Source organism: Sprattus sprattus, assembly GCF_963457725.1.
Source record: "Sprattus sprattus genome assembly, chromosome: 1".
Classification (NCBI taxonomy): Eukaryota; Metazoa; Chordata; class Actinopteri; order Clupeiformes; family Clupeidae; genus Sprattus; species Sprattus sprattus.
The window spans coordinates 54374344-54445059 of NC_137920.1; the positions used below are offsets into that span (position 1 = coordinate 54374344).

Consider the following 70716-nt stretch of genomic DNA (forward strand, 5'->3'; position numbering starts at 1 on the left):
AGGTGACACTTTTTTCCACCTAGACCCCTATGCATATTGATGAAAGAGGTGTAAACTGCCCTGTGAGTGCCCCTCCCCAGTATGGCTCACCTGTCAATGGCCCAGTGGCGAAGCCACCGGGGTGGCAAGGGGTGGCAGCCGCCACCCTAATTTTTTTGCTTGCCACCCCACTTGCCACCCAGGTTGTCAGAAGTGTTTCTTATAATATACTACTCATTTATTGAATGGTATTATATTTTTGCTACTTAAGCTGTTGATCTCTTTGGCAACTTGTTCTAAAATCTTTAAGTTCCCCCTCCCCTGTAAAATGGTTGAGTCCATGAGTTCGCCATGCTCCGTGCAACTTGCCCGCTACATTCAAGTGAAGGAAAGAACCAGTTTGAAAGCATTTGAGAAGCTAAAAACAAACTTGAGACAAGCCTTCTGTAGGCTTGCAGTGATAACAGAATCTACAGTACAGCTGAATCGTGAATCAAGAAAATGTGATGGGTGGTCATATGTGGTAGACAGTTCCGTTGTAATTTCAATCGTTTATTTATTGCTAGCTTGCAAAAATCGGTAGCATACAGTAGCTAGCTCGCTAACCAACGTCTTACTAACGTCTTTAGTAGGCTACAGTAAAGTGGACTGACAGAAAATGTTATTGCAGTTTTTATTTTCATTACGTATCATTAAGAAATCAGATTTTAGATACCACTAACCGTTTTGTCACGTATAAATTATGTTGTATGTGATAACCCAATACATACAGAACAAGCCATTAGGAATGAAATTGGCCATTTAGAAACACATTTGTCATTATGAAGGGAAATATGTCATGAACGTTTTGCTGCTGAATATGTTAATATATGTATTATGTACAGTGTTTTAAGTCTTATTAAAAAAGACAAATATTTGTTCTGGCTTTTTGAAACAATATCTAGACTCTTGGCAAGACATTACTGTTGTCTGTTTTCACTATCTGGAATTGTATAAATAAATACATATAGACACCAGGCATGTGTGTGTGATATTAGAGTAGAAAAAACCCGCACTCTTAAGCTTTTCTCATAGCTATTCTATTTTAGACCATCTATTCAAAGACGCGTTTTGGCCTAAGACATCGTCAGTGTGACAAAACGCGTCTGTGAATAAACCGGTCTAAATGAAATAGCAATGAGAAAAGCTTGCGAGTGCGGTTTTTTTCTACTGTAAGTAAACAATCTTTTACTCGCACCCAAAAACGCCTTTATTTTGGATGTAGAACGCGCCTATCCCTACAAAAAAATGTGTTTGTGATATGCCACCCTTGAATTTCAACTTGCCACCCTGCTGCCACCCCATGTAAAATGTTGTAGAATCGCCACTGCAATGGCCCACTTGTCAATGGCCCTGGACTGTCATTGTGGCTATCTCTCCCCCACAACCATCAGCTTTGAAAGTACATACAAGAAATTGCAAACAAGCTTGGTGCATATAAGAAGGTGAATTTAATAAGGTGCATAAAAGTAAAGGCATAGTAGGTACATAAAATAAGGTGCATAAAAGTAGGTACATAAAGGTAGGCACATAAAAGAACACATGCACATTCCATGATATGGTTTGGTACCTGTCTCTTACCATCACATCTGTCGCAAAAGGGATGGAGAAGATGGTGTTTCTCCTCCAGTAGTCTGAAATGTGATCCAGCTTGATCATGCACATGTAGAAAACCAGTCCAATGTATCTGTAGAATTCAGCAACTCCAACATCCACCCATTTGTACTTTACACCTCTGGCAATGCTCCTAGCAGCTTGCCTGTTGGTGTTCTGGCAGAGGGTTTCCACAGCATCCTCTCAAAAGAACAACTTGAAGAGGTCTAGATGAGTGTGGTTGTCTGCTGCATTCAGCTGCACACCAGGCTCCCTTGCAGGAAAAAAACTCAGTGCTGATGGAGTTGCATCATTGTCACCCTCTGACTTCCATGACGACAGATCTGGGTTAGGCTGACAGCGTGCTCTCTTCCTTGACGTTGTAGGTGCAATGTTCTCCAAGTTTCTGTAATAAAGTAAAATAAAATTAACTGTTGCTCTTTCATTTTATGTTCGGCCATTGTAACACATATCACTTTAGCTCTCTAACGACACCAGTTTCGATCACAAACACCTCCTAGTTTCGATTCACTAGCCTGGTGACACCAGCCTACGTATTTCCGCCTGAATTGATTTCAAGCTCATACTCAGTCTGGCCCAACCCCATTGACAATCGTCTCCAGAACTCAAAATTTTGCAGGACCAATCAGCGAACAGTTCAGAGCTGTGACGCAAAACTCGCCTTGGAGGAAAAGACACGAAAAGCTATCGGAAAAGTTGTCTCAACTCTCGAGAACATCAGAAAATTAAAAGGAGAACAAGAGTATTTTCTTGTAAGTTTTATGATTGGAAAGGACGTCGTAGCTCTTCTCCCAACTGGCTTTGGGAAGAGTTTAATCTACCGAATGCTTACTAAACGTTGCTGATTGGTTAAGGGAACTCCAATGATTTTAAACCTCAAGATAAGCACCCGCCCATCTCGGAAACCAAAATGCATTGGGTTGGCCCAGACTGAAAGACGGAATGAAATGGAGTCACAGGCTGGTAATGGCCAGGCTATCGATTCACACCTACCATACGCGTCATAATAACACTAACGACCACCCACAGTAGTAAGACACGTTTTTAGCGATTGCAATTTACATCATCCGCTGCAATATAGTCACCATGTAGTTCTATGTTTTACTAATATCAGAACAGACAACAATCGTTTATATGTGTAGCCTGTTATCATTTACCCAACTCTGTTAATTAAATACGTCCTATTTCACAAGGGGACTATGCTAGTCACAACTAATGGGATATCCTTCCGCGTGCGGCAGGATGAGTCCAGTCAGAATTTCAGAGTATATCCGTGCAACGGGTGTGGTACGTCTCCCCCAGGTATAAAACACCATCAGTACCACATCACCACCTCTTAGAACTAAAATGCAGTTAGCTATAAACAAAGTAGAAAAATGGGCATGTGAATGGGGCTTTCATTTATCTATTGAGAAAACTCAGTTTATTTGTTTTTCAAAGAAACGAGTGAAGCCTAGGATGGAACTTAAGCTGTACAACCAGTCATTGGAACAAGTTAGCATTATAAGGTACCTAGGAGTGTGGCTGGATACAAAGCTAACATTTAAGGAACATATACAGAAAATAATTGAAAAATGCAAGAAGGGAATAAATGTATTGAAATGCTTGGCAGGATATAATTGGGGAGCTTCAGGGGTGTCCCTTAAAAGAATTTATATTGCACTGATAAGATCAGTTTTAGATTATGGGTGTATAGTGTACCGTTCAGCATCTAAAACACTGCTAAATGAGCTCAATAGAGTGCAGGCAAAAGGTCTGAGGATATGCTGTGGGGCAGTTAGAACTTCTCCCATACCAGCTTTACAAATAGAGTCAGGAGAAATGCCATTAAGTCTAAGATGCATCAAGTTGAGTATGGCTTACTGGGTTAATTTAAAAGGGCATGATATGGCACACCCTACCAAGAATATTCTGAATGATTGTTGGGAGTATGGAAGATTCCAGAAGTGTAGCTTTGGTTGGGATGGTAACAAAATAGCAAATGACTTGGAAATTAGTGAAATTGGCTGTAGCAAGACTGTGCCCCTGGGAACAATTCCACCTTGGTTGTTTTGCTCCCCTATGGTAGACATGGAAACTAAAGTAATAGCTAAATCTGGAGTGTACCAGAATGTAGAGCAATATCTGGAAAGGAGATACAATGACGTGACACAGATTTATACAGATGCATCTAAAGATTCAGAAGGTAAAACAGGTATAGGAGTATACATCCCTTATCATGGAATTTGTATAAAAAATAGAACATCAGATCACTTGTCCATATTTGCAGCTGAAATGAGGGCAATTATAATTGCGTTACAGTGGATAGAAGAAATCAGGCCCCCTAAGGCAGTTGTTTGTTCTGACTCTCTATCATCTCTCACATCCATTCAAAGTGGAGAATCATCATGCAGACAGGACTTATTAAATGAAATTAACAACATCATTTTTAAAACCAATGAACAGGGAATATCAATTCTGTTTGTGTGGGTCCCTGCCCATAAAGGAATAGATGGAAACGAGAAAGCCGATAAGCTGGCAAAAGAGGCAACTAAAGAAGAGGTTATTCAGTTAAATGTTCCACTCAGTAAGTCAGAAATCAAGGTACTCATTCAACAAAAAATCAAAATCATATGGCAAACAGAATGGGATAAGGAGATAAAGGGTAGACACCTGTACAAAATTAAAAAAGTTATTTCAAATAGTAAATCTAGCTACTCGAACAGACAGGAGGAGGTTTGGTTTACAAGGATGAGAATAGGCCATACTGGTTTAAATAGCAACTTGCAGACAATACATAAACATCCATCCGGAAAATGTGATATTTGTGCGGTCACAGAAGATGTTGAACATGTTCTTTTATGGTGTTCAAAATTCTCCAGACAAAGAGAAAAAGTAAAGAGGGAAGTGGAGAAAGTGAAAAAGGTTTTTTCATTAGACACCTTGTTAGGTCAGCCTAGGTCAGAAAACATAACCAGTGCTTTGATTATTTTCATTAAAGAAAACAAATTAGCAGATAGGATTTAAGTTTGTTGTTTTCTGTTGTTTTTCCTTTATTATTATTACTATATATATATATTTTTATAATTTTTTTTTATCTACATTCTCGACAATTGACAGCCAACATTCATTACAGAAGCAAATTAGCAAATAGGATTTAAGGTTGTTGTTTTCTGTTGTTTTCCCTTTATTATTATTTTGACATCCAATTGATCGCACCTCAAGTCCAGTAGATGGCGGTAGTGCACATTGTTTGCAAACTGCCAATAAACATTACAGAAGAAGAAGAAGAAGATCACCACCTCTTTTTTTCCCTCGGCTAGGTGAGGTAAGTAGTCAACGTAGAGTATTAATTGTTGAGCTACTCAACTGGGCGAAGCTTGCTCCTCCCAAGAGTACTCTGAGTTTTCGGACTAACTACAGTTCCGTGTGACGAAGGTGAAACAATTTAACATACTGTTTCACTGCGCAGAGCTTGTCTTGTTAGTGCTTCATTACTTCCACCTAGCTACGTAGCTTGTGCTAGTGCTAATTCATTACTTACCACCCAGCTACGTAGCTTCACTGGTCGCTCTAGGTTGTGTGTGTCCCGCCTCAACCGCGACTCTGTGTTCACGTTAACATTCCGTTAGGCAAGCTCCGCGTCAATATTCCATTAGCTCGTGTTGCTGCTGTATAACTTCTCAGCTGCGAGTGGAGTCTAAAATTCTGAACATACTGTGCTGGGTTTTACGCTACTGCAGGTTAGCTAACCCACAGCAGGCTGGACAATTAAGGTGGTTGCACCTGTTGTCTAGATTATTTACTGAGCTTCTGTCAGCTGTGACCCACGCGCTGCTTGAAGCATTCAGTAACACTGGTTATCCTGTTAAGGCCCAGTAAAATGCATTGTGTATCTGCCTTATTGTGCATATTATAATATAATATTCTTATTATAATTAATATTGTAAATACTAGGTTAGTATTGGGCTAGTTTTAGGCTTAATGTGCAACTATGCCTTATTTTTGTGATCAATGTTCTGTGGGATTGGCCTCAGCTGATGCCCATTCCACCTGTATGTGGTGCCTTGGCCTTGAGCATGCTGCGCAGGCCGTGGAGTCCCCTTATGAGTGCATGTACTGTGCTACTCTGGGACCGCGCCTCTGTGACGCTCGCTTGGCCATGATGCGCGAGGTTGCCATTAAAGGTCGAGCGAGCTCAAGTGCCCCCAAGCGCACTTTAACTCCCCCTCCACAGGAAGCGAGCACCCTGGCTAAGAAGCCAAAAAGGGATGACAATCAAACTTTGGATCAGCTGGAGGCCCAGGTTGCTTCACTGACCCAACAAGTAGAATCTCTTCCAGGTGATAACGTCAGCCATGGAAGTGATGCGATTTCCATTTATGCTGATGATGATTTTGATGAGAGGTCAGTCTCTGAGTCAAATAACTGTGGTTCAGCTGGAGCCTCTGAGAAAGGGAGTGAGGGCTCCACTCCAACTGATATGGAAGAACTCTTATCTAGAGTTTTACAAGCTCTGGATATACATACGGAGGAGGCAGGTACATCAGGCAGGATTAACGTGCCTCAATGTCCTCAGTTCTGTGCGGCTTTGAGTCAGACCTGGACTAAAGTGAATGAACGCTTTCGCCTTTCAGGTCGATGTAGATCCTGGACTTACATGTCATCCCCAGAGTCACTGGGGCTCGACCAGTTTCCACCCTTGGACCCTATAGTTGCAGCTATGGTCCTCCCAGACAAGGAAATCATTGGGAAAGTACCTAGGTGTCCCCCAGGCCCCTATCGTGCCGGTGACGAGCGCCTAAGGAACACTTACATGCCACTGACCATACTGGCTCGGCTTCTGAATGCATCCACTCTGCTTCAGACTTATCTAGACCTCTTGATATCTCGCCTGTCAACAGACTACGACCAGTCTTTAGTGGATGACATGAAGCAAGTGTCGTCACTGCTCACTCATCTGCACACAGAGATGGCTCGTGCTACAGGTAAGAGCTTAGCGGGGGTGATTTCATCCCGCAGACAGCTCTGGCTCTCCCAAACTAAAATGCCCTCGCCAGCTCAGAAACCCTTCCTGGACCTTCCTGTGACTGGTGGCCACATTTTTGGCCCGGGAGTTAATGCTATTTTGGAGCAAACCACAAAATTGCGCAAAGATCGGGAGACCCTACAGACATTCATGGGCCCTCCAGCGATGCGGGTCTCTACCCAAAGTCAATGGCAACCAAGGTTCCAGCCTCCCCCTACTGCAGCAGGACGTATGGGGTTTACACAGAAGCAGCCTCGCCCTTTTCTGCCACGCCAGCAGGCTCAGCAAGCCCCTAGACAGCAGTGGCGCCAGCAGCAGGGCCACGCTGTCCAGCAGAGACAAGGGAACTGGCGTAAGGGTTCCAAGAAGCCTTGGGCCCCGGGAGCCACTCAGTCTTCCTGACTTGAGGGGCGCTGGCACGGGACGCTACTCCCTCGCGCAGCGAGAAAAGTGGGAGGAGCTTTTGGAGTCCCCCTGGGTACTGCAAACTGTACTGCAGGGTTACAGGCTCCAGTTCCGTTGCCAGCCACCAGCCTTCAGGGGTGTTCGAGTGACCAGGGCATCGGACCCTCGGAAGCGGAGAGCCCTTCAATTAGAAATTGCGTCCTTGCTGGCGAAACAGGCAATACGGCCACTCGATCTATCCGAACAGCCCAGTGGATTTTATGCCACTTATTTTCTGGTTCCAAAGAAAGAAGGCGGTTTTTGGCCTATTCTGGACCTTCGGAACCTCAACCACACCTTAAAGGACCTCCCATTCAAGATGATGTCACCTGCGAGAGTCCTACAGTCAATGAGCCCAGGTCTTTTCTCTTCTCTGGCTCTCTTCGAAGGCGGTCGCATTTTCTCTCCCTCTCCCTCCCCTTACCCTTCCCTGCTTAGCTCTTATCGTCTTGTCTTGTCTGCCTATACTTAAGAGACTCTCTCCGCACCGCTCTTCAAACTTCAACCATGGATTTGATCAGTTGGTCTCTAAACGCAATTGACACCATTTTCTCGACGAGAAGTTCGGGTTCGGGGGAACCTGTCTGCCCTGACGGGACGTTCGCTGCTGGATACATGATGGACGCGTGGGAGGAGTGGCGGGTCGTGTGCCTAGCAGCCCTTTCCGTGGAGGACATAGAAGACATCTACATATTCGGATCCATGATAACAGGTTTTTTGCTGACTGGACTAGGCGCTGCCCTGGTTTATCGAAAAATTAATGAATTGTTGACAGCTATCAAAAGCCCCATAAGGCTGCCCGACATGATTGATGCGGTGGGCAGAGCTGTTGGCTCTCAGACTGTGGCCCTAAACCACAAGCTGGATAACAACACGGAGAAGCTAACGGATCTGCAAAAGAATATGTTCCGTTTCGGAGATCTGATGCAAAAATGGGAGAATATGGCCAAAGAGTAGACGTGGCAAATTAAAGATGGCTACTTGGAAGACCATACAAATCCCTATCTTATCTGCTTTCGGCGCCCTCAAGCCAGAACGGGCCTTGGCCAAGGCCGTTGCTGGAACAACCAATCTCTCCTGAAGAATGATGTATTGAGACTCTCTTGCCTCCCCTTGCCCCATCCCACAGACACCTGGAATGTTGTCTCTGCCTGGAACTGGATCAAGGATGTCACTATGGCAACCACTATCTTGCGGACTGAGAATCTGACTGATTTGGGGCCCAGTAGGGCAGTAACACAGGACTACACACACACACAGACATACCATCACCAATTTGCACTTCACCCTCCTGACCCCCCATCCAACGCCTTTGTCTGCTTCTGTTTGTCATGTCCTGGTACATGTCACAAGACTCCTTGCTATCCTTAGCGCCAACGCAAGTGGCAGCTTACTCATGTAGCTCTGGTGTTTTTGTATTCATGTATGTAGTGTTTGTTGTATGGGCTTATGTGCTGAGGTGTGTTTTTTACTGTCTCCACACTGTACTCCTCTAGGAGCATAGTCTGGGTATTGTCTTTTTTTCTCTCCTCCCCTCCCCAATGTTATGCTGTAATTTCCCCCCCCCAACCATGAATTTCCCCTGGGATTAATAAAGTATCCATCTATCTATCTATCTATCTATCTACCTCAAAGATGCTTATTTTCATATAGCAGTCCACCCGGAACACAGGAAGTTCCTACGTTTTGCTTTCGAGGGGAAGGCTTACGAGAACCTGGTCCTCCCCTTTGTCCGGGGGGCTAACGATAGGCCATTCACAAAGTGGAAATTATATAGCCAATGGTGTGGAGAGAAGGGGCTCTGCCCAGAGTCATGTGGCGTAAACTCAGTCCTTCTCTTCCTACGCGGACTTTTTGATGCTGGACGGGCTGCATCTACTCTGAAGGTATATGCAGCGGCGATCTCTGCCTGTCATGATGAGGGTCCGGATGGCCCAATAGGTCGACACCGTCTAGTAGTGATGCGCGAGAGGGCGTTATTTTAACACCCGCCCCAACCCGACCCAAGAAATTTCCCAAACCGCCCCGCCCGACCCGTGGGGAATTCTGAAGCGGGCCGCCCGACCCGCCCAATTTGACCCGCAAACAAATAAAAATAATAATAACAACAAATAAAATAAAAAGCCTGGGGCTGAGGGTTATGCCTAATTTAACACGTAACTAAATGAGAAGGATTTGCACAAAATTCGCATTATTGTGAAACTTCAACGGCAGGTCTACACCAAACAACAACAACAACGACAGCTTTACGCAATTATTTATTGATGAACTGTTAACAAATGCGTGGAAGACATAGCCTATGTCTATCTATGATGTCCCCACAAACAGACACATAGCGCAGGCAATGCACACGCACTAACTGGCAAAACTATCAAAGGCAATGTAGCCCAGATAGGCTATATGACAATCTGATTTACTAGACTCTTAGCGCAGTTTTGTCTAAAACAAAAGTGGAACAGCCACTTCATAACAAGTAGCATACTCAATAGTTCACCTGACTATGCCCATAGTTTTATGCCCATCATATTTGTACAGCGCCTCACATTGAAGACACATGACGTAGTCTGCAATGGTGTCATCGGACAGCACGACTTGTCCAAATGTTTCCCACACCTTGCTCTTTTGGTCGGCTTTCCGTACAACCTCTGCATCGCCTTTTTTAATCTTCTCTCTTATTAAGTCAGCCATTATTGGAGTCCTCCTAGAAGTTTTGGCGGTGCAAACAAAAACTACGGATGGCGTGTTGGGATAAACTAACCGGAGCTGTATCTTAAACTGTAGCCTACCATTCTAAAAGGTTACATAATTTTACAAAATATAAAGTATAGAATAAAATGTGAGGTGGACACCCAGGTTATGTAGCCTAGCTCAGACGACTAGCAGGAGTGGGAGCTTTGAGTGCAATAACTTTGTGACAGTGGGATGTATGCAATTGATAAGTTCTGGCTAACGCAAAATTGCGATTTCACCTATGTATTCCAAAAGTTCCGGGTTGCGGGTTTTGACTATTTTGACCCGCCCCACCCGAACCCGCGATACTTAGAGAAAACTGCTACCCAACCCACCCGGCCCGCGGGTGCCCGCGGGTAATTGGGTAACCCGCGCATCACTACCGTCTAGTGACCAGGTTTCTCAAAGGTGTTCACAGACTCCGACCCCCAAGGATGCGAGTATTCCCTTCTTGGGATTTGTATATAGTTCTGGAGGCACTAACCAGGGCTCCCTTTGAGCCCTTGGATTCTATTGACTTGAAGCACTTGTCTCTGAAAACAGTTTTCTTGGTCGCGATCACCTCCACAAAGAGAGTCAGTGAAATACAGGCCCTTTCTGTGAGTGAGGAGTGCTACCGCGTAGGCCCGGATAAGGCGAGCGTCTTGCTCCGACCTAATCCTTCCTTTTTGCCCAAAGTTCTTCCCCAGGGCTACGTTAACAGGGAAATGACACTGACCTCTGTTCCCCCGTCACAAGTGTCTGAAGGGGGAGGTAATTCCCTACAGACTTTGTGTCCAGTTCGAGCCTTGCTGCACTATGTTGACAGGACAAGCAACATTCGCCAAACTGATCAGTTATTTGTTTGTTTTGGGGATCGTGTGAAGGGTAAACGGCTATCAAAGCAACGCCTTTCACAATGGATAGTTGAGACAATACAGCTTGCTTACAACTTGGCTGGGAGACCCCTGTTATCCTCAGTGAGAGCACACTCTACTAGGGGTGTTGCTGCATCATGGGCTTTGCTGAAAGGTGTCCCTTTGACAGATATATGTGCTGCTGCCAATTGGGCATCCGCAGGAACTTTTGCCAGGTTCTATCAGGTGAATGTCGCTGCACCTCAGGGATTGGGTTCAGCTATACTGCAATCCTCTGTGCTTTCTCAGCAATGAGTTCTGTTTTTGCTGTATTTGACTTGGTTCAATAAAGTTGTGTGAATCAAGCAAATTGTCTATGGTATTTCTTCTAAGGGAACCAACTTACTCTGGTATTATCATCCCATTAGTTGTGACTAGCATAGTCCCCTTGTGAAATAGAACGAAGGTTACGTCTGTAACCACGGTTCTATGAACTAAGGGACTATGCTAGTCCAGCTGTTGCTCCCCTTATAGCCTCAGGAAGTCTTGAGGTGGTGATGTGGTACTGATGGTGTTTTATACCTGGGGGAGACGTACCACACCCGTGATATACTCTGAAATTCTGACTCGACTCATCCTGCCGCACGCGGAAGGATATCCCATTAGTTGTGACTAGCATAGTCCCTTAGTTCATAGAACCGTGGTTACAGACGTAACCTTCGTTTTCTACTATACAATAGTCTTAGCGACATGAAGTGATTTAATCGCTCTGCAAATAGTAGCATACTAAACATTCCATTCAACTCAGAGCATACCGACGTGCATTTTACTCGCTATAACAGTTAGACACGTTTGCATTTTTACATCAATGGCTGCAATATAGTCACCAAGTATGTTCTACTTATATCAGCAGAGACAACCAACTCGAAACGTAAACAACAATCGTTGATATAGCCTCACATCATTAACACCACTCTGAGAATTATATTCTACCATACAATAGTCTTAGAAGCATAAAGTAATTTATTCACTATGCAAACAGTAGCATACTAAAATATTTCGTTCAACTCAGAGGAGCATTTTACTCCCTATAAGTTAATCAACAGCATTCATTACAAGAGCTAGGTGAACAAATAAACAAATAAAACTTACTCAACAAGGATATCCTCAACGGGGTCAAGACGAAGCTCAAAGTGCATGTGTTCATCTTCCATATCGTCATCGCTCTCATCCGAGGATGTGGTTTCCTCCTCGCTGACTAGGTCCTCTTGAATTTGGCGCAAGGCTTCGGCAGCAGAGAAGGAGTTCGCCATCATGTATCTCTTCAGTCCAAATGTAAACATCCGTACATGCTGCCTTGTTTATACGGAAAAATGGGGCGTTTTCTCACGTTTTACTGCAACGTCATTACCCAATAGCGATCGGAGAATTACCATGATCTTATCATATGAATAGCCCTAATTTGCTAATGGGTGGGCGATCACCGGTTGCTTATACACTCTGAGAGAGAAATATGCCAGGCTTTACCTGTATTCTCCTTACAAAGTGCTCATTCATTTGTTTGTTTCGAACTGGATATATTTGAAAACTAGAAGATTCAAGCTTTCTCAGGGTGTTAGTTTTATGTTTGGAGGACAAAAACTTGCGGAGATTTTACATTCTATTAATAGAAATAGCCTACCACCAAACGCCCCAGGGGTGCACATCGTGTTGGAAGGGTTAAGGAGGGTGGAATGATGTGAACAGCACTCAGAGTTGGTTTATTCTAGCCTGGATACCAGCCCAAACCCCGCCCACAAAAATTTTGGTCAGGGAGATTTGGTCTGGCTTTGAACGAGTTGGGAGAGAGTTTCATCGGTCGGATAAAGCCGTACCAATCAAATTGTCAGGGCGGGCTTTTTTACGATGATGGACAGATGATCAAGCGGTAGATTCGAAATCCTCCCAAGATGGCGGCGTATCGAGAGCTTGTAAGTGGGACATATTTTATGTAAATGACGCTATCTACACGACTTTTTTATGTCTACATTGACTCGGTAAGTTGTATATGTGCAACACGAATGTTGCAGAGGATTGTATGTCTTAACTGAAGCGCTCTAGACCATTATTGTTAGGTCATTGCTAACGCTTACACCAAAAATCCATTGTAACACATAGTAGCTAGCTAGCCTTGCTGCTAATTTGTAACGTGAGCAGGCATATCTCAACAGATATTGACAGCGCATTCATTTTGAAAGAGGAACAGAGAAACGCGATCAAGGCATTTGTCGATCGAAAATATGTTTTTGCCGTCCATCCTACGGGATCAGGTTAAAGTTTTATTGTATCAGATGGTCATACTATGTTGCTCTGATTGGTTCTAGGTATCCAATTCAGCGAAGAGGCATTTTTTCCCCCTGGTTCGTTGAAACACGCCCCATAATCACAGCCCAATAGTTCAGTATCAGACTCATATTCTGACTAGAATTATGAGTATGACATCGTCAGGCTAGGTTTATTCAGCATCACAATGAGGATTTTGACTAAGCGCTAGTAGGCTTCCTGTTTTTGGGAAGGAAGAAAATTATCCAACGAATATGTCATTTAGGGGAGAGTGGGGTAAGATGTGCCAGTGGGGAAGTTGTGCCACCCCTTATTTCTAGGGAACCATAGAAAAAATTGGTCAAGTGACCACATATTTTTGAAGAGTCAGCCATTTAACTCATCCTGCAAAGAAGAGAGTCTCTTTGCATGAGAGATAAGCACATTTAAGTTCAAAAAACTGTTTTTTGCCTTCCAAAGTCAAATTTCTATGATCACGGTTTTTTGATTGTTGTGTCTAAACGGGTTTAGACAAGTTTAAAAACATTTCACACATGTTTTAGTGCTTTGGTAAGCTACACTATGAGTCTATATAGCTAGTATGAATTTAGCTCAAAACAGCTGGATGATGCATTTTTTCCAAAAAGGTGGGATTGGGGTGATTTGTGCCAAAGGGCCTGGGGTAAATTGTGCCAGTGATCTGTATAGAGAATTCCATTCAATTTGGTCTTCATTTGAATTTCATTTTTTTCTGAACATGTGTTCATGTAAATTACCTTTAAATAGAATTGGCTCAACTCAGCTTTGTTCTGATGTGTTCAGGAAGCTCTAGGCCTTGTTTAAGAAAATGTACCTTTGATGTGCTCATGTGGCGCAATAGGCTTGTAGAAAATCAGCTTTTGTTGTTGAAAAATAACTTTAAATACACCTTAAATGAGTAATTTTGCATTGAATTTGTCTAGCTTTTATATAGCACAGTTTCTGAAATGCAAATATACTGTTTTACTTCAATAATCAATGGCACAATTCACCCCAATGTATTCTCTTTAATGGCACAACTTACCCCGCACCAGGGGCAAGTTGTGCCATGAGACTTCTTTTTTTCAGTAAGCTATATTTCTTTAATACTATTTTTCAGATCCAAATTGATTGTTCCCAAAGATGCACAACATCCTGAAATATATGTACATATTTTAGTTTGAAGCATTACTGTCATGGCCTCGCTTATAAGTCACTTTAAGTAAAAACTGGCACATCTTACCCCACTCTCCCCTATGTCTCGAGGATTTCAATTAAAGTGAGAGGCAATGCAAATAAAAACAAACACACGGTGGTGCATTCACCAGCATGGAATTAGACCATTAACGCGTACAAAGAGTGTGAAAAGTCCCACTAAATTTTTGAAAACAATATACGTAGGTTATCACAAAAGACTTGTTCAGCAATAGGATTTTTGAGTGTTTTGGCGTTGAACTTTGACTGACCTCAATTCTGCCGCCCACTTTCGGGACTGTTTAAGAACCATCTCTCTCACTGTTTTGCTTGAGACGCCTGTCTTTCACAGATAGCATACCAGTTACCCAGCTTCCCCAATTCAGAACGTACAGTAACATTTATCTCGTGGATACTTAATCTTTCGGTCCGTTTTTGTACGGATTTTTTAAATGTGAAATTCATAGACGTAGGCTATATGCGACACGGCGATTTTTTTAAAACATGAATGGGCATACTCTGGTCGTGGGTTTATTGCAAGGTAAGACATTCGGGCATTGATCTCTAAACAAAGAACATCGTATCTAAAGTAAAATACGTATAAAATGTATAATGTGTAAAATGTATATTAATAACAATATTACTCAAAACCATTTCCAATGTGCTTTGTGTCCTCGATTTTGATTAAAATAGCCTACATTTAAATAACGTGAAATCATGTTTGGCTGATTTTGTGCGTTTCTTGTTGGAAACCGCCATTATCGTTTACTTTTACCGAACTTGTCATTTTAGACAGTTCTCTGTTTAAATGCTAGGAGAATGTAGGCTACAGTTATTCCGTATCATAAATGTAAACATGTGTAGTTTATTTCTTGAGCAGGTTTTAATTGGCCAATATTTCCTTGTTTTAAGTTGCATCAGTGACCTTTGGGTTCAACCTGGATACAAACAGCCCCAGAATATTTCTACAGAACTCTACTACGTACTTTGGATACCAAGTGTGTCATTTTGGACCAGTGCGCAGTGACAGGTAGATTTGTTAATAGTCCATATGAATTACTATTAGCGATTCTTAGTAAAACAGCTGCTCCTGTTTTGAGTGTTATAACTTCTGTGTATAGCCAAGTCTTAATATCCTCAGATAACACAATAGTAGTGGAACCATACAAGGTACAAGCAAGTGCTCCCTCAAGCAGTTTATAGTTCGGAATTTGCAGTACATTTTCGCTGTATCTTGTTTTGAATAATCGCTTACAATTGGCTTGCTAATCAGAATTAGTTGTGTGAGGCAGAAAGCATTTCTAACTCCACGATTCCAGATTTATGTACTTCACATGTTGAGTAGTTTTAAAAGAATAGCCCCACATTCTTGCTTGTGAGAGTTCAATCAGTGTTGACTCTCACTTTCTCTTTCTCTTTCTGTCTCCATTCTCTCTCTCTCTCTCTCTCTCTCTCTCTCTCTCTCTCTCTCTCTCTCTCTCTCTCTCTCTCCATGTGTCTGTCTGGTCTGATTAAGTGTTTTAGTTACATCCCCACTGCGTGAAAATGACATTGGTGGAGTTTACAAGTGTCCCTACAAGGGTCAGTGTGAATTACTTCATATGGAAGGTAAGGCTTTATTAGTAAGAAGGATATACATGAAATACTTTTGGTCTCAAGTGGAAACTCCCCCCCTTGTTGATTTAGAGAATTGACAAAAGGGGATGTTTTGTGTCAACATCAGTCAGCTAATTTTCATCTAAATATTGAATTGGAGGAATCACTGTCCTTTCTAGATTCCACTGGATGACAGCTTTAAAATAAATTTAAAAAAGTTAAAATATATAAATATGAGCTAATGTTTACTGAAGTTTTTGTACTGTCAGTCAATGATTTCTCACGGTTGGTTTCTGCATTAGTGATTTGCAGTTTCATAACCATTTTCTCTTGCTTCCCATATACAATTCCTTATCAGTCAGATCTTCCCACTTCTCTGTTCATAGAGCAGTTTCACAGAATTTGAGTCAATAGTGGAAAGTTTTGTCATGCCCTCTCTCTTTTTAGTGAATCCAGGGATTTCGTTGGGACTGTCTCTCGCCTGCACAGCCAACAGGGCTATGGTGAGTGCTTTAATTTTAACGACTGTTGAGTTCACAGTGTGGTCCCTTCGTTAATTAACTGTCAATTGTACACTAGTAAACTGTTGATCCAGATTATGTTTTGGTCTTCGTCTGAGACTGGGTATGCCATCTATCTTTCCATATCAATAATAAGGGACCGAATGTCCTTCCTTTTGGAAATAAAATAACAATGGCCAGAATACTATTACCACAGAACTGTTGTGACAATGGGACAGCTTTCAAAATGGATTTCATATTTTTTCAAAGTGGAGGTAGTTGGCTAGCTGGCCAGGAAAGAGAAGCCACTAAACCCACTGAAGTCCCTGCTTACTTTCTCTTCCCCCTAAGCCTCGAGAATCAGGAGCGCGCATGTGAATACAGCGCAAACATCCTGTGCTCTTCTCACTGGTAGACCTCTCCCTGACCCCAACTATTAATCAGTACGCTATCCTTTAGTATCACATGGCATTATGAGTCTTAGCAAGAGTCCCTGGATTCCTGGATTAAGCAAAGGGGACACTGAGTCTGTGTAAAACTGTCCTGAGCTGTTTAACACATGGTTTAACACATGGTTTTCGTCCCCTACTAACTTGGAAGGTTTTTGTGACAGTCTTTCAGGCTATTGAGATGCTATCAATCGTATCAATGATTTTTACTCCTCTGACTTGACTGCAGGTTTGTGGACCACGCCTTACACAACAATGCAATCTAAGGCTAAACCACCTCAATGGATTATGTGTGGAAATTGGTCCGACATTCACAGAAAAAAAAAAGATCAAGCCAGCTTTTCAAGGTAGAATTCATGTGCTGTTCTTGGCTATGGTGTTTTGCTTCAAGCTGTATATTCTAATCTTACAGTATGTTTGCTGTAAAAAAGAATATAGGTTTGTGTCTGTTATTTGTCTCTTTTTAGAATGCCGCAATATGTCCTTGGATGCAGTGATCCTTTTTGACAGCTCCAATAGCATCGAACCAGCAGATTTTGCAACTATGATCGCGTTCGTCAAGAACCTTACTTGCATGTTTAATGTGTCTGGAACACAAGTAAGTGTTATTGTATGTGTTGTGATGTGGTTGCGATTTGTAGATCTAGTTTGTGTGTGTATCAGTGTGTGGTATGTGTGTTTGTGTTTTGGTGTGTTGTGATAAAGGATATGCATGTATTTGTGCTCATGACACGTGTCCGAATCTGAGTTTGCTGTATATCCAAGGGCTCCGGCAGCGGCACATACCAGGCCTTGTTTCTGTCCAGGCGGCGACACTCATTGGTTCTTTTTAAGACTGGTCCTTCAAAATAACAGCGGAGTCGATGTGCTGTGTAGAGCTTTTACTCTCTGAAGATGGACCACCCCACTCTGACAATATATGTATTCTCTCACAGGTGGCAGTTGCTCAGTATGCTACAGATTACCACGCTGTTTTCAACTTTGAGAACTTCGCTGCAGCAAAAAAACCTCTTGATCTAATGAATGGAGTGACTCACGAAAAGGGCGACACTCACACAGCAGCAGCCATCCGTTACGTGCTGTAAGGAAAAGCTTCTACTGTCTTTTTCATTTATCTGCATATTTTTTCTTTGTGACTGTAACAGAGCACCTGTAGAGAGAACCAGATGTCTTACCACACAAGATTTAAAATGTCTGAGTTACTCATTGTCTCTCTCTCTCTCTCTCTCTCTCTCTCTCTCTCTCTGATTATCAATGTTCCACCCTACATTTTATTTTAGTGAAGAGATGTTTACAGAGGAAAAGGGAATGCAGAGAGACTCAAAGAAGTTGCTCTTGGTAATAACTGATGGAATATCCAATGACAAAACGGAGAGACTTGATGCAGTTCTCCCACAGGCCAAAGATATGAATGTGACCATGTATGCCATTGGGGTTAGTACAATGTCTAGGTTATAAGTGCCTGACATAAAATAAAGTACAATTTCATGAGTGTGCATTTCAAAGAAGATGCTTGATTTATACTCCTCATCTACCCCGCATCAGGTTGGCGAGAAATTTTCCTACGATGAGCTGCTGAAGATTGCACTGAACAACACAAAGAACGTCATGAATAGCAGCTTTGATGATCTGGACTCTATTCAGGGAGAACTGAGATCCAAACTCTTTGCAATAGAAGGTACATAAAGAAAACAATGATGTCAAAAGCAAGATACACCAATGTTGTTGGGTAATCTTTGTCTGTCTGTTTATCTAAATCCGTCTGTTTATTATTATATATCTGTCTTACCGTCAGGAACGGGTGTTTCATCAAACTACAGCTCGTTTGAGAAAGAGTTGTCACAGGGCGGTTTCAGTGTTGCCTTGTCTGAAGTAAGATCTTCTAACACCACACGCACCACAGATGTCATAAATGAGACTTTTGTGCAGCGCTGATATTCTTCCATTGCACCCATCCCTTCCCCTCTCTCTTCCTTAAGGATGTGAGTGCATTTGGGGCTGTGGGGGCATACACCTGGTCAGGAGGGCTTGCCAGGTATGGCCTTGGGTTCAATGCAACGTTCATAAACGCATCTGCAGAGGAGAGGGACCTGAGAGATTCCTACCTGGGTGAGAACACAACAACAAAGCCCTGCTCTGGGAGGTGTATGTATCTGTAGGCCATTTTACATTCTCCCAAAGTCCCGTTCTGGGAGCTGTATGTAACTGTAGGCCATGTTACTCATGTCTCTAATGCATCCATTGATGGCTTTCTTCTTAAAGATGACAACTTAGACCATGTTAATGAAATTCTCTTGTGACAGTGTCAACTGATGATGTACAGTTGAGCATGAGAACATGACAGGAAGAGGTTATGACAGGAAACTGTCAACGGTGAGAGTTTGAGGGTAGTGTGCTTCCCATCATATTGGGCTATCATTGTGGGTGATGACTTTTCACTGCGATGTGAAAGCAGTGCTATTTACATGTCTGTTTTGCACTTCTTCTCACCATTCTTTACGTCGATTCCTTTCTCTCTATCTGTCAGTTTATCACATTCTTTCTCACGTTCAAGTAGTCTGAAATTTTGAACAAAATATATTGTGATAAAAATACAATTATAAGATAATAACTGTATTCGCTGTCTATATTAACTAAAGCAACCTAAGAAACTTGGGCCAGTCCTGGCTTTTTAAAACAATTAAGTATCGTTTAAAGCACCAAAAAGCTAAAAAATGATGTCTTTAAAGGCACCCAGTGCAACTTTAGAGGCTTGAGACTCGAAAAATAAACATTCAATTTCTAGTCTTTTTTACACGTGGTAAGTTTTAATAACTCCATACCATTACATATCGACATTCAAGGAGCAAAGATGAGACGTTGTTGTGTGGTGAGAACTGATAGAAAATCGTAAACAACAACAATCGCCGGTGGGGAGAGGCCATTTTTTCAAATCTTCCGACCGCACACGAACAAGACCGATGAGTCCCGAGCGCTTCCGGAGATTCTATCACGTGATCCTGTCACTGGTTAAAGCATGCGCTCGCAAATAGTGACGTCACACGTTTGGAAAACTCAGAGAATTGCAGACGGGAATCCGTTACTGACTGGAATCCTGCTTTATTTATTGGTGGCACCAATAAATAAAGATTTGGGGAAAAAAATGGCCTCTCCCCACCGGTGATTGTTTACGATTTTCTATCAGTTCTCACCAGAAACTAGAAATTGAATGTTTATTTTTCAAATCTCAAGTGCCTTTAAGGTCAAATGAGGTGGAACTTCAGAAAAGCATGCAGCCTCGGCGAAAAAAGGGAGGAAAACAAATAATGTTGTTACTTTCAATTTTGTTAATTTGCGTTACTTCATCCGCAATTCAAAACCAACGGTATTTGTATTACTCTAAAGAACACAATAGAAGGCAAGTTCGCCATAACAACAAGGCCCAAAACTCTTCACATGCTGTTCTCTCTAATAAACACAACACCTGCTTACTGTGGCCCCAAAATGCAGCAACAACAAGTGCTGAAGTGCGACCGGTAATGGAAGTGAGAGGCGCATGCACAGTTGGTATTTATAAACAATTACCATTACCCGTATGCTGACGCCATGTTGTTGAAAAAGATGTATCAAAAGGAGAGATGGTTTCTATTGCCACAAACTTTTTATAACATGAGTGTATATCTCCTCTCCCCACCTCTGTGTGTGTGCAGGTTATTCAGTGACTATACTGAATGGAAATGGAAGAACAGTTTACTTTGCAGGTGCACCACGTTACAGACACACTGGTCTTGTCCTGGGCTTCCAACAGTCTCATGTTAACGACACCTGGGCCATTACTCACAGGATACATGGCTTTCAGGTATGAGTGTTGCCAGGGCAACAGTAAAGCTTTGATATTATTGTCATAGTCATTCACTCAAGCTTTCTGTTCAGATTCATGTAACCTAAGGCTCAGGATCTGTTTTGTCCAATCATTTATTATTAAGTCTGTAATTTGTGTTTGATTATTTGTTTGCCCCCTCCCATTCAGTTTGGCTCCTACTTTGGTTCAGCACTCTGCACATTGACAGGGAAGACTTATGGCAGTAGTGGGCTGCTGGTTATCGGGGCTCCGTTTCACCATGGCAAAGATTTCGGGGGAGAGGTGCGCATTTGCCAGATGGAATATGAGGTCAGATATTGTCGAACATGACACATGCACACACACATACACACTCACACACATACACACACAAACACACACACACATCACAACCACAGACACATGAGACGTTTTTGGAGATCACACGTATCCAGAGCAACTTTCCAGAATTCACAGAGTTGCATTCAACTGTATTTTCATCCTAACCTCCACAGACTCCCAACTGCTCCCAGTACATGCATGGGGCTTCCGGAAACGTCCACGGCCAGTTTGGAGCGTCTCTGTCCTCCTGTCCAGATCTGAATGGCGACGGGGCACCAGAGTTAGCAGTGGGAGCTCCATTGGAAAACAGTGGGGAGGGAAGCCTTTATATCTTCCTGAGCCACAGCAGGGGCATCGGATACAAATACAGCCAGGTGAGCAGACAACCTAGCCTGCTTTTGACAGTGTTGTGTGTAGGCTATGTGAGCAGCAGGTGTACCCAGCACTAAAAATCTGCCTCTGACCATTTTTGTTTTCTCAGTATTTTTCTCAGTCAAGACCCCATTCTTTGGTGTCGATTAATTAATTAAATAACACTAATTCACACTAAATCAAACACCCTTTATAACATTTCAGTTTAGCCCTACACAATCCCTATAGCCTTTGTAATAGGGAGCATTTAAATTTGGATGTGCTAGCAGAGGCAGACTCAGGTAGGCTCAAATAAAATCCCATGTCCCAAGCACTTTTCTAACCAAACCGGCGCCCATGTATTGAATATAGGTAGTTGATGGTAGAATTGCACATAATTGCAGCAATAATGTCAGACCACTTTCTATTGCAGTGTACATTTCTGATTTGTCCTGCAAACATGATATCACCTCGGTTTATTTGTGTCATTGTGCAGAGGATTGCTGGCTCTCAGCTGGACAGCAGGCTCCAGTATCTTGGCCTGTCTGTCCACTCTGCTGGAGACCTGAGTGGGGATGGCCTGACAGACGTGGTGGTTGGAGGAAGAGGGGGTGCCGTCATAATCAGGTAAGAGGAGGTGCCGTCATAATCAGGTGAGACACGAGAACCTTCATTTTAAGGAGAACCTAAATGAGCTTTACTGTCCTAGCGATCAATCTTTGTATGCGTTCCTCTGGTATCCAGGTCCCACCCGGTGATGTGTCTGAGGGTGTCCGTCACTCTGGACCCTCCAATCATTCTGCAGGACCAATTCCACTGCTCCGCCCCCCTCGGCGTGAACAGACCCGTCTCCAACGTAAACGTCTGTGTCACTCTCGAAGAGGTCCTCAAGGGAACCTTACAGGGTAAGTGAACAGATATATCAGGATGTTGGATGTCACTTCAGATTAACACATAAACATTTTGCAACCTCTTCTTACTTGCCTCAAACCCAAGAGATTTTGCACAGGTGTAAAACAGGTTACCAAATAGGTTGAATACCCCCTGGTTTCTACCATACTGTCTCTTCCAAAGGCATGCACAGAGCTTGAGATTTTGAAAGGCAAAACCGTTGTTCAACTCTATCAGATCAACAACAGTACCCATAATGCCATGCTGGCGCAATCTCCCCTGGCTGACATTGCTGTGTTGTTTTTTTGTGTTGTCTGTTTGTGTTGTTTATTTCAGGGCCTTTTAAGGCGGCGGTATCCCTGTCGCTGGAGTTGGACCAGCAGAGTAGGCCGCCTCGCTTACTCTTCCCCAAGTCATCCAGCCCTCACTGGAACATGAGCCTGACGGGCCACCAGACATCCTGCCATCAGAGCACCCTCATCCTCCCAGTAAGTGTGGCTCCATAGGTTGAAATTCAATTGATATGCCATTTGTAGGTCTATGAAAATACATACATTGGAATGAAAACAACGATGCCAGTGATACAGACTGTAGATGTTTTAACAAACCAAAGTGAATGGCTACTGATTTATTATCTGTAACTATATGAGTGCTGATGTTTAGTTGTTCTTTCTCCCTAAAGGCTTGCATATCTGATTACCACGACCCCGTTCTGTCTGGAAAGCTGTTAGTTGATGCAGAGGACATTCCAGCATCTTCGGGGCTAAGGCCAGTGAACAGCCCTAATTGCCCCTTGTCCTTTTTGAGCAAGGTAATAATCTGTGCATGTGTGTGTGTGTGTGTGTGTGTGTGTGTGGGTGTGTGTGTGTGTGTGTGTGTGTGTCTGTTTGACAACAATACACCAAAATGTTTTGCTACCATGCGTAGCTTCACTGTTGGTGTAAAGTTGTTGTTTGGATAAACTTAATGTGCTTGTGCTGTCTGTGTGACCCAGGTGCCACTGGAGAAGGTGTGTGGTGACGACCACGTGTGTGTCTCAGACCTCCAGGTTTCAGTCAGCTTCACAAGGTCTGACCTTAATAAAACGAACAGAATAAAACTTGCATTAATAATATTCAATGATAATGTAACTTTAAGATGTAAATAATGACAGTTTTATCCCTTCTTAAACCCACGCTCTTGTAGTACTTAATGGACAATAATGCCTTATTACAGTCAGTATTTAAATCATTAGTGTTAAATGGTTAACTCGTCTGTTCATTTCTGCCCTTCCTTCCTCTGCTGCAAAACAGTCCAGTGGTGGTGAACATCTCAGCAGTCCTTGTGAATGTGTCGGTGAAAGTGGTCAATAACGGAGAAGATGCTTCTGCCACTCAGCTGAAGCTCCGTTTTCCCTTCTCGCTGTCCTACAATCAAGCCAAACGGGTCAGAACCGAACCACAAGAACAAAAAACCCAGACCACAACCATGAGGACGAACATGAATATTTTGTTTTGTTTTGGGGGGATTTTGTTTTTATATTAACTGTCTCTTCCTGCAGATTGAGGGGAATGGGCCTGTATGGTGTCTGTCCAACCGCACAGGCCCTTACTTGTACGTCGACTGTAACCTTGGCTCAACTGTGATCCATCAAAAAGCAATGGTGAGTTTGACATATTATTCATTTATTTTTCATTTTCATTTTTTAAAATATTTTTTTATTAGCAGTAGGGGTGTGCAAAAAAATCGATTCACATTCGTATCGCGATTCAAGTGCTTCCGATTCAGAATCGATTCATAGAATTCCAAAAATCAATTCATATTTAAAAAAATATATATTTTTTTCTAAGATTAATGTTCTTTTTGGCTTCGCAAACTGTGTAGTAGGCTAACGTTACGGTTTGAGTGATGGTGAGCGCGATACGGCGAAATGGTTGATAAAAAGCTTCTAAATAGAAAGTTTACCTTTAAAAGTTGTGTTGTGCAAAAGAAGCGAGCTTCACTGTTGTCTGAAAATGTCAACAGGTAGCTGGCTGAAAGCACAGAAGTAGTAGGCTTACCTTTTATTGGTAACCTAACTGTTACGGTACATTGTTTTTGAAATAAGAGGCCTGACTTCTATGTTCACAGCAAACTTGAAAAAAAGAAAATATTAAGCCATGGTTTAACTGCACTATAGGCTGAGTCTGAAATGTGCACTTTATAATTTTATTTTGTACCGCCCTGTTTGGCAATGTTGTTTTTCAATAAAATAAAACATTGCATAAAGCAAGCCAATCCACTTTTCCATGATAAGAGCATTAAAATAAAATTTGCGATTAATTTATTTGCGGTTAATCGCGATTCATTTTGAGTTAACTATGACAAAAATGCGATTAATCGCGATTAAATATTCTAATCGTTTGACAGCACTAACATTTACATACTGTGAATCAATTTTTTTTAATCGAGAATCGTTTTTGAATCGAAAATCGATTTTGAATCGAATCGTGAGCCTAAAAATCGGTATCGGATCGAATCGTGACATTTTCTGAATCGTGCACCCCTAATTAGCAGTATGATTTAGTTAAGAACTATCTCACCCACTTGACTTTACTGGGTCTGATTTCTTTGTAAGTGGTAACCTGCATGCCTGATTTCCTGTTTCTCCCAGACAGCGGTACTGATATCACTCATGGTCTTTGATTCTGCTTCTTTGAGTGATGAATTGTCTGTGACTGTATCTGCCGTGAGGTCAGCATCCTTCCTCCTCCTCCTCCTCCACCCAGTGCCCAGACAGATCACCCCAGACATCCACTGACCACTTATCATTCTCATATTTGTCATATCCGTTAACACATCATTCTCAAAGATGAGCAAACTGTCTTTGGTGTACTGACATTTTGGCCACACCCATGCTGGATTGCACACTGACCATGGTGACACATTGAGGTTATTAGTTAACGAGGTGTAATTGCACCACTGATTTCCACATTATACGCCACTAAGCCTTACTGGTACTCTTGTGGCAATCTTTTATGAAGGTGTGGTGGTAAAATATGTGTCTGATGCAAACCCCCCTCTTCTCCCTCTCCTCATGTAAACAGTGCGAATGAGGAAGCCCACACACTGCAGGACAACACTGCTCAGGCTTCAGTGCCGGTGAAGCTGCCGATCAATGTCATTGTTCAAGAGTGAGTGGCAACCTGCTGACCAGCTGGGATCAGTGAACATCATTAATCCAAAAATGGGTGTGAACATTGACTAAAAGTGTGTGTGTGTGTGTGTGTGTGTGTGTTTCACTGTGTTTGATTCCAGGGGGGACTCTACCCGTCATATCAGTTTTCCAGACAAAACACCACTCCGACACAAATTTAAGGTGCCCTTATACAAATATTTCTTCTATACATTAGGTCTCAATCTCACTAGATCTTAATCTTACTAGATCTCAATCAATAGGAGCGCACAGACACACTGGAGTGTACCTGTACACCTATATGTCTCGTCCTGTTTGTTTTTCCCAGGTTGAAAATATCGGAGATTTGGCCGTAGATGTTAATGTGACTTTTGTGGTGCCAGTGGAGATGGAGTCTGGATTTGTGTGGACTGTGGGCCTAACAGGTGGAGTAAGTAGCTTTGAGAACTGAACTGAACTGAACTGCAACAGTTAGCTTATGTCTTGCACATAGGATATTGCGAAACCACTCACTGACACACTGCGTTGTGACAGTTGCTCATGAGGCCTGGTTTATGCTTTGTTCCACAATTTTCTCAAGTCATTTGTTACACAATTCTCACAAGTCATCTGCTCAGCCTCTTGCTTTTAAGGGCAAATTAATGTCAGAGTTCAGTGCATTCTAAATGTGATGAAATGAATGTTACACTATTGGAATCGATTTTGCTGTGTTTCTATAGTTTTGTGGTGATGGGTCTTTATTTTGAAGTGTCATGAGAACCATTCAGATTACCTGATGTCTGCCGCCTGTTATTACTGGAGCAGATGTTAGTCTTAAGTGTAATCTTTCTGTTGAGGGATTTGATTTGTTCGAGACTTAATGCCTGTGTGTGTGTGTGTGTGTGTGTGTGTGTGTGTGTGTGTGTGTGTGTGAGCATATACATACTTCTGTTTATCACCATGACAGGAAAAACAAAAGGAGAAGTGTTCAAATTTCAAAGTAGTCACTGCAGAAGACAACAAGGTAAGGGATTTTCCTCTTTCTACAGACAAATCCTGACAAATAAACGTTACCTTCTCAGCACCCCACTGGTAGTTTAATCCACCGTGATGGTTTCTCTCCAGCACTGTAGGAGCAATGCCTGCCATCTAATTGTCTGTGCCATTTACTCGCTGGCAATCAAGCAACAAATCAGCTTCACTTTCTCTGGAGTCATCAGCAGAAATGTTGGGGTAAGAAAAGACGCCTGTATCAAGAGATAAATCATATTTTACTAAAGTATAATCCTGTTTCAGGGAAAGCTTTCCCCCTGCCACTGTTCTCTGCCATTGGTGCTTCCTGGTTTTTCCTCTCTCAGGGGTCAGGAGCTCAGGTGAAGGCCGAGAGTTGGGCAATCCTATCCTTTGACGAAGCCCGCTACACCCAGTATCCTGGAAATGGAGTCCTGTCACGCTCTGTGAGTCAACGCACATTTCGTCTTGGTTTACTCGGAACAAGCAGATTCCCATCAGCTTATACTTCACTAGAAAAGCCTCTTGACTGTGTCATCATGTTTTATTTTGTGTCTCATGACATTTTTTATACCATTACATTATGTTAAGTCAGGGGTTCTCAAACTTTGCAAGCGATATCCGTTAGGAAAAAGCCTGCCACACAGGGAGTATACATTTTATGGCAGCATCCGGGAGTTGGGGGTGTTCGGTGCCACCTAGGGTCGCAGGGAAGCCAGAGGCAAAAAGATGCTTCAACCTGCCGTCACTCTTCAGCTCAATAAGCTGTTCCTGCATTTCTAAGAAGAGATCTTTTGAGGTGCAGACTAGTGGTCCTGAACATGACGTGACGTTGGCGTGGTTTCGATGTGCCAGTTACTGAAAAACCAAAGTGCAAAATAACTTGTTCCCTGTATGACTTTTGTGGTAAATGTTACCATACTATGATAAATGTAACTGTTCAGTGCCCGCTTTCTCTCCCTCATGCTGTGTTTCTATAGTTTTGTGGTGATGGGTCTTTATTTTGCCACAGAAACGAGTCATGAGAACCATTCAGATGACCTGATGTCTGCCGCCTGTTATTACTGGAGCAGATGTCAGTCTTAAGTGTAATCTTTCTGTTGAGGGATTTTTTTCATGTTAAGTCAGGGGTTCTTAAACTATCCATTAGGAGCGATATCCATTAGGAAAAGCCTGCAAAACACAAGTATGTCAAAGCGAAAGGGAGGTTTAAGGCAGCATCAGGGAGTTGGGGGTATTCGGTGCTACCCAGAGGTCGCAGGGGATCAAGAGGCAAAAAGATGCTTCAACCTGGCGTCAGTCTACAGCTCGAAAAGCTGTTCCTGCATTTCTCTTTGAGGTGCAGACTAACTCTTTCTCATTCTTTCACAGATTGTCTCAGAATTGGATGTTCCCTCCCAGGGCCCTGTAGCTGTGATTGCTACTGTCAGCGTACTCTGCACATTGATAATACTGCTGATCGTCTCTGGGATTCTTTACAAGGTCAGAGATCAGAATGTCTCCTTTCTTGAAATGCAACAGAAGCGAATGTAATGCAAGATAACATAACTATTATTACCATGATTATTCGATTACTAAATTAAGTGACATTTTTTTTCTGCTTCCAGTCTGGTTTTTTCAAGTCCAAATCACAAACAGAGACAGTAAACGAAGACAGATCTCAAACACTGACAGGAAACGATGACAGTTCCCCACTTGAAGAGATAGCTGACAAATAAATACCCAGAGGCCACTGCTCAGGTGGATGAGGGCAGTACACCCTCTGGTGGTCAGCCAATTTAACGCACAGAGGCCACTGCTCAGGTGGGTGAGTGCAGTACTGCCCTCTGGTGGTCAGACTCCTGACACTGCAAAAGCAGACACCAAAAGCTATGGTACATCTTAACTTTTTGAAATGTTTTTTTTTTTTTTTCACCATTTTTTTATATTGTTTAAAGTTATTTCTCTTGTAATTTATCTGAAATTGGTCTCTTACTGTATTTGTATCAGTAACTGCAAGTTATCTGAACTGGAGAGATTTCAATCAACCTAGAATTTTGTGTTTTCTTAATTTATGATTTACTACTTGTGTGTGGTTATTTTCTCATTAAACAGGACGTTTTCTGATTAATCTTAATGTGTATAACATTAAATCATGGGTATCATTTATATATAAATCCTCTCTCTCTCTCTCTCTCTCTCTCTCGACCTGAGCGGACGTGTTTGTTGGAGCTGCGTGAGTGAGTGGAGCGCGTTGAGTGTGAATGCGACAGGTTTGCCGTCTGTGGCGTTCTCACTTTTCTAACTTTGTTTGACTGTTTGTATTGTGTCTTCTTGTATTTATGTATTGGTGTGTTGACCTTTAGGTTGTCTATTGATTTTGTGTCGTTCACTGGTTTTCCCGGAGGTGCGTACCGGTTTTGCCGGGTACACGGCATCTCGGGGAAGAATGGATTTTGAATGTTTAACCCGCCAACATGGCATTAAAGTGGAGTCGTGGGTTAGTGTTGAGCAGTGCTCTCTATCTGTGGGAAGTTTAATTGGCCATGAACATGTAGTATCTGCATCAAGAATGAACAAAGCAATTGTTTTATTTTTGAGTTCAGTCAGAAAAACCCATGAGGTGATCCAAAATGGAGTTGTGATTGGGGGCGTAGTTACGCCTGTCTTTCCGCTTAGTAGTCCTTCGAGAAAAATTACTCTGTCAAACATTCCACCGTTTATCAAGGATGAGCTTATTGAACGTGAGTTATCGCGTTATGGTAAATTGGTATCCCCTATAAGAAAAATGCCCTTAGGGTGTAAGTCACCCCTTGTCAAACACATGGTGTCTTTTAGAAGACAGGTTTATATTGTTTTTAACAATGGCCAGGAGGACCTCGACCTTTCTTTAAAGTTTAAAGTGGATGGGTTTGATTATACTGTGTTTGCGACATCAGATTCCATGATGAAATGTTTTAGGTGTGGGAAAATAGGGCATCTAGCGAGAGCTTGCCCGGGAAAAAGAGAGGAAGATCGGGATCAGGATGCCGAGTCGACTGCAGCTGGATCTACGGATACCCCTGCTGACTCCCCCACATCGGTTCCACCTGCACCTGATTCCCTTGTTACAGACGTCCCTGGCCCTGTCGTGTCGTACTGTCCAGCGCCTCCGGTTGGTGAGCCGGCCGCGGGTGGGTCTGTTGTGACTGAGACTGGTGATACTGAACCGGTGGTGTTTGACCTGGCGGTGAAAGAGGCTGCTGTGGCAGGTTGTGAGGTGGCTGAGCTCATCTCCCTTGAGTCAGTCACAGACTCTTCTGGTCCTCCGGAAGAAAAGACCAAAAGATTTATGTCGGGTGTGGGGTCAGAGATGGCAACGGAGACAATGTTCAAACTACCTACAGCTTTAAGGAGAAAATTGCCGAACAGGAAGAAAGTGAACACAACTTGGTCTCTATCTGATGAGGAGTACTCATCTGATTCCAGCCTGTCAGGTCATTCGTCTGATTCCAACTGGTCTGCTTGTTCACAGACGGATAGCAGGTCCGTTGTCTACAAAGTGGAAGAAATTAGGAAATTGCTACAGGACTCATATGGGAAGAGGGGGGTACTGGTGGAAGATTATTTCAAGGATAAGGTGCAGTTTATAAAATATTCTAAATGCTTAATTAAAGCTGGAGCCTTTGATGAGGTTGAAGTAATTCGACTTAAAAAAAAAGTCGACGTGCTACGCAGGCAGCGCAAGGCACAGTTGAGTGCACTCTCATAGGTCGTGAGTCCCGAGGTGGGCGACAGGGTTTTTTTTTTTCTGTCCGTAGAGGGGAAACGATAAAGTATACTGTTTTTATGATTTGTTTCTGTTTTACCACAAGGTACTTATTGAAGTCGGAATTTGTGTTTGTTTTTCTTTTTTTTGTGGGTTGATAGTTGCAGTTGAGTTTTTTGATGAAGTATGGTGCCGTCATGGAGCTCATTGTTTGGGGTTTCATGACACATTTTCTTTTTTGCTCCTTTGAGGGAGTAGTTTATGCTTATTTATGGTATTTTTGTGGTTTCATGAGGAACTGTGTATGAGAGGTTCTTGATTATGGTTTCAATAAAGTTTTTTATCAAATCAAATCTCTCTCTCTCTATATATATATATATACAGTATACTATATAGAATGTGCATCCAGCGTATGCGCATTCTAACATCAAATCTGTATGTACGAACATTTTATAAACGAGACTTCTGTTTTTTTCCCTCCACCCAAAAAAAAAACAGATCAGTTCCACTTAAATAACATTTTTATTACATAAGGCTTTAAAAAGGTACATCAGACCGTTAACCCAAAAGACAGCTCTCATTATAAAACCATGTAACTACATATAGACACATAACTGACTACATTTTTTACAAAATACAGTTATAAGAGCTGTGACTTCTATTAACTGCAGGCAAAATCATTAGTCTCATTGTGAGTGGTTGTGTTACACTATCGAAGGTCAACATTAGAAAATAACTGTAAAGCACTTTAGCAGAGGACTGTGGATAAGAGCACTTGGTGCCCGGAGATGGTAGAATCGTTGAAGAGAATGGCCCTGATGACCCTAAGGAAAATATTTCAAGCTGGCACACTACTGTGTGTGTGTGTGTGTGTGTGGGGGGGGGGGGGGGGGGGGGGGCTTTTCATGTTGAAGGTTAATATACGTACATAGGTACTAAAGAAAATGCACTGACTAAAGAACTATACAAACTCCCAAAAGAAGTGGGCATGCGATATGACTGGTCAAATGGATCAGCCATGTGATGCTCCTATGAAGGCAGATCACTTCGACAAGTTCATCATGACATGCCAAAAGTCTGAAAGATATGAATGAAAGACAAATAAAGGCTAGAGGTATGACCTTAAGAGGTAGAATGTAGAGGCAGATGCCCAAGTGATTTCTGACTGTCATGATCAGACTGTCCAGAAGAAGACTCTAGCTTGCGTGTGTACAATCTACAGTATGAAGGTGGTAAAGGATGACCAACATTTACTTTGCAGGCTTATGTATAAGGCATTATTTGGACCCAAAAGCTGTAAATGACAATAGACCCGAATTCATCCTTGGCGGTCCTTGTTTGAGAGAGCATGTGTGTGTGTGTGACTGTACCTACAGCCCCTAAGTTGGGTTTGGAAAAGTCAATGGTGTTCGATTAAGTGACTTGGGTCTGTCTGCAGCTTTGATCATGTGAAGCTATGTGGTGACTTTGAGCAATGGACTCTTAGAAGCCCAGAGGGTGTGGGGCCACAATGCCGCCGTTCTCCACGACAGCCATGGAGACGTCGCGCATGTTCTTGAAGGTCTGCAGACTGGAGCGGGCACCCAGAGACTTCAAGTTATCCATGACCCTGTCATGGGCCTGCGAGAGAGAGAGAGAGAGAGAGAGAGAGACGCACCAGAGAGGAAGTGGAGGAGAGGGGGAAAGACAACGGTAGAAATTTGAGAGTCGCATGCAATATAGAGGCATATGAGGACATATGATATGAAGTGGATAAACGCTAGGTCTATGTGTAAGTGTGTGTGTGTTTAAATACAAATAGACACACACACACACACACAGACGTGCGCCTGATAACACATTTACCTCAATGCACCAGGTCTCACACAGTATCTTTTCATGCTGGGCAGAGGGCTCCTGTTGGCTCAGTGCACGGGAAGCTCTGCAAGAGAAACACACGCCACATTAGACGTCCTGTCCGTCTCTTCCACAATACTGATGCCACATGTAGCTTAGCATGCATTATCTGGAAAGCACCCCAATACTGATGCCACTGCCACATGTAGCTTAGCATGCGTTATGTGGAAAGCACCATAATACTGATGCCATATGTTAGCTTAGCATGCGTTATCTGGAAAGCACCACAATACCGATGCCACATGTTAGCGTTAATTACCTGGAAAGCACCACAACCATGGAGTACAGATCAATGGCGGAGTCGGCGACTCTCTTCAGCACGAACTGCTCGTCTGTAAGCGGGGTGTCAGAGATTTAATCAGTATACAGCCAACCTTTCAGACCCATGTTGACAAGACCTGTTTTAACGATGACTTACTGATGATTTTCTTCCCGTGTTTGAGAAGCAGGTCCTCAACAGTCACTCCAAACTGCTCGACTGCCTTCACAGCCTACGATATGAGGGATTGGAGCAGCACAACAAGTTAAGAGTGAGGTAGTAAGACAGACACAGCAAGAGACTGTGCTGTGAGCTGACTGCTTACCATGTCCCCGCTCTGGGCCAGATCTGGGTGAACAGTGCCCTGAAGGGTCACACCTGATCCCAGGCCAGCTTTCCTGGTAGACAGAGAGAGAGGGATACATCAGCCGTCCGGAATGTGAGTGTGTGTGTGTGTGTGTGTGTGTGAGAGAGAGTGTCTGTGTGTATGTGTGTGCCTGTGTGTGTGTGTGTGTGTGTGTGAGTGTCGGTGAGTCTGTGTGTCTGTGTGTGAGTGTGTCTGTGTGTTTTTGAAAGAGTCTGTGTATTTGTGTGTAGGTGTGCATGTGAGAGTGTGTGTGTGTGTGTGTGTGAGAGTGTGTCTGTGTCTGTGTCTGTGTCTGTGTCTGTGTCTGTGTCTGTGTCTGTGTCTGTGTCTGTGTCTGTGTCTGTGTCTGTGTCTGTGTCTGTGTCTGTGTCTGTGTCTGTGTCTGTGTCTGTGTCTGTGTCTGTGTCTGTGTCTGTGTGCGTGTGCGTGTGCGTGTGCGTGTGTGTATATATGAGAAGTTGTCGACTCAAACCAACCTCTTAGCCCTCTTACTGACTTCCCCGACCAGCATCCCAGCATTGCCAAGGGGGTTCTTCAGAGCTCTCTGCAGACTCTTCAGATGCGTACCTGCATTCTGAACCAGAAAAACGAGTCCTTGTCAATTGCATATTTGTACTAGGTGACTGCTCCAAGGACGACTGCATGAAAGTCATTCCAAATAATTACCTAGGTACAACTACGCAAGCTCAACACTCACCTGGAAGCCATTCAAAGCCACAAAAAGTCTGAGGATATCATTGGTGCCCTCAAAGATCCGGAAGATTCTCAAATCTCTCATCACCCTTTCCACACCAGAGTCCTAGAGAGCGAGAGATGAGGTCACATATTATATTCACAAATTAATTTATCGATTACATTAAGAAGAGAAGAACAGGAGTAGGAGAGACTTGCCTTCATGAAGCCCATTCCTCCCATGACCTGAATACATTCATCCGTCACTGTCCAAGCTGCTTCCTAATGACGGTCAAAAACAGAGAGTTATTACTGCTATAGTAGCTTATTGCTCTAGGTTATACTACTGGCATACGAAACGTTAAGACTCAAGTGCTGGGTTTAGCTTTAGTGTCTGTAAGCACGGGTAAGAAAAACACTCAGGGCTGAAGTCTAGAGTTGAGTGACAACTTTGGCATTAACCATATTTGTTATTGAATCTAGCCTCTAGGCTATAATTGGGTCCATTTACATTTTAATGTTCATGAATGTACACTGTCCCTCTTGAGCAAATAAATAAATTGATTGATTGATTGATATTGTTATGCCCTGTAGATGTTGCACTCACAGAGGCAAAGATTTTACTGATGGCCGCCTCGATCTGAAACTCCGCCGCACCACTGTCCATGTTTCCACTGATCATGTAGGCCATAGACTGCACGTGTGAGAGAGAGAGAGACGGGATTAGAGACAGAGCGTGTCAACGAGGAAGCATGACACACAGTCGATGAAATCAAACCAAGAGAAATTGGACCAGAAGAAAACTGCCACACATTTAGTCAGACGCAGAAAGGTCCTGTTTAGGGAATTACACAGGCGGCTGATTAGTATTCCCTCACCTGGGTCACGTAGTGCAGCATGGCCATGCGAGCCACCTTCTCCTGGATGGCTCCATACGTGTGGATCTTGCTGCCAAACTGGGTCCTGTTGGCAGCGTGGTCCACCTAAGGAGAGAACCGACACTGAAGTCACAAGACACATCATGGAGCAGAGAAGACTAGATGGACTACGGAAGGGACTAGAAACATAAACTTCGAATTGCCAACTTTATAACCCACTGCAAATGCTGATACTAACAAGGCAATGGTAAAGATTTTATAGAATTTACATAGGCCTTTCTGTAGTAAAATCAGCTGTACAAGATGGATTGCAGCACATTGGGAAGCCTTGTTGCACATGTACTCAATTCTGGAATCTATTGCTTGAACAGCCGCTCCAGCTCCTAGCTCCTAATGCAACACCAGGGCAACTGAGCCATGCAGGAGATAAAATGTCAAAGTCAACATTGCAAAACCTGTGCAAGATGATCATTTTGTCCTTTTTTCCAAAATGGTTGGTCATGCCATCGCACATAGCAATCAAGGTGCCATTCATATTCTATACCAACATATTCTAATAGTAACCTAAGCAAACAGCAACCCATCAACAGGTTTGAGTCGTTTCTTGGATGGTTTGCGTTTGTGTGTGACTCATGTGAATCCATAGGGTAAGAATTCTGAATTCTGGCTGCTGGTGTGATAAGAATCCATAAAAGGATTGCCCGTTCCATTGCATCACCTTGACTCTGATAAAACATAGAGATGCCTATATTTGGTGCCTATAGGTGCAGGTCTCACACTAGCTGTACATTATTTCTTCTTAGTGTATTTTCACTTCAGCTAATAAATGCGAAAACAACCATGACAGCCGTGTGTGCCACTCACAGCCTTGGTAATGACGCCCTTCATGGTTCCTGAGAGGGCAGCAGCCATGCCAAAGCGCCCGTTGTTGAGGATGTTCATGGCCACTTTAAAGCCTCCGCCAACCTCTCCGAGGACACAGTCAGCGGGCACGCGCACATTCTCAAAGTACACCTCCGCCGTGTTGGACGCCTTGATGCCCATCTTCTTCTCTGGGGGGCCACTGAGGGGAGATAGCATTGGAGGGCATGGATCATGAAAAAGGTGATCAAGAGAAAAAGATGGAACATGTGATGGAAACAAAGCAATTACTTCTGAGACACCAAAAGAAATGGTCCTAGTTTATCTTATTTCCTGTCTTCTTTTATTTACATTCTTTTTTTTTCTCCACCTCCAAATTGACTCTAATTGTGATGGCAAGACTAATGATCTTCCTTCTGCCCACCCGTTCCCTCTTTCAGCTCCTCCATCTTACTCACTGTGTCACTCCCCCAAAGCTCCTCTCCACAACGAAAGCAGTTATCTTGTCCTTCATTTCTCCTGTTTTCTCATCCTTAACTGGAGTCTTGGCAAACACGGTGAAAATCTCTGCCAGGCCTCCATTACTGCGCATTAGAGAAGGAGAGAGGCGCAGAGAGACAGGAAGAGAGAGAGAGTAATAGAGAGAGAGAGATTTTGATGTGCATCTCACAACAGTCCTGAAAAAGGGACAACTATTTTATATTCACCATTGTTCCTTCTTTCTAAACAGAGTTTGAAGGAATGCTGAAGATATGCGTGTTCTCTCTGGCATCCTGATTAGATTAGTTCATACTGAGAACATGTCACAGGCCGTGCCAGGCTCACCAATCAGCAACAGCCTCTGAGAGCGTCGGCTCCAACAGCATTCATGTTAGACAGCGACGCATTCATTGGCCTCACCTGATCCAGATCTTCCCGCCATTGAGGGTGAAGTACTGGCCGCATTCAGACTGCACAGCTGTACACTTAATGGAGGCGGCGTCTGAGCCACTGGAAGGCTCCGTCAGACAAAACGCAGCGATGTTCTCTCCTACAGAGAGGGTGGAAAAAAAACATGGGTCAATGACACATACTAGAATTCGTGGTATTGCAAGAAAACCTTTTATTACGTACTGTATATATAGTGCACACTCATGAAGTTTAAAAAAGATTATATAGACGTAAAGTACAAGTATGGAATTTAACATGCAGCAATGTTCAGTCATAATAACACTTTGGTGACAGGCCATTGGCTCCTCACCTGATGCCAGCTTGGGCAGGTATTTCTCCTTCTGCGCTGGGTTGCCAAAGAGCAGGATGCCCTTAAAGCCGATGGACTGGTGGGCTCCGAGTGTAATGCCAACTCCCAGATCATGCATACCGACAATCTCCACCAATCTGGCATACTATTTAACAGACAGCACAAGTGTTATGCCAGTGAAAAATAAACAGCATCTACAAGTGCCAGTCTCACCTTAGATTCAGACAGGAACATAACACCCACTTAATGCACATACTGTACCTTCCTCTTTGTAACAGTCAGTAATGCTCTTTACTCTCTGCCCACCTGTGTGTTGGAGAGGCCAAGGCCGCCCAGGTCAGCTGGCACCTGCAGACCAAAAGCTCCCATCTCCTTCAGGCCCTCCATGGTGTGGTCCTCCACCTTCTCCAGAGCATCGTTTTTAGCCGGGTCGTTCACTTCCTAATAACAAGACAGAAACAGCAGAGGACCACTGGCTTGTGTTCGGTTATGTTTTGCTTGCAGCCAGGCTACAGATTGCACTGAATTGCATTAGTTCAAACACAAGTGTTAATGATGTATGTAATGTAAAGTGTGAACAAAAAGAAACCATAAACATCAGCATTTCTATTAAAAGGTAATAACAATAGGCTGTAGAGCACATATATGGAACTTGAAATGAAAATGCATGTTTAAATAAATAAAATAACTCACGTCAAAGAATTTGGCAACTGGAGGAACCAGTTCCCTGAGGAACTGAGTCTGCTCTTCATTCATAGCTTTGGTCATAAAGAAAAAACCCAATGTATTATTAACACTGCATGACATTGTAGACGGTATAAACTGAGAGACACATGAGCTGACCTGTCTAAGGCCACTCTCAGCCAGGACGTCATTAATGATGTAAGCACTGAGAGACGTCACTAGTGATGTGAGAGACGTCGTTAATGATGTAAGCACTGAGAGACGTCACTAGTGATGTGAGAGACGTCGTTAATGATGTGAGCACTGAGAGACGTCACTAGTGATGTGAGAGACGTTGTTAATGATGTAAGCACTGAGAGACGTCACTAGTGATGTGAGAGACGTCGTTAATGATGTGAGCACTGAGAGACGTCACTAGTGATGTGAGAGACGTCGTTAATGATGTGAGCACTGAGAGACGTCGTTAATGATGTGAGCACTGAGAGACGTCACAAGTGATGTGAGCACTGAGAGACGTCATCAATGATGTGAGCACTGAGAGACGTCATCAATGATGTGAGCACTGAGAGACGTCATCAATGATGTGAGCACTGAGAGACGTCATCAATGATGTGAGCACTGAGAGACGTCACTAGTGATGTGAGCACTGAGAGACGTCACTAATGATGTGAGCACTGAGAGCCGCCATGATGTGAGAACTGGGTGACGTCACTAGTGATGCGAGCACTGAGAGACATCATCAATGATGTGAGCACTGAGAGACGTCACTAGTGATGTGAGCACTGAGAGACGTCATCAATGACGTGAGCGCTGGGTGACGTCATTAATGATGTGAGCACTGAGAGACGTCACTAGTGATGTGAGCACTGAGAGACGTCATCAATGATGTGAGCACTGAGAGACGTCATCAATGATGTGAGCACTGAGAGACGTCACTAATGATGTGAGCACTGAGAGACGTCACTAATGATGTGAGCACTGAGAGACGTCATGATGTGAGAACTGGGTGACATCATCAATGATGTGAGCACTAAGAGATGTCACTAGTGATGTGAGCACTGAGAGACGTCATCAATGATGTGAGCACTGAGAGACGTCATCAATGATGTGAGCACTGAGAGACGTCACTAATGATGTGAGCACTGAGAGACGTCATGATGTGAGAACTGGGTGACATCATCAATGATGTGAGCACTAAGAGATGTCACTAGTGATGTGAGCACTGAGAGACGTCATCAATGATGTGAGCACTGAGAGACGTCATGATGTGAGAACTGGGTGACATCATCAATGATGTGAGCACTGAGAGACGTCATGATGTGAGAACTGGGTGACATCATCAATGATGTGAGCACTAAGAGATGTCACTAGTGATGTGAGCACTGAGAGACGTCATGATGTGAGAACTGGGTGACATCATCAATGATGTGAGCACTAAGAGATGTCACTAGTGATGTGAGCACTGAGAGACGTCATCAATGATGTGAGCACTGAGAGACGTCGTTAATGATGTGAGCACTGAGAGACTTCACTAATGATGTGAGCACTGAGAGACGTCACTAATGATGTGAGCACTGAGAGACGTCATGATGTGAGAACTGGGTGACGTCACTAGTGATGTGAGCACTGAGAGACGTCACTAATGATGTGAGCACTGAGAGACGTCATGATGTGAGAACTGGGTGACGTCACTAGTGATGCGAGCACTGAGAGACGTCATGATGTGAGAACTGGGTGACGTCACTAGTGATGTGAGCACTGAGAGACGTCATCAATGATGTGAGCGCTGGGTGACGTCACTAGTGATGTGAGCACTGAGAGACGTCACTAGTGATGTGAGCACTGAGAGACGTCATGATGTGAGAACTGGGTGACGTCACTAGTGATGTGAGCACTGAGAGACGTCGTTAATGATGTGAGCACTGAGAGACGTCGCTAGTGATGTGAGCACTGAGAGACGTCACTAGTGATGTGAGCACTGAGAGACGTCATGATGTGAGAACTGGGTGACGTCACTAGTGATGTGAGCACTGAGAGACGTCATCAATGATGTGAGCGCTGAGAGACGTCATGATGTGAGAACTGGGTGACGTCACTAGTGATGTGAGCACTGAGAGACGTCGTTAATGATGTGAGCACTGAGAGACGTCATCAATGATGTGAGCGCTGAGAGACGTCATGATGTGAGAACTGGGTGACGTCACTAGTGATGTGAGCACTGAGAGACGTCATCAATGATGTGAGCACTGAGAGACGTCACTAGTGATGTGAGCACTGAGAGACGTCACTAATGATGTGAGCACTGAGAGACGTCACTAGTGATGTGAGCACTGAGAGACGTCACTAGTGATGTGAGCACTGAGATACGTCATCAATGATGTGATCACTGAGAGACGTCACTAGTGATGTGAGCACTGAGAGACGTCATCAATGATGTGAGCGCTGGGTGACGTCATTAATGATGTGAGCACTGAGAGACAACTCACCTGAGGGGTAGGGGAACACCTGGGCGGTGCTGATCTGGCCCTTGAACATGTTAACGGCGAAAGACTTGGACTCCTGACAGAAACAGGGGGTCAAGCACAACAATCAATGCCACACCACTGTGCTTTAGGTTTCATAGAATATCAGAGTCTTTCAGTGAATCAATTACGTGTAGTTGAAATTAACACTGTGATACCCTATCTTTCCGTATTTGTTAAATTATCTCTGCACATTTGTACTAAACTTGACATAAAGTTAGTAAAATAAAGCCTCATAGAAAAAAACAAAGTGAGTTGTTCTGAGTATCTCAAGTTTTTAGTTGTTGTACTTAAATGTTCAGTGGAACATGCAGGTTTAACTTTTTTAAGTCAATAGCATCTTAAGAATCGACTGAATTGTGAAAGAGGATGAATGAGTGATTTACCACTGCCAGTGCCTTCTTATCAGCACGTGGTTTAACAGCAGTTGTGCTTCCAACTTCTGTTTTATCCAACACAGCCTAAAGAAATTGAGAGATTAAGGATGGGTGGGTTACCATTATGAGACACAATAATAATAAGAGGCCAATAATGAGTAGTCAGAGAACAAACACTGATTGCAGATAGGGAATCATTTCAATGAGACAACTCCCTGTTTGGTGTGGTGTGCTATACATGAACATAAAGCTGCCAGGAGAAGTCAGATATAACCAGCGGTGCAGATGGGATTTTTAAACTGGGGGGGGGGACACTAACATCGACTAATCATCTGTGCAGAGTTATTTACGGATGATTGTCGCATTACGTAGTGAGAATGGGGGGGACGGATCGGGGTCACTATGAATCTGGGGGGGACATATCCCCCCCGTCCCCAGTGCTATCTGCACCCCTGGATATAACTATACTCTGAGTCCAAATATAGAATAAAGATAGTTCCGATCAAGTGGAGGGGTGCCCTGTGTTTGGCAATGCTCGGAATTTCAACAGGCCATTATAGACAAATTCATGTAAAGCCCCACTCTCTGCATAAACTAATACTAGGAGGTCTAAGACTAAGGAGGTCACTCAACATCTTTCCATGAGGGACACCACCCAAGTAGCCTACTGCACTAAAGCTGTTATCCCATTCTCAAAGACAGTGAAGCACCTAACAACACAGGGACCTCCTCTGTGGCAAAGGGCAAGTGGAATGGAGAGCCAGAGTAGAGAATGCCAACAAATACATGACCTTTCCTTATCTGGAGAGGTCATTCCTTAGGGCTAATGAATTTGATGCATATTTGATTAAGCATTAGAGAGAGGGTGGAAACCGTGTGAACAGGTGTCAAAGTATGACACTGCGTCATCCTCCACGTCAACATTAGAAAATAGCAACATCCATAGGAGCTTCTGATCTGTATTTGGTCACGTGACTCCGGGTTGAACTTTCCCCTACTTCATACCTTGTTACGTAGCTTTGCCTAGCCCTTGCGTCTACGTCTTTATGTAGTAGCACAAGGTCGCAGACAATGCCATTTCTGTATTATAAATCTCTCATATACACATTATTATATTTCCCAGTTGTTATACCTACCTCTGCGGCCTGGCTGGCATATAGACGTGCATTTTGAAAGGCTGCAGCAACACCTTTAGCTTGAATCCTTTTGAGTGAGAATGAAAAATTAAGTAAGCCCTACAGTTAGTTCCAACAATTAAGACAGAGGAAAGAAGGACAAAATAACTCCGAAACACATCAACTTAAACTGCCAATTTGTAAACAGACGAGAAGTTGTTATATTTAGCTATGTAGGCTAGGCTAGCACATTCACAACGAATTGAGCGTTGTATGGGTACGCGTAAGTGTCCTCAGTGTCTCGATCATTTCATACAATTTTGACAATATTACAACGTCAAATACTATAGAGAAATATTAATATGAACAATTAGCCTTACCGGGCGGTTGCAGAAGATAAGCGGAGGGCACTTCTGCACAATGCAGGCTTCAAACCCTTACTCAGGAGCATTTTCAATGGCCAATAGACAAATAAGCGAATATATACTGTTGAAATCTCCACAAGAAAGTTACTTTACACTTTCCGGTAGACTATTGGATATTGTACGGTCGCTATCAATTCAAAGAAGTGCCCTGTTTACTGTATGCTGCGGGTATGCTTTCCTTAACATATCCTTACGCCGTTCTTATATAGCCCACCCTTGTGTAACCTGCCTGTGGTGGCGTGGCCTATCTTTTTTGTAGAAAACATAAACGCATACATACAGTCACTAGATGGCAGTCGAAACGAAGGATACATATTGGCTACCTTACAACATTTTTTAACTCACACATCAAGTAATGGGGTAATCAAAGGTAATCGAGTCATCTTAAAGGAACACACTGTCTCTCTACTATAACTATAAACACTAAGTGGTACAGCAAATGCTGCGATTAATGGATGCGGTTTGGTTGAAAGAAAAGCTCTCCAAAAACTGATATTGTTATCCTTCTTTGTTTGTTTGTTTTCTCATATGCTAGTGAAGACACACATTAGTATTCTACAGTGCCCTTCTTGGTCTACTACATGCTTGGTTAACATGCCACTTAAGAATTGTAGTGATGTTTTATAGGGTAAATCTTGTTTGTCTTCTCAAGGATGAAGAACGTTGGTTATTTATTATTTGAAGCATGTCTTCAATAATCTTTGATTATACAGCCAAGTGCATTTAGAATATTGTTTGAAGAAGCCCCATGCCATCTTCAGACCCTGAAACAAGATGAGCGTATGGACATCTAAGCTCTTAAATTACATTCATATGATGTATTAGATTCCATCAGGACTCAACTCAAAGGCTTAGGCCTGCATTTCTATATTTTACATCTTCTATATTTTTTTTAAGTTTAAAAAACAGAACACAAAAGAAAAGTCGAGCTAATATACATTTATTTCAAACATTTGACATTGTGAGACAGGTATGGTAAAAGTAAAAAAGGCTTTTGTAGTTATACTACACTGTTGCTCACAACATAACAAGGTTCAATTTCTTCATGTCACACCTTTACTTAAGGGTACATAAATTAATACATATACACACAGTATGCAACTCAGGATGTCACAAGACACACATTGGAGTTTTCTCGTCGTTAGCTGTCCTATAGTCAATAAAATTGCCTTTTTTTCGGCCATACTTTACAAAACCCTCTGGCGCATAGGACTAGTATTGACACTATTAAAACATATCAGCCTGATTTTAAGTCCACTGTGTGGTTCCCAGAATACTACAAAATGAACACAATCTGCTAAGATTCTGTCCTTATGTGTACCAGGTCCCAGTTCCACATATTTCACCCTGCCAGGTTTTGTGCATTGACCACACATGACAGTAGAAGAGGTGTCCAACCAAAAAAAGAGCCATGATTTGGTTCTTATATGGTAATACACTGAAATACAAGAGCTGCAATAAATAAAAAGATAATTGATCAGGTTATCCAACTTTGTCAGCATTTCATGATAACCCTGTTTTTTTTTTTTTAAACGCTTATTTTGTTCTCTCTAAGGATGTGCTGGGTGTAGTGTACTGACCAGTTAAGAGCACCAAGATGAATCAGCTCAGCTCATTTGGCTTACTCCTGTACCAGGGTTTTCACAATACTAAAAGACTATACAACCGAACTACACAAACACACGCTTGACCTTAAATGCACCTATTTGGTTGATTGCAGGATAATAACAGGTAATGTCTTCCAGCTGTATATAGTTTTGTACCTTTCAGACCAGAATGAAATATGCATTCAACTGTGAGAGTAACAAAAAAAGATTATCTCTAGAGTTTTCACAGACATGTTCACTAACCAAAGGGGATTCCCACAGTGAGACCAGTGAAACATTGTTATACTTCACTGTGTGTATTTAACATTGTTATACTTCACTGTGTGTATTTAACCATGTTATTTCTCCCCAGTGAAACATTGTTATACTTCACTGTGTTTATTTAACATTGTTATTTCTCCCCAGTGTGTATCACAGAGACAGCCTCCTACGTGTGTGGGCCTCCCCTTGTTTGCGGTCTTCTTAGCTAAATAAAAAAAGCAATAAAAACATACTATGACCGTTACGTACATGCTTTGTGATTAACATATTTTGTGATGAAGATAGATGCCACAACAGGACTGATGAGTGCTATACCAACAGTCATATGTGACACTATTATCAAAGTAAACCGTCATTTACTCATTTCAGTTACTCATGTCAGTATCTCCTTCAGGCCCTGATAACAACAACAAAAACCTGCGCAGGCCAAGTATTAACATCTAAAGAAATTGATTTTTTGGGTCTAAATTCTTTTCAAGTCAATCCCAATAATATCTGTGATATGGAATATTTTCTACACTTCAGTTTAAAGAAAGGATTACAACTATTCTTTGATTAGTAATACATTCTCATTCCCATAAGTTCAGACATCAGAAACCGCAGAGAAACAACTAGTTACACTCTTCTCATCAAACGTACCCAGGGATGTAAAAAACTAGAAAACTCACCGAATCTCATGTTTGTTGTACCAGGTCATCATAGAAATATTTTTACTTTACAAAAATTACCTAAAAGCTAGTATTATGAACCTGCTTTCCTTTGGTCCATTGAATGAATGTGAAGAAATTATGCTTGAGACATCTTGAAACATCTCCCACAAAGAGCAACTAGTATTTCTAATGAAAATATTGGGGGTTGAAATCTGAATTTCACAACCATGAAAAGCCACCATTTCGGTAGACATTACCAAGAATCTTTGCCCATCAAAACTGACCAGTTGTGTTGCAGATGCAGTTATTTCACCGGGTGCATTAGAAAAGTCAGGGGAATATTAATTCAAACTTTTAGTCCACAAACCTCGCATCACACACACACAAACACACACACGCACACACAAACGTGACATACAAATCTCCAGTGGGACGGGTGGATACTACCAAATAACCATTCCAGTTGAAAGCACACAGGAGACTGAATGTTAACCGTCTCATGATGTGCAGTCTGACACCGCAAACAGCTATCGCTATGTGATATAATAAACAATCTTGTGGTATTTATGTGTAAACCTCCAACAGTGTGTCCAGCATTGAAGTAGTCGTCAGACTGTGCTTTGAGTCTCTGTACAATGCCATGCCATGACTAAATATTACATGCCATGTTCTGGCTACATGACATCCACAAAGAACTCGCTGGGATTGCCCATGGCCAGGTGGAAGGACTGCCTGGAAGCGGTGAGTTCCGGCGGGACAGAGCCAAGGTCACGTGTCGGTGGCGCGCCAGGTGGACCTCCGGGGGTGGAGGAGGGGTGCATGCCAGGCAGAGGTGAGGGCCCGGCGGAGAGATGAGGGTGGGGGGCCCCTATGACGTGTGGGTGGTGCTGGGGAATCATCATGAGCATCATGGGGTTGTAGGGCATAGGGAAGCCCGGGGGGTAGGGCATGTGGGGCTGGGGCGTGCGGTGTTGCGATCGCTGACTCATGTGACTGTGCTCGCTGGGCGTGGCCGAGCTGTGGCCCCGCCTGCGACTGCTGCGCACGGAGTATTCGGACTCGCTGCCACCGCTGCCTGAGCGCGACTCCGTCCCCCCGACAGGGGACTTCTCCTCCCGACCACTGGTGCTCCCACCCTCTTTGCTTCCCCGCCTCCGCTCTCCCTCGCTGCGGGTGGAACCACTGCTCCGGCTCCCTGAGAGAGAGAGAAAGAGTACGGGGAGGAGAGAAAGAAAGGAAATAAGTACGTCAGTAAGGAAGAAAGGAAGGCTACAGGCTGCATGTCCCAAGTGCTAATATTAGTAGTAAATTGTAAATGGCATTTGAATGCATCAATTGTTTGAGTGCTCAGTACTGAGACATATTCACCTTCACTGTGCTGGCTGCCTGTGCTGCCAGGGGTGTAGTTGTAGGTGGAGAGCTCGTGGTAGGGCGGGGGTTGGCTGGTGTAGGGTTGGGGATACTGGTAGGGGAATGTATGGAGTAGGGGCCAGGGTGTGGCCCCTGGTAGAGGCAGCGGAGCCAGTGTGTCCTGATCAGAGGCCCCACTGGAGCCATCATTATCATTCAAGGACAGGTTAGCCATGTCTGAGGAAATAAAAGGGAACATTAGGGGGAGACATTAATGTGTGCTTCATGATCCAAGTGCTGTCGAACCCTTTTACACAACACTGAAATCACAAAATAAGACTGATTTAATGAAAGTTGTTTCATTTAGCCACAGCCTGCTCAATGATTTAATAACCATTAGAAAATAGTACAAAACCAACGACAATGAATTGCCATCGTTTTCCATTAACACGCTGTCCATGAGCTGAGTGAAAAAGAACCCATACATGCAGAATGACTCAAGGGACTTACAGTTTTCACAGTCACTGAAATCTCCAAAGATGTAGTAGCACTGCTCAGAGAAAGTGATTTTGTTGACGGTGTGACGGATGAAGCCAGCCTTCAAGAGGTTGCTGGCATATTTACGTGCCTCGCGCCGGTCCTTGAAACCATCAATGTGATGATAGAGCCAGTCCACCACATCCGAGCCTAGAGACACAGCCACCAAACAGCACACCACACTCAGTCATAATATTATGTTATGCAGGCCTGCTCATATCATTGAGACAATATATCTGGTCTTTCAATAGCAGTTCTCTTTCATTTGCTTGTGCTCTTACCAAGGAACGCATTGGGGATGGTGATCTTCAGCCACATCCTGTCTCGTACCTCCAGGCCAGACTCTGGGGAGGCCATGGCTTTGGCCACCGACACCATGTCAGAGTGGAGAGACAGGCTAAACTCCTCAAAGCCTGACGTGACTAAGAACAAGAAACAAAATACCCCAGTAAGAGCACATAAGTCACATGATGAGTGAGAGAGATGCTAAGTCATGATTTACAGCTGAAAACATGCCTGGGGATAGCTTACGTTCGGTCCCCGCGACGGAGAGAGGAGGGTAAACGGGGTACGTGCCTCCCGTCAGGGCTGCCGCGTGAGTTACCCACACCGCCGGGTCTATAGGTCTGATAGGCTCATCTAAGACAACACAGAGGCATGGAATGAATCGTCGCTATGGAATATACGTCATCAGGAATGAATGAACAGAAACAGACAGGCCCCTAAAGCTCCTTTACTCAAAGTGAGATTCTTTCACATTGATATTCACATAATAATTATCATATAGTTGCGTTAAGAAGGTCGATGTCGACTCACTGCGCGGTAAAGTGAAGTAGCCCTGGGGTGAAGGGTCCCAGCATTTAGCCACAGTGAGGATGATTGGCCTACAGTGAGAAAGAAAGAGAGAAAGAAAGAAAGAAAGAAAGAAAGAAAGAAAGAAAGAAAGAGATGGTAAGGTTGGAGCAACTGGTAGTGTATGTGCTTGTGAATCTTTACAATATTCATAAGTAGGGAAGAACTCACCCTGGTTTGTGAACTATATCTCTCAGGACACGGACTGCGTCGTCATTACTCATGTTCTCAAAGTTGATGTCATTCACCTGTGGTATGATGCAATGAGAGAGAGCGCCAGCAAGTGAGAGAGAGCGATAATAAACAGACCTCAGGTATAACAACACAGGATAAATCTTTACATCAAGAGTCTAGGTGGATGGAGGAATGAATGGAGGCAAACTTCTTTACAGTGTAAAGGTCACTGAATGGAAGTCATAAAAGATGTCCGATAGCAGTGAACAAAGCAGAAGTAAATATGGTGATAAACCATGAGGTTCCTGTCCACCTCACCTGAAGCAGCATGTCTCCTGGCTCTATCCGTCCGTCAGCAGCCACAGCCCCTCCCTTCATGATGGAGCCGATGTAGATGCCCCCGTCACCTCGCTCGTTACTCTGACCCACGATACTGATGCCCAGGAAGTTGTATTTTTCTGTGCCAACAGGACATGGCATCCAATATAAACCAATGTAATTTTGTGTGAATGACATGTAAATGTAAATAAACTGCAAATATCAACACAACATATCTCATCAAACTGTTATTGATTTAAGACAACAAGGTTTTACAAGTTAATATGCTGCTTCAAACACATGCAGTAAGGTACTTTACTTGATCACAGGAACAAACGGTACAATATTGTTCAATATAACTCTTTAACCATAAATGTACAGGCACATACAAAGATGAACATTTCAGACTGAGTTCAGGCAGGCTTAAGGTATTCATCATGTCTGTTTGATGAGATAACATCACTAACAAGCAGGAGCTGGGTCCCAGTAGTGGATTAAATCCACAGTAAAATCCCCTGGCTATATTCAATAACAAATCACAATACAATGCAGTATACATAATTGAAAAAAGGAGATGGCAAGGTCACTGGGAAAGCACTGAGAGGGAAAAAGAAAATTAATTCCAACTGGTGGGTAGATGACCTATTACCTCAGGAATTTACGGGACCCTCATTACAGAGTTCTCCAAGAACCACAGAAAGAATACGTCGAAAAGGAACCTGAAAGGCTTCACTCTTGGTTGAAAACTGCTAGCAGAGATTGACCGACTAGGGTTCAGAGATTGAGAGGCATCTTAAGACGTCTATTTAAAGAGTGTGCCCAGGCACACTGTAAAAGAGAGTGTACTCACCCATGTTGAGAGTAACTGTGATGATATTGAGCGACATGGTGGAGTCTGTCACACTGCTGAAAGACGATGCCTTTGGATACAAATAAGCCCCGTCACATTAGATCCCACTCTCATATTGTTTTAAATCATCCCTTAATAAAGGTTGCTATAATTACTTCTGTGACTTATTTCTATTCCTTTATTTTTGTGTGCGTATGTTTGAAGGTGCAGTACCCGCTCAAGCCTGGGGGGGCGCTGCTTCCGTCGCCTCCGGTGTCTCTTCAGCAGCCGGGAGGCTGTGCTTTGCTCCGTGCAACTGCTGAACCTGGGATAACAGGAAACTTATGAACTTATGAACTTCTGTGCTTTGGTCTAAGTGCTTTCAACAGCACACTCAGCAGAAACAAACCACGTCTGCAATCAGTGGTGACTGAATGATACAGATGGATACCAAACCAGTGAGACAACAATTTAGGGAGCAATGTTGTAGCAAGGGGGGTTCCGGGGGCCAAGGGATCTGGATCACACCAAGTAGTCCATATCTTTGAGATTTAGATTTATACGCATTACCACTCATTTGTTAGGCTGTTTATTTGTCTGTCAGCAGAATTACTGTACGTAAAAGCAACATGGACAATTTTCATGAAACTTGTGTAGCATGGGCCAAGGAGGAACCAATTACATTTTGGCGCTGATCTGAATCACGGGGCGGATCCACTAATTATTTTTCAGGGCCGGGCATTTGGCCTTGACACAGGCCTGTACTCTCTGTGTGCCTTTGTAGTTAATTTTAAATTTACAAAGGTTGACATTTTTCTGACAAGAGGCTGACACGCTTGGCAGAGAGGACAGGAAGCTGACAGCAGCTGATTTAATTTGGAGCTGATCTGATCTGACCTGCCCCGACCGAGACCTGATCTGATCTGACCTGCCCCTCACACATCTGGGGTAGGGCCTCTCCAGAGGCAGACGCTATCAGCTAGGGGGAGGGACAGCAGAGGCCAGGCTGCTGGTGGCTGCTGACGAGGGATTCTGTGCAGCATCATACCTGCTCATGGTGTCATCCTCTTCTGAGTCACAGAAGCTGGTAGTCTCCAGCTCGCTACTCATCATGGTGCTGGAGCTCTCGTAGCCAGCTAGGTGGCGCTCCAGTCGGGTCTGTCCGTTCACACGAGGTCCTGGAAGGAATATCAAAGATGGCAGAATGGGAGGAGTCAGGAGCCAGAGTGAGCAGTTCTACATTAAAAGGTGTCATTCAATTGTGTTATCGTCAGATTCATTTTATCAGTCTGTTGATTTAACCAAAGAAAATACTTATGGTACACAAAACCATACCCCCTCTACTACTTTAAGCCCTCTAAGACACCTACTGCCCAGTAGATAACTCCTCCATTCATGGCTTACCATGCTGGTCCATGCTCTCTCTGCGTCTGGGCCTCTCCCTTCTGAAGGACACCACAGATTCTGTCTCTGTGCGCTCGTCAAGGTTCTCCACACTACCAGCCACGTTTGGACTATAAAATGACCACAAAGAAGAAGCTCCGGTAAGGAATCATGGGTCATGTCTATGTACATATGGGCACTAGCATTGATTTATAATGACTAGTTAAAATCAGATTATTTAAACTTCAATAAACAGGGTTATGAATGATGTGGAAGTTGGTGTGGGTGTGTGTGTGTGTGTGTGTGTGTGTGTGTAACACAACAGTGTGTGTTTGTGTGTGGGTGTGTGTGGGTGATGGTGCATACTGGAATGAGGGAGGTCTGGAGTCCCCTATGCCCCCCAGTCTCTCAGCAGGTGGAGGTGGAAGAGGAGGCGGAGGAGGAGAGGGCTCGGGACACACCTCAACTGGAGGAGGAGGTGGTGGAGGAGGAGGAGGAGGAGGAGGAGGGGGGAGGAGCTCTACAGGAAGGGAATCTGAGGACACAAGCTAGAGAAATAAAGGGAGGGAGGGAGGCAGAAAGAGAGAGAGAGAGACAGAGAGAGAGTAAGGTGAGACAGATGCTGTCTTTCACCCATTTCCTGAGAATAACAAAATGAAATAAGAAGTGCACTAGTAAAACCTAGACAAACTATTTACCAAGTTATTTGATAGTCAATAAATCCCTATTTTAAATCATTCCATTCGAGTTTACTCTTTTGCCTTACCCATGAGACTACCCGTCCGTTAAAGCAGGGTAGTTTGGCAGCATCATCTGAGATCTCTTCCTTGACAACCCTATAAATGAACAAATACAAACAACCTGTATCAGACCTGTATTTAACTTCATGGAATTAGTCTAGCGCAGTCTGCTTCAAAACAAACAGGCAAGTTCAGATTGCCTTCAGTTTCAGAAAGCATCTAATAGACTAAACATTTCTCACTTAACCACGAGCACCAAAAGGAGTATCCCATTGTTTTCCTTTGTCTAGAGCCACAGTAGAAAGAAGACTAAATTACTGCCTGTCTTCATGCTGAGGAGTACACGCAGAGGTAATACACAGATGAATCACTCAAAGGTTATTTGTTGTAAACAGTAAAACTGAACATTCAGCATTGCACACTTGAAATGACTCAGGAATAAATTCCATTGGCACAAAGTCTTACACACAGTTTCACTAACACTGGTGCATTCTCTCAACTCTTCACATAAACAGACACAAGGAAACACACACGCATGCGGATGAATGCATACACACGTACACACATACGCAAACACACGCACATTCTCTCAACTCTTCACATAAACAGACACAAGCAAAAGCACACACGCAGATGCATGCATGCACACGTACACACAGACGCACACTCTCTCAACTTTTCACATAAACAGACACAAGCAAACACACACACACACACACACAGATGCATACACACACACACACAGATGCATGCACACACACACACACACACACACACAGAGATGCATGCACACACACACACACACACACACACAGATGCATGCACACACACACACAAACGCTCATGCTGCACAGACACAAACACACACAAACCATTTATTCTTTTGCCTTGCCTTGGATTCTGAACTTTCCAAGCCTGTTCCTACCATCTAATCTGGGGTTCATTCAAGCATGTGGGAATGCCCTGCTGCCTGTCCCTGCCTGTAGCAGCACTGATAAGGACACACCCCCCCCTTCTCATCAGATCCATTTAGCTATCCACCAGGCATCATATCTTCCTTCTCTTCTCTCTCTGTGCTTAGGCCACTTGTGGCTGAGTTCAGTGAGATATTCACAGCATTGTGCCTGTGCATGTGTCCTATGTGAGGTACATACAATTAGCATTAAAACGTCAGTGTATAAATCAAAACATCCCTTTCAAATAGCATCTGGATGTATGTCTCAGTTGTTATGGCCAGTGATAACTTAGGTAAATGTGCAATTGCTGAGATAAACCATTACTGATTTAAATGGTTATAATTCCACTGAGAGGACAGTTTGCGTCATTTAAACAAGTATAAACAATGTAGGCACAAAATCTGTTTGTCACTGCACTGCAGAAACCTCTTGACTGTTGCCACCCGGCTGCCATTAAGGCTCGCTGAACCGAAGTGTACGCCAAGGTGATGACAGATCATGTCCTGTGTTTCATTTTTATCTCAGAGCGGACAGTATTATGGTTGAGGACAGTGTCTGTAAACTCTCCAACCTTGCTTATCTACGTGGCATGCATAGGCTGGGAGCATTTGCCAGTTTATAATATGACACTGGGCATTCACAACTCCACTGAAACTTCATCTACACACTGGAACAGACCAAAGTCATGAAACATATTTTTCTGTCTGGACTCTCTCACTACACACACCAGTCACATGACGCTAGCCAGTATGCAAGCCCATGCTCTCTACAGCCATCCAACAGTGGTAGGCATTGTAGGTTTCACCTTAGGAGAGAGGATGCCTTTGGAGGATGACCCAGATGAGGGCTTTACTCATCTAAATGCTTCTGATATATTTACCTGCGATGATGAGGCGGATAAGAGAAATGCACTCTGATTCAGTCATGCATTCATCTGTTCATGTCATCCATGCTAATCCTATTCTTATCATCCTTTCAACAGAAGTATACAATCTGGTGCAGATCATTTGGACAGTTTCTTAAAAGTATAGTAGACCTGTAACTGTTTGTGCTGTTCCAAGCACAGTTGTGGCAGCCCATAAACAAAACTAACAGAGCACAGAATGCCTCAACTGCTCTGGCACATTTAAACTTAAACCTCCACATATTTAAAAAAGTGTAGAAAACAAACTAACCAAAAGCACAACTTTCACCTTAATGTCAAATATGTAAAAAATCTGAAGATACACACTTCAAATGACAAATTCTTCAATCCCACCTCCCAGTGAAGACAGTCATGGCTATTTGTGTACTTGAAAAATGGTATTTTCCTCGTACAGCCTCCATACCATGCAAAACTACTAATCATAGTCAGCACTCTGCAAGTTAACATTAAGTATAGGCTTCCAGTGTATTTGTGCAAGCCTATGGATGTGTAGCCAGAGTGGAGAAATGGATTGTAATCAAAGGGCTAATGGTTTAATTGAATGCATCACACGGAAACAGAGGAGCAGTGTGTAGGCCTGGCATGCATGGCTCAATGGGATTAAGCCATTTTATCGTGGTTCCTATCTCTCGGAACTGTGAACCAGGAAAAGACCCCTTTGTAGGAATGTATAGGATAAAGAGGAAGGGGGTGGAATTCTCTTAAATCTACTTGAGACCCTCTTGAGGAATGGGAGTGTGGAGGAAGTACAGCTGCTGAGAAGAGGGGAAGTTGGCCCCTGGCCCAAAAAAAAGGCTGAGTAGGGGACGTGTTGTTGGGGGCACAGAAACTGCAGATGCAACTGTGACAATTGTGAATCTCACAGGGCCGGAACTAATTCTCAAACTCTACATTGACCTCATACCCAAAATGAGACACTGTAAATTTTCATAATGTAAGACGTTTCGGTTTTTTATTTTATTTCTTTTAACAATAACCATACCGCTATTAATACTACGGTGATTCTTTTCACTGATCATTTTCTTGAGTTAAATACGGTATAAGTCATGGAACGCAGGTCTGTTGTTGTCCTGAGATTTAACATCCGCCACCACAGTTGATGCGGGGAGCAGCTGGGAGAGAACAACATTCCAGAATGCTGAATCAAATTAGGTAGATGCTCAACTTAGCGTACAGTAAATTAAGGACAGAGCTACGGGGTTTTCCACTTTGGAGGGGTCTAATGGCATTCACACAACAGTGGGAGAGAATTAGCCAAACGCGTAGACATTACTAAGTAAGATGCTCCTTGGTTCAGGCTTTATTTAACTGGGGTGTTTATCAGTCGGCAGTTGGAGCCAGCACGGATTCATTTCAGAATTAGTATTAGTAGGATGGACAGTTGCAAGGAGGAAACTGATTTAACACTAGCCAATATACCCACCGGACAGTGGCTACACAGGCAAGGACACTTCGCTACTCACCCGAAATCTTGATCCATGGACTTAAAGAAGAACTTATAGTTTGGCTTGTTTAAGACCTGTTTAAAATCCAATAGAGTTATTTCTTCCGATGGTATAGGAATTTTCACCAAGTACGGCGTCTCCTCCTCGTCGATGTGGTAAATTATTTTAGTTTCCGCCATTTCTTCAACAGTTTTTAGGATCCCACAAAACGAATACACCATCCAAGAAAGGGGCGAATGCGTTCAAGCTGTGCAACTAACGAAATTGCAAAACTTTTCGGTAACAACAATCTTGTCGGGTCATCATCCCTGAAATGCTGTTGCTCTCTTTGTAGCAACACTCGTAGTCCCTTTCTTTTTTATTGTTAAATCTCCCAGGTATGCAGACATTTACCCAGATCACAAACTTTTCCAGCACAGACGGAGTGCGGTTGGGGGAGGAGAGGGTACAAAACTTGCAGCGCTGAAAGCCAACGCGGCGTATGACGTTATTCAGAGGCGTCCCTCACGCCCTCTTACCACAAAGCCCATTCCCCTTCCAAGAGTCGCCTATAGTTCTTATGCACTCAGTTGTGGGTTGGTAAATATGTCATACCGACAATTTTCCCGGTGTGCCGACGCACCTGGGCCGGTATAATTTAATTTATTATTTTTAATTTTTAAAAAAATGGCCAATGGCCAGCCCATAAAGCAGGGATAGCGATTCATTGGTTCATTTTCTATACTAACACTGGGCTGGCCCAATCACGTCTCTTACTAGGAACCACCCCTCCCCCTCTGTCCTCTGTTTCTCGTGTCAGATGCCATGGCTCAGAGTCAGTGCCAACTGTGGATGGATGTGTGTGGATCAGAATCAACAGTAGGCCTAACCGACACTGTGCATTAACAGGTGGAACTTGAAGGAGAAGTGCCGTGTGACAGGGACAGGGAAGCCGAGGAGAGACAGATGAGCATGACATGGCCGAGGGACAGAGTGTAGTTGCAGCGGTAAGCATGGAGTAAGTGTGTGTGTCATGCCATAATGACAATGAGCATTAAGTGAGAACGTCAGATGGGTCACTCAGTCAATGTCTAACTAGATGTAACGCAAAGGGTTACAAAATATGACCACCGAACTGTTCAGTAGGTTTTGGCGCAGAATGAGTCATGGTTGTCTGTGTGTTTGTGTGTTTTTATGTGTTTTGTGAGTGTAAATTGGTTTGTGTTTAATTTTTATGTATTAAAGGAATTATTTGTGATAGATTTTGATGATTTGGTTATGTAATGTTTTGTGTACTACTTTTTTGTGGATTGTTTTGGTATATTTTTCTTTTGCAATGTAGTTCTTTAAAACAGGTCACATAAAGTTGTTAAGAAAAGTTGAATTGACCCAAACACACATGTCTACTGTGTGTGTATATGTGTGCATACGAATGTCTACTGTGTATGTGTGTGTATCTGTTGCAGTTTTGACCATGCAATATGGTGCAGTTTTGAACATGTCAGCCAGAGATACCTGCAATTACATCACCTCATGTTTTGCTTTTTCATTTTTAACTAGGTGGCGCTATACATAAAATGAGTGGTTATGGGATGGGTTGACATGGCCCCTTAAGACAAACATACAAAAAACATGTGGCCCTCCTAAGCCCTACAGTTCTCGGGATATTCAAAGAAAACTGTGTCAGGCCACCTACAGGCCAGTTGGTGTACAGTCACATAAAAAAAAAAAATTGTATGGCCCCCCAGCATCCACCCTACGACATTGTCTCTGGACCAAACAATGTACTCAACAGTTGATAGAGACTTTGTGTTTTGTGGCAAGCACTGGCAAGTTGGCAAAGTTTGAGGGTCTGCCACGCCCACACCTTCCGACTAATGAGAAAATCTTATATAACTTTTAGTCGCCCATGGCTGAAGAGTAACCTGACCACATTTCAAGGCGTTTCCATTAAATCTGTCGGAGGAGTTCGATCAGATGCGAGGTGTGCAAACGCCGTCAAAACGCAACTTCCACTCAAAATGGCCGACTTCCTGTGGACCTGCCACCATGGCGTCAAGAGACTTTTGGGTGCGTCCAAGCATGACGAAGACGAGTACCGAATTCCGCCAAGCTACGCCAAAATAACCCCAATGCGCAGGGTTTTTTGCAATGTTCTAGGGGGCGCTACAGAGCCATTTTGCTCCATCCATGGACAAAAACTCTACCGAAGATGGACGGTTACAGGCTTGATGTCCCTGGCAAATTTGGTAATTTTTTGAGCACTTTGGCATATATGCGATTAAAACACCTAATTTTTGCTTTTTAATTTCTAACTAGGTGGCGCTATACATTTAATGACTGGTTATGTTAAGGGTTGACATGGCCCCTTAACACAAACATATAAGAACAATTTTTGCCCTCCTAGGCCCTACGGTTCTCGCGATATTCGAAGAAAACTGTGTCGCGCCACCTACAGGCCAGTTGGTGTAAAACTATATAAATCAATGTATTGCATGCCCCCCCCCCCCCCCCCCCCCCCCACGATCATCGATCCCACACCTTTGATTTCGTGCAGTTCTGACCTTGTCAACTTACAATTAACATTTTTTACAACACTCCATTTTTGCTTTTTCATTTGTAACTAGGTGGCGCTATACATGAAATAAGTGGTAGTGGAATAGTTGACGTGGCCTCTTAAGACCAACATACAAAACAAATGTGGTCCTCCTAGGTGCTTACGGTTTTCGACTTATTCACAGAAAACTGAATCGCCCCACCCTCTTTAAAAGGGGTCCAGTCCAACGGGGGTGCAACGGATGAAAACGAAAATCAATGGTTTCACGCTAATCTAGTGGGGCTACATGCCCACCAAATTTCGTGCACCCCGGTGTTTCAGTGTCCCGGGAATCATTGACAGAAAATCAACGTGTATAATAACCTAGGCCTAGGCCAATATTGTAGGCTATCATTAAAACATTATTATGACCGCCGCGCGATATAGGTTTAGTCAGACTTTTTTTTCTGTTTTTTTCTTTCTTTTTTTGTTCTGTTTGCCGATTTTCTGTCAACGATTCCCGGCACACTGAAACACCGGAGTGCACGACATTTGGTGCACTTTGCTAACTTGCCAGTGCTTGCCACAAAACACAAAGTCACTTATAAGTCTTGCGTACATTGTTTGATCCAGAGAAAATGTCTTAGGGTGGATCTGGCCCGAACGCGTACATATGCCTGACTGATATCACCTATAGCGCCACCTGTTGGTGGTTGGAAACTTCACTTTGTTTCCACACCTCGCATGTGATTGAACTCCTCCTACAGATTTAATGGTAATGCCTTCAAACGTGGTCAGGTTACTCTTCAGCAATGGGGAATTAAAAGTTATTAGAATCTTTTACAAAGTTTGAAGGGTGTGGGCGTGGCAGACCCTCAAACTATGCACTCTTCACAACTCCAGTTACTTATAACTTATGCATATATTGTCGAAAGTGTACGAAAGTGGTGGATCATTTTGAGACCCTCTGAATGCATGCCAAGTTTCGTGCAATTCCATCCATGGGGGGGCCATACAATATTTTTTTTTTATGTGGCTGTTCACCAACTGGCCTGTAGGTGGCCTTACACAGTTTTCTTCGAATATCCCGAGAACTGTAGGGCTTAGGAGGGCCACATGTTTTTTGTATGTTTGTCTTAAGGGGCCATGTCAACCCATCTTATAACCACTCATTTTATGTATAGCCCCACCTACTTAAAAATTCAAAAGCAAACTTGGTGATGTAATTGCAGGTATCTCTGGCTGACATGGTCAAAACTGCAACAGATACACACACATACACAGTAGACATTAGTATGCACACATACACACACAGTAGACATATGTACGCATGCATGCACATGTACATGTACATACACAGGTGCACACACAGGCATCATCACAATCATCAAAATCTATCAGAAATAATTCCTTTAATACATAAAAATGAAACCAATTTACACACACAAAACACACAAACACACTGACAACCATGACACATTCTGTGCCAAAACCTACTGAACAGTTCGGCGGTCGTATTTTGTAACGCTTTGCGTTACGTCTAGTTTTTATAATGATTAGGCTAAGGGTTCCCTCAATGAAGATGCGCGAAAATGTTGTATAATATGCAACACTTGTAGCCCCACTGTGCTAAAATGTCTGCTTATGTAGTCGCCCATAGGGAAACCCGTTATAATTTCCAACAATAGGCAACCAGATGTCCTGTGTCTATTTTCAGTTAGTTGTGGTGATAACTGTTAGGATATGGTATGGGTTACTGTTACTCTCTGTGGGATATCTCTCCTTCAGTACATTTCAATTATTTGGTGCTGATATTTACTGAGCACGCACCTACAAACTTATTTGTATACTTTCATTTTATTAAATAACTTGGAATGAGGCTTCTAACACTTATTCAACTGACACACTAGGGTCATGCAGTTCTGCACGCTACCACACTAGGAGAGCTTTTTCTCTGACGATGACTTCTATTTGAGTCTGGAGATGTACTCCACAACCACCTCTGATCACCAGGGAGTCAGTCAAGAGCGAGTGAGCAGGTCCACTTGCAATGGTCCACTTGTCCACGGCACTTACTACCCCTGTTTGTAGTGTTTTGGGGGAATTCTGCATATTTGAGGGACTGCAACAATAGTCGGTGGTACAAGACCGATTGTGGCGGGCCGTCTGGGCCAAAAATGCCAAGGCCAATTTATTGTTCCAGTCCAGCCCTTTGTGCAATCGGATTGAGAGGCTCTGCAGCTGGGCACTATTTGCAAACAACAGGCAATGAATATGGAGAACACTCTTCATTCTGTAAAGCTTTGGCTAGGCTAATCACGGTTTAGGACTTGGGGATGGATGCATTCATTACAGCTCTGAGGGGCTACAAAGATGAAATGTCTCAAACTTGAATGACGATAACTACAACACTAGTCTGAGAATGTCTCATATTCAGTTAGAGATCTTATTATGTCTGTCCAGTAAATGTCCTTAGCAACAGTTTTTTTTAACAGCAATTCAATAACTGATACATATTAAGACCCAAGTGGAACAAATATGAGTAAACTAGTGAAAGGAACAAATCCATACGACTGTTCAAGTCTGTCATTGAGTTTATTGTCTTTCCCTGAGGGATCACAAATAGTGGCAAGGTCAGCCTCAGATTCTGTCCTACTCACACAGGGACATGGTGGCAAAGCCAGGCAAGATGTTGCTGCACAAATCACCCACATGTACACAAAGGAGACTGTGAAGAATCTGTGTCTTCTCCATTCTAACCTGCCATAATCGTGCAGCATGGATTAGGAAAGTGCCAGGCAACCTGCTCCCGCCTCCGTTTCTTGTTCCAGTGCTGGACACAACTCTGCAAGGAAACGACTCAGGATCCTCTTATTTACCTCAAATCTCTGAGTGTGCCACAAACAGCAGACCACCATACTGTATTACAGTGCCTTGCATAAGTATTCACCCCCTTGGATGTACTCTTTTATTGCTTTTACAAATCAATCATGGTCAATATAAGTAGGCTTTTTTGACAAAAACATCACAAAAAAGCTTAAATGTCAAAGTGAAAAAAGATTTCTACGCAGTTATGTCAGTTAAATAAAAATATGTAATGTAATATAAGTGATTGCATAGGTATTCACCCCCTTTAAAGTGACTGACCTTATTCAACAGAGGTCCAGCCAATTGGTACTAGAAGTCTCACAATTGGTGAAATGGGGATCAGTGTACTGTACAGTGAATAGGGCCTTATACATGTGCCACTGAGATCAGATCAGTTTATCGTATCGTATTCGCGTGTAGGTGTGAAGATTTTCAAGGGAAACGGCTCTTGTCGTTACCTGTATACATGTGCAAAATGTGAAGCGGTTACATTGCCTCGGGCATGCGCAAAGACCACAGAGATGTGCTCCCACCTGGTTTGTTTACTAACAACATCAACGTGGATCCGCATCGGGCACAGGCAGTGTAGTGGCTTAAAGTTCCCTTCTTTCTATCAGCATATAGTTCTTAATATTTTCTTTGAATAACCACTCTCGGATGGAAAGACAACGAGTCTACGCGTGGATGTGTTTCAACAACGGTAGAAAACTGTGTTTGCTCCGTCTTTTACTGGACTCATAATTATATGACAGTGGTATTAGTTACAGTTGAGACACCCGAAATAACTTGCATGCGCAGCAATCCTGAGACGTGATTTTTAGTTTGCACATGAATACTACTAACGTCTTCTTTGATCCCAGGAAATTTGAGCACATAACCCATCTCCCTTACGGAGATATTGGCGAAAGTTAACCTACTTCATTGCAAACGTCTAGTTTTTCAAACGTGTCTAGTTTTTGTGCAGTAGTAAATAGAGTCTCAGTCTACTACACCATACATAGCATATCATGTTTGTAGAAAATGATTAAGGTGCAACAAATGCCAATAAGCATATTTCAATTAAATGATGCACATTGCAAGCAAAATGGTGCGGCTGGAGCACAGGGAGGGACAACGGTGACGCAGTTTGGATGTAGCGACAAACATTTATGTGCTGTAACAAACAGTGTTAACCAGTATGTGAGTAACGTGGCTTTTATTAAAACATAGCGTGTGTAATGTGTAGCTATTTCATTCCGTTTATTAACCTTTCCGGCTGTCTGTATTACTAGCCAGCAGCAGACGTAACGGAAAGGGAGCATTTTACTCCCCGGCAATCTCTCTACAAACTTCCATATAGACGCGGGATCAGCAGAGGAAAATCTACTTTCCTTTTGGGAGAAACCAGGCCAGTCGTTCCCACGACTACAGCACCTTGCAAAACGAATTATATGCGTTCCAGCAACAGGTGCTGCGAGTGAGCGCTCCTTCAGTGCAGCAGGGCGCGTTATAGAAGCCAGGCGAGAGCGCCTGAATCCTGACACTGTAGATGCTATTTTATTCCTGCGTAGTGCTAAGACAAATTCTAAAAAGAACGAAGGTAAGGCATATCAGCAGAGGTATATTTTGGTTACATTAGGATGGCTACGTTTATAGCTTGCGTTTTGGGCGCACCACAATGCCAAGAAGTTTGTCGCGACTGTAATGGCATATTTCATTGTGGGGGTGATTGATAGTTTAAGGCTTACGAGACACGGTGTTTTCCGATGTTTTACTGAGTCCTCTCTGTCTCTATCACACACACACACACACACACACACACACTAACGGAAGCAAAAAAGGTTTAAATTAAGTGACATCCCTCAAATGTCGCGTCTCCCGCAAACCTGCAAACTATGAGTCAGCTGTCAGTATTGGAAGAAGCCTTAACGTCTCGAAGATGAAACTTCCTGGGTTATTTTGTTTCGTTAGGCTATTAGTTATATTTTAAAACAGCCAGTCATTGTAGCCTACCACTCATGGAATAAGGAATTTCAAAGAGATGATGGAGTGAACTTTCTAGCCTCCTGTCACCGTCTCCCCCCAGTCACGCACGGCCTCCCCCATGACACATCGGCCTGATTTGACACGCCCTTTTCTAAGACGAATGAACGTGGTAAACCACCTCTCTCGAAAGGCTCAGACGATCGGCGGAAAAACTAACGGTTTACATCTAGACCCCTTATACATGAGGCAATTGTAACACGTTCGCGAGTTTCTATCGTGGTAGGCGCAATGTAACAGCTTTACATTGACGCATGTATAAGGGGCTAATGTGTCTCAAGTGATTGTAGTATAACGACACCTGCCTGGAAGGTCCATTCACAGGTGAGTATTCAGCAATCAGTATTCCTGGCTACCGTTACACCATGAAGACAAAAGAACACTCTGAGCAACTCAGAGAAAAGGTTATTGAAAAGTATAAGTCGGGAAGGATAAAAAAAAAAATTCCAAGCCACTAAACATCACCTGGAATTCTGTTAAATCCATCATCAAGAAATTGAAGTAGTATGGCACATTGTTACGAATTGGGGTTGGGGTGTGAACTCAATAGCACGACTCAGACACAAGGGGTAGAATAAAGAATAAACTTTTACTGTCCAGGTTTCGGTACACGGGTAAGCAGTCCACTGGCAGGCAAACAATCCAAAAGGGCAAAGGCAATAGAGAAGTCGAAAACAGTCCAGGGTCAACACGAGAAATACACTGAGAACACTGAGAAGCAACACGCAACATTAATGACGAACCAGCAACGAGAGACAAGAACACAAGGACTATATATACACACACACAACAGATAACAAGGGACAGGTGAAAACAATCAAGGCAGGGCAGACAAGGAGACACAGGTGGACTAAACGAGGTGAATTGACAGGACACAGGAGAAACCAATAAGACAAACAAACCAGGTGATTATTGGGAACAGGTGAGGGGTGGAGACACGGACAACAACAAGGGCACATGGAATACACAAACAAACACAGGGAAGCACATGGTGGAAAGCACATGGTGGGAACAAGGAAGCACAAAGACTAGACAACAAAGATCACATGACACACAAGGGAGACAAACTAATGAACAGCACAAGCACAATAACAAGGGAAGGGCGTGAGGAGACAGACACGAGGAGACAAGGGTAAACAAACACAAAAGAAGGAACACGTGAGAACACAAGGGATACATACAATGAAACAAGACAGGGACAGAACACAGACCTTACACACATGTGTAAATCTGCCTATAGAGCAGGCCGTCCTCACAAACTGAGAAACCGTGCAAGAAGGAGACTAGTAAAAGAGGCTACCAAGACACCTATGACTACTTTGAAGGAGTAACAAGCTTCAGATGTGAGATGGGAGAGACTCTGCATACAACAACTGTTGCCCGGGTTCTTTACCAATCAAAGCTTTATGGAAGAGAGGCACTGTGAAAAAAAGCTCCACTTTGGTCTCATCAGACCACATGACCTTCTTCCACTTGACCATGGAGTCTCCCACATGCCTTTTGGCGAACTCTAGTCGATATTTGATATGGTTTTTTTAACAGTGGCTCTCTTCCATAAAGCTTTGATTGGTGAAGAACCCGGACAACAGTTGTTGAGTCTGAGACCCACTGCTACACTCAGTACTACGAGTACACTAACAGGAGTTCATGTCCATGCAGAAGAGATATCAGGAACTAGCCTGGATACCAGCCTGAACTCCGCCCACAAAATTTTTGTTCTGGGAGATTCAGTCTGGAGTCGAGCTAGTTGGGAGGGTTTAAACGGCCCCGAAAAGGGATCTGACCATTCAAATTGTAAGGGCGGGCTTTATACGTTGATGGACAGACATAGATAGAATACCGGTATACATCGAACAAAGATGGCGCCGTCTCGGGAGCTTAGTGGGACATATTTGATATGATTTAAGGTATCTACACGACTTTTTTTTATGTCTACATTGACTCGGTTAGTTGTGTATACGCAACACCAATGTTGCCTAGGATTGTAGGTCTTAACTTATGCACTCTAGACCATTATTGAAAGGTTATGCTAACAGCGTAGACAAAAAAAACATTAAAACGAATGGTAGCTTCTAGCCTTGAGTGCTAATTAAGTAACGTGAGCAGGCATTTCTCAACAGATATTGACAGCGCATTCATTTTGAAAGAGGAACAGAGAAACGCGATCAAGGCATTTGTCGATTGAAAAGATGTTTTTGCCGTCCTTCCTACGGGATCAGGTAAAAGTTTAATCTATCAGATGGTAATAATACTACGTTGCTCTGATTGGTTCTAGGTATCCAATTCAGCGAAGAGGAATTTTCTTTCCTGGTTCGTTGAAACACGCCCCATAATCACAGCCCAGTGGTCCGGTCTCAGACTCATATTCTGACTAGAATTATGAGTATGACATCGTCAGGCTAATCAGGAACCCTACAGTCCCTGACAAAAGTCTTGTCGCTTGGGTACAAGTTGACCTTAAGTGCCCCTCAAATATATTTGTAATCAATTTTTTTTTTTTTACAAGAAATGGCTAATTTCAATCCCAACAGCTTTTGAAATAATGTTTTGGTGCCAAACGAAACTGCTGAAAAGCATTCTAACGTTCACAGCTTGGTAAAGCCCACTGCCCATTATCAAGAGGCTGAAGACCAGATCCACTGCTAAGGTGGATGACACCTTCAATGTGTCTCAGCATCAAGTACAAAGAATAAGAAAAAGATTTGAAGAGACTGGAGATGTTTTTGACAAGCACAGGTCCAGCAGACCCCGCAAGACAACTGCTCAGGAGGACCATTTGTTGGCTCGAAAATCCAAGGCCAGCCACTTTTCCACTGCAACAGAGCTCCACCAGGCCTGGTCACCCCAAGTCCCCGTGTCAACCAGGACAGTTTGTAGAATTCTGTCTCGAAATGGCCTCCATTGTTGAATCAGTGCCCAGAAACCAGCACTAAACAAAAGGCAATCAAAAAAACGTGTGGCATTTGCCGAGGCCCATAGCCTGCTAAAAGGATGGACGCTGGAAAAGTGGCAGAAGGTGGATTTCTCAGATGAATCTTCGGTTGAATTACATCACAGCCGCCGCAAATATTGCAGGAGATCTACTGGAGCCCGCATGGATCCGAGTTTCACCAAGAAAACAGTTAAGTTTGGTGGCGGAAAAATCATGGTCTGGGGTTACATCCAGTATGGGGGTGTGCGAGAGATTTGCAGGGTGGAAGGCAATATCAATAGCCTAAAATATCAAGGAGTATTAACTACCTCTTACATTACCAACCATACAAGGGGTCAAATTTTGCAGCAGGATGGTGCTCCATTGCATACTTCCATCTCTACATCAAAGTTCCTCGAGTTGAAGAAGATCAAGGTGCTCCAGGACTGGCCAGCCCAGTCACCAGACATGAACATCATTGAGCATGTCTGGGGTAGAATGAAAGAGGAAGCATGGAAGATGAAATCAAAGAATCTTGATAAACTCTGGGAGGCATGTAAGACTGCTTTCTTTGCTTTTCCTGATGACTTCATCAATAAATTGTATGAATCATTGCCGAACCGCATGGATGCACTCCTTGAAAGTCATACAACAAATTAAATATGGATCTCACAGCACCACTATTTAATTCACTGGGAGGGTTTTAGCTTTCCTTGAAAGTCATACAACAAATTAAATATGGATCTCACAGCACCACTACTTAATTCACTGATTTTAATTTTATGCAACATATTTTTGTATTTGAAGTAAATTATTTGGTAAATTTTCACATTACTCTCTGTAGGCGACAAAACTTTTGTCTTGCCAAAATCTGACCTTTCTGTGTTCATTAAATGATTGATCTTTCTTCAGTGAAGCAAATTTATTTTAGTATATTAAACATAATTCGGGAGGGTTTTAGCTTTCATATGAGTCATTTCTGAAACCAATGGATACATTAAAAGTCAGGTTATAAGCTGTTGTTTCTACAAAATGGATAAGTGACAAGACTTTTGTCAGGGACTGTATTCAGCTCTATTTTCAATAAAAGGTTGGCTAAAGGGGTTCTTCAAAATTTTATACCACACTGATAGAGGATTCAAAACACAGTGGGCCTATGAATCCTCCCCATATGAGTTAATCACTATGAGGAAACCGAGGTTATGCAGATCTTTTTTGTAGGAATGCAATTTTTTTTTTTATAGATGTGAAAAACTTTGTATTCTTACCCAGTTGTTTCATAAAAGTTCCATTATGCTCCAGTCAACAGTGTCTTAGTACTAATTAAACATCACATGATTTAAGTAGTTTACAGAAACAGAACTCCAGTAATGCTTAATTTAGCCAGAAGGTGGTGCTAAAGTGCAACCAGAAGTCATATGCACACAGGGACGGAGGCAGCCAAGGGGGTGCAACCATAGACATGTATAGGGTCTATACATGTCTATGGGTGCAACGGCGGTCTCTTGAACGTCCGCACAGGAAGCCATTTTAAGGACGGAATAGCTTCCGGGAGGGATCAGTGGTACGTTAGGTAACGTCCGTGATCTTCACAATCGTTTACACTCTTATCTCGCGGAAATGTTGACGGATTTACAAATGCCTTGATTTACAATCGTCATTACCTTGGTAATAATTCTGGATGCTTGAACATGTTGAAATGGCCAGCTTAATTGTGTATCACGGCTATTGTGTATCAGTCATTTTACATCAATTGGCGAGGCATAATTGTTCTTTCTTTTCAATATAACTTAAGTTGCACATAATAAAACTGAAGTTGCACATGATTTCCAATCGGGTTGGTTTGTTAAACATCTTACATTATGATTTCGACAGGAAATTGCTGACTTTATTGCCAATGAAGATGCCATAATTTTGTGCAGCATGCTATTTTGAACGCTTCCTTGAAACGAGACCTGTCAATGTTATTTTCATATGAAAACCCATGTTTATAATTCTTCATACGTATGTAGTGCCATAAGAAATATCTTACGTTTATAACAAACCAACCCGTTTGAAAATCGGTTGAAAATTGAGCAAGTTCTGGTTATTTAAAAAGTACCACTATCAACACAATGTTAAGGGGGAGTGAGCTATTCCGTCTCAAAATGGCCGAATTGTGCGGACATTTGACTCCGTCGGCCAGCAACGCGGGCAACTTATACTGTTAAACTACAAACTGTTAGCTGATTGGTCCGGCAAAATTTTGAGTTCTGGAAACGATTGTCAATGGGGCTGGGCCAGACTGAGTATGAGCTTGAAATCAATTCAGGCGGAAATACGTAGGCTGGTGTCACCAGGCTAAGTGGCAGGAGGTATTAAGACAACAATCTAGTGTACAGTGCACGCACCAAATCCCCCCCCCCCCCCCCCCCCACACACTATGTTTGTGTGTGTGTTTGTACACACATGCACCCGTAAACAAAGATTGTGATATATAAATATATTTTTGCAAATAAAGATTCATTATTTTTTGTATATTGTGTTATTGGGGAGAGAGTGCTTGGGGAAAGGATGTGCTTGGGGACTCGGATGTGCTGGGAAAATATGGCACAGGTTGGGTGTGCTTGTGTAACAACAAGTTATGGTTGATAGGGAACAGTCAGGGAATTTTTAATGCTTTGAAGGCGCCTCTATTCAGACTCTTGCTAGTTGGTAGCGGCACCTGACTGGTCCGTGTGATGCGCTATGAACCACTCAGCTGGTTCATTCAGAGAATGAAGCAGTTGCTGGTTCGCACGTCATATGTCACGTGATTTTTCCGTACCAAAGCAACCTTCGAAGCAGTGGTTTGATGGTTCGTGTAGTTTATGGTTTGAATCACGTTCCGGCGCTTCAGTGTCAGACTGCCATCACTACCAATCTATTCATGCACTACCAGATTAAAAATTATACCTATATGGGAGTATGCTACGTGAAAGGTGATGTAACATGGCATAGCTACTCTATACAAGATGAACTGAGGTTCAGCGGGTTAATTGATAATAGCCCAATGCTGGTAATGCCTACAGATGTTGGGTGGTTGAAAGTAGGTATTACTTTGCTTTCTCTTAGCCTTTCAGATGGCATGTGGTAATGAAGCTTATGGAGCAATAGCACTCTCCAGGCGGTAGTGTGGAGCAGGTGGTCAGCTGGGTGAGAGGCCTCACTGGTGTTTCCTGGTGATGCTTAATAGGGAGCTTCGCTGCAGCTGGCCAGTCTTTTCCAAGAGAGTTTATTTTTAGGAGAGCTGTGTTATGAGGCAAACCGGTAGATTGGGGAGGCAGCATTTTTGTAAAGAGCAATATATATCTCAATGGTTTTGTCAAACACAGAGCTCTAGGTTAACTGCACACTAAACAATACGAATGGGAACTAACGGACTCCACTGTGCAATAACAAGAGCAACATGAGGAGGTTATTAAAAATCAACCATGAATATTGCTTAATTATACTGCTCTTAAGTTAAGAAAGGAAGGCTAGAAAATGCAAAAGGTCTAATATAAAAACATTATGGTGCATGTGACAAATAATAAAACACTTTGACACGCTTTTAAGTTTTATTATTTATCCTATACACTTTTCCTTTCCTTTGTCTATCTTGTGGCCATCTACTGCAAAGATGTTGCTCTGATGACGCTAAGATAATAAGTTTACAGGTTGTAGGAGTGAGGAATATTACATTAAAATATCCATATACAGCCGCGGAAAAAATTAAGAGACCACTTCAAAATTATCAGTTTCTCTGGTTTTACTATTTATTGGTATGTGTTAAAGTAAAATGTACATTTTAGTTTTATTCTATAACCTACTGGCAACATTCCTACCAAATTTCAAATAAAAATATTGTCATTTAGATCATTTATTTGCAGAAAAATGACAATTGGTCAAAATAGCAAAAAAGATGCAGTGTCTTCAGATCTCGAATAATGCAAAGAAAACAAGCTCATATTCATTTTTAAACTACACAATACTAATGCTTACACTTAGGAAGAGTTCAGAAATCAATATTTGGTGAAATAACCTTGATTTAAAATCACAACTTTCATGTGTCTTGGCATGCTCTCCACCAGTCTTTCACATTGCCGTTGGGTGACTTTATGCTACTCCTGGCGCAAGAATTCAAGCAGCTCGGCTTCTTTTCATGGCTTGTGACCATCCATCTTCCTCTTGATCACATTTCAGAGGTTTTTTATGGGATTCAGGTCTCGAAATTGGGCTGGCCATGACAGGGTCCTGATCTGGTGGTACTCCATCCACACCTTTACTGGCCTGGCTGTGTGGCATGGAGCATTGCCCTGCTGGAAAAAACAGTTCTCAGAGTTGGGGAACATTGTCAGAGCAAAAGGAAGCAAGTTTTTCTTCCGGGACAACGTTGTACTTTGCCTGGCTGAGGTTTGTAAAAGACCATAAGGATTGAAAAAGCGGACTGGAGGTTCTTCTAAGTTCGTCTTCTCTGATGAGTCCGATTTCACAGTAGGTGCAAGACTCTCTGGCTTGTAGGCCTCTCCAGGTCTCCGTCTAACCATCAGACGACCATGTGTTGGGCAAAGCTGAAAATTGGACTCATCAGAGAAGACGAACTAGAAGACCCTCCAGTCCGCTTTTTTCAATCCTTATGGTCTTTTACAAACCTCAGCCAGGCAAAGTACAACGTTGTCCCGGAAGAAAAACTTGCTTCCTTTAGCTCTGACAATGTTCCCCAACTCTGAGAACTGTTTTTTCCAGCAGGGCAATGCTCCATGCCACACAGCCAGGCCAGTAAAGGTGTGGATGGAGTACCACCAGATCAGGACCCTGTCATGGCCAGCCCAATTTCGAGACCTGAATCCCATCTAAAACCTCTGAAATGTGATCAAGAGGAAGATGGATGGTCACAAGCCATGAAAAGAAGCCGAGCTGCTTGAATTCTTGCGCCAGGAGTAGCATAAAGTCACCCAACGGCAATGTGAAAGACTGGTGGAGAGCATGCCAAGACACATGAAAGTTGTGATTTTAAATCAAGGTTTTTCCACCAAATATTGATTTCTGAACTCTTCCTAAGTGTAAGCATTAGTATTGTGTAGTTTAAAAATGAATATGAGCTTGTTTTCTTTGCATTATTCGAGATCTGAAGACACTGCATCTTTTTTGCTATTTTGACCAATTGTCATTTTTCTGCAAATAAATGATCTAAATGACAATATTTTTATTTGAAATTTGGTAGGAATGTTGCCAGTAGGTTATAGAATAAAACAAAAATGTACATTTTACTTTAACACATACCAATAAATAGTAAAACCAGAGAAACTGATAATTTTGAAGTGGTCTCTTAATTTTTTCCGCGGCTGTATATGAAGTGATTAAGTAGTAAGTGTAGTTGTATGAGTTGGGGAGCAGAATGTACATGGTGATGACGATTGATCAGTGGGTCAGTGTTGCTGCTTTAGAAGCCTTACGGCCTGGGGGAAAAAGCTGTTTGTAACTCTGGTAGTCTGTATACCGAAACAAGTTGCCTATAAAAGCACACCTCAAACAGTGTCTGACGACCAAGGACCTTTACTCTCTGTTTCCTTGTTTTTCCCATTCTGCATATTTGACATAAGTGTCTGAGACAATGTAGGACAGGACTTTACTGCAGAACATACGCCGGACTCCCAAACCCAGCACACCTGTTTTAAGTAGGCTACCTTTTTCTCTGCTCTTAAGTTTGCCTTTTTTTATTTAGTTTCAACCACACTAAATTATGGTCGACTGGATTTTTCGCCTGGTGGGTTCTGCATTGGTGATGATCTTTGCCTTCACAGAGATTGTAATTGGTAAGTGCAGTTAAATGTGTTGTTCATTTACTTCAATTGCTGCTATGCAATATTTTAATATGTAAACTTGCACAATGCTCACAATACATTACTTTCTGCTCCTGTGCTTAGGTTTAGTTTACCTGTGAAACGATTTAGTTTTATCCTAATTATCAGAGACTCAGTCTAGTGAATATGGAATGTCAAGATTCAGGTTTAATCTTACAATGATGATCACCAGAGGAGGGAGAGACAAGACCAGGGCTTCACTAAAAGATATAGTTTCACCTAGGCTGTTTTTCACTAACTGACTGTTCTTAAATTCCTGTATTTAACAAGAAGACATGTGGGATGGGGGTGGTTACCAGAATGCTAATTCGTACCTAAAAGACAGGATGGCTGAGATGGTCTATATTCATGGAGATTACCTGGCCTGAGGTGTCATTACTTCCCACAGTGATCAGGACCAGTTGTGACCATTTGGGTTCTTTCAGAATACACAGGAAGTTTTTATAATTAACATTATATAGCTTTGACTGTGGATTACATTGATTTCTATTTCTCAGATACTATCACCTGCAAGACTGCCCGATACAGAGGTACTTACCCATCTACATAGTGGTAATGGGGGCCTTGACTTTGTCCCTGACTCTGCTGTCCTGCCTGCCCTGCATAAAAGAGCCTGAGGACTGGTGCCATCCTGTCATCGGTTGCATCTGCATTGCATTGAAATGACTTCTCTCCCTTGTCGGCTGGTTTATTGCTGGTAAGAAAAAACAAGTCAACCCATCAGCATGAATTGAAATGCAGACACTTTATCATATTATGAATAAAATGAAGGGTCAGAGCCGGCTCTACTTCCTGAGGAGACTGAGGTCCTTCAATGTGTGCAACAAACTCCTTCGCATGTTTTACCAGTCTGTTGTTGCCAGCGTTCATTTTTATGCTGTGGTGTGCAGGGGAGGCAGCATAAAGAAGAGGGATGCAGGGCGACTAGATGTTGGCACCGAACTGGGCTGCCTAACAACAGTGGTGGAGAGAAGGACCCTGAGTAGGCTGCTGACCATCTTGGACAATGACCACCACCCACTACACAGTTCTCTCAACGGCCGGAGGAGCATATTCAGTGGCAGACTCCTGCCTAGGTTCTCCCCAGGCCTCCAGTGCTCAGGTGGGCTATCTCCCGGGCCTGTGTGGAGTTTGCATGTTCTCCCCGTGTTCACAAGGGGTTTCCTTCACTAAGAACCCCAACACAAAAACATGCTGAAGAACTGAACTGTCTGTCCCTGACCAAGACGG

General features: G+C 43.0%; 3 protein-coding genes across 3 annotated transcripts; 1 reads left to right on the plus strand and 2 right to left on the minus strand.

Moving 5' to 3' along the window:
* Window positions 1–15764: 15764 nt before the first annotated feature.
* On the plus strand, window positions 15765–29986 carry LOC308370371 (integrin alpha-X-like; the record flags this gene model as incomplete). Its single annotated transcript, XM_080845025.1, has 28 exons — window positions 15765–15771; window positions 16207–16262; window positions 16938–17055; window positions 17176–17306; window positions 17644–17789; window positions 17989–18142; window positions 18254–18386; window positions 18504–18580; window positions 18688–18817; window positions 20398–20546; window positions 20718–20858; window positions 21044–21244; window positions 21718–21848; window positions 21966–22126; window positions 22449–22600; window positions 22795–22923; window positions 23107–23180; window positions 23405–23537; window positions 23653–23754; window positions 24745–24824; window positions 25178–25264; window positions 25389–25449; window positions 25595–25696; window positions 26213–26269; window positions 26371–26478; window positions 26604–26702; window positions 27628–27785; window positions 29197–29986. The coding sequence occupies 28 exons, from the start codon at window positions 15765–15767 to the stop codon at window positions 29984–29986; spliced, it is 3867 nt and encodes a 1288-aa protein (XP_080701151.1).
* Window positions 29987–30486: 500 nt separating this feature from the next.
* LOC308378178 (very long-chain specific acyl-CoA dehydrogenase, mitochondrial-like) lies at window positions 30487–41508 on the minus strand. The gene is made up of 20 exons (XM_080855024.1): window positions 41235–41508; window positions 40876–40942; window positions 39749–39823; window positions 39327–39399; window positions 36850–36914; window positions 36463–36597; window positions 36157–36301; window positions 35817–35946; window positions 35375–35500; window positions 34920–35118; window positions 34056–34160; window positions 33785–33871; window positions 33397–33459; window positions 33203–33304; window positions 32982–33079; window positions 32464–32536; window positions 32298–32370; window positions 32139–32211; window positions 31829–31904; window positions 30487–31603 (listed from the first exon to the last, which is right to left on the minus strand). The coding sequence occupies exons 1-20, from the start codon at window positions 41303–41305 to the stop codon at window positions 31466–31468; spliced, it is 1974 nt and encodes a 657-aa protein (XP_080711150.1). The 5' UTR covers window positions 41306–41508; the 3' UTR covers window positions 30487–31465.
* Window positions 41509–43839: 2331 nt separating this feature from the next.
* LOC308375535 (segment polarity protein dishevelled homolog DVL-2-like) lies at window positions 43840–53485 on the minus strand (the record flags this gene model as incomplete). The annotated part of the gene is made up of 15 exons (XM_080851700.1): window positions 43840–44992; window positions 45166–45384; window positions 45658–45834; window positions 45966–46106; window positions 46216–46323; window positions 46501–46568; window positions 46708–46784; window positions 47029–47168; window positions 47879–47948; window positions 48092–48182; window positions 48906–49035; window positions 49262–49371; window positions 49607–49788; window positions 50007–50076; window positions 53325–53485. The coding sequence occupies 15 exons, from the start codon at window positions 53483–53485 to the stop codon at window positions 44472–44474; spliced, it is 2265 nt and encodes a 754-aa protein (XP_080707826.1). The 3' UTR covers window positions 43840–44471.
* Between the last annotated feature and the right edge of the window lie 17231 nt (window positions 53486–70716).

Bases quoted from the DNA above. Each gene is read 5' to 3' on its own strand.
- LOC308378178 (XM_080855024.1), bottom strand. From the start codon at position 41,305: ATGCTCCTGAGTAAGGGTTTGAAGCCTGCATTGTGCAGAAGTGCCCTC. The intron at 36,302-36,462 runs GTGGGCAGAGAG...TCTGTTAAATAG, and splicing joins TTGGCCTCTCCAACACACAG to TATGCCAGATTGGTGGAGAT. The intron at 32,212-32,297 runs GTAAGTCATCGT...CCCCGCTTACAG, and splicing joins ACACGGGAAGAAAATCATCA to ACGAGCAGTTCGTGCTGAAG.